We start from the raw sequence: 72,089 nt of genomic DNA, 5'->3' as shown, positions 1-72,089 counted from the left end.
CCTCCAAATCCACACCATATCTCATCCCCTTCCTCCTTCTCCCCACCCTTCCCAGTGCCCTAGAATACGAGAGTTTGGTGAACTTGCAATAGGCGCCATGTTGTTATCCAACTGCTCGCGTATGTGTTGTATCGTCAATTACATATTATTGGAACGTACCTTCAAGACTTTTAGTGCTTATTCCCTTTAGACCTTCGATTTTAGACCCCTTCGACCTTTTCAGACCTTTTAGATCCCTCAGAGCATTAACTTTCGACCCTTAAGACCCCATTAGACCCTCAAGACACGTTTGAGTTTGCTCCTCTGACTGAGGTGGGGGGAGGGGGGGAAGAGGAAAATGCAACCCATCCACCAAGTTTTCTCATAACATGTCCATCATGGTTATAGGTATCATGCTATATATCGTCTTAGGCCCCATATCCCAATGGTGAAGAATCACTGAACAAATAAATAAATAGAAATCTCTAATCTGGGTTCTGATCTCCACCAAAATCGAAGCAATTCGTCCTTGATGGAAAACCAACCTGTCCACCAAGTTTCGTCCGAATCCGTTAATAGATTTTTGAGATATCATGCTCACAGACAGATGGACAGGGGTGAAAACATAACCTCCATCCACCTTCCATGGTGGAGACAAATCAAACGGAAGACCAAGAAGGAACCAGTAGAAGTAAAGGGTGAAGATGGAGTCATCAAGGAGGAACCGGGATCGGATTCGGGTTTCAGGCGTTACTCCACAAGCCTCAAACCCACCCAGCCGCAGCTTCATGAGCCGAACAGAAAATTTTCTGCACGAATTCACTTCTCCTTAGAGAGATAGATTATAATGAAAGAGCAGAATAGGGAGTAAAAGAAAAAAAAGAGAAGAAAAAGCAAGAATTCGAATGAATAAAGAGAAATGTGAAAAAAATTGGAAAGAAATGTGAGAGGAGCAAAGAACAAAGATGTCGGGAAGAACCCGGAGAGATAGATTTCAGCAGTTACTCCCCAGGCTCAAACACAGCAACAAGTACAAGCTTCCAGGAGGTCTGTGAAAATTTGTTTATCCCTGAAAAAAAAAAAAATCCGTGAAAAACAACAACTCTGAGCTGTTTTCTGTTGCTTGTTGACAGATACGTGAAGGCACTTCACTGAAGAAGTTTGGCAGCATTTTGGTCTCGCATCATGACACGTACGAAGAACGATATATTTTGTGAGAGCAACTGCCTGCTTCATAAGTCTTGCGTTCAGGATCGGTTTGGGCCTTTGCTGACGAAGTGCTCAACACTGCTTAACAACATGGCGGTCGGTCTCCATGTAAATAATGCTATCATGGTACTCGAGAAAATGCTGTCCGGGCCGTGGTTTTCAGTTTTGCATGCAAATAACTTGAGCGCAGGAGGAGGCTGTTCGTCCCACCATACCTGTACTAACCATCCCCAGTGTCGTTACCCATCCGCACATAACCAATCTGCCATTAACACAAACCAAATATCCCCATGTACCCCTCTATCTCCAATGCATCTAGGTACCTATCCAAATCTCATTTAAACATATCCACCCCCTCTGCTCCGACTACCTTTCCTGGGAGACCACTCCACCCACACATTAGTGACTCTCCGACTGAAAGATCCTTTAAAACAGTCCAAACTCTCATCTTCTTTACCCTCAAGCTATGTATGGCCCCTGGTCATAACACCGTCCACTCTGCTGAAAATCTCCACTGCACTTACCTTGTCCACACCTTTCATTATCTTGTCCTACCTTGTCCACACCTTTCAATCAGATCCCCTTGCAATCGCCTCCTTTCCAATGTACAGTTATCTCCTTCAACCGCTCGACATACTTTAGTCTAGCGAGGTCTGAAATCAATCAAGTTGCTCGACACTCAACCCGCTCCATGGCAACAACAGTGGCCTGCAAAAGTATTCACCCCCGTCCAAAGTTTTCACATTTTGTTGCCACCTGAGATTATTTAATGATTCTTACAAATCAAACTTAATAAATAGTCTTCAAAACTACTCCAAAGTGATAAAGCTAAAAAAAAATGTAGATTTAAATGTGAATAAGTTTGATTAACAGAGAAAATTAGATGATTCTCATTTGTATAAGTATTGAAACCGTTTGACAAATTAGCCCTAAATCACTTCAGGAGCAAATTATTTGTTTTAAAAGTTACAAAATAAGTGAAATCGGTTTCACCTGTATGTATGTAATCAGTGGTTTAAATTAAAAATTAAGTTCCCTTACTTATCTAAAGACTAAACAGTTTTAAGGTGCAACTCAAATGGTCAACCAACAAGGCAACCATGAAGAACGAGGAGCTTTCCAAAGAAGTCAGACATAAAGTGGTGGAGTAGCACCGTTCAGGAGAGGGTTATAAGAAGAATTCAAAGTCACTCATTATCCCTTTGAGTACGATGAAATCCATCGTTAAGAAGTGGAAGACGTATCATACCACCCAGACTCTACCCACATCAGGCCACTGAAAATCCAACAATGACTTTGAAAGATCTGCAAGGCTCTATGTCCACGATGGGGATCAGTGTTCATCAATCACCAATATCCCATTCCCTTCACAAAGCTGACCTCTATGGACAGGTGATAAGAAAGAAAGCATTACTGAAAAAGACACAGCTAAAAGCTCGTATGGAGTTTGCGATAAAGCATCTTCATGATACTGCAGGCAAGTGGAGAAAAGTTTCTGGTCAGACGAGACAAAAATTGAACTTTTTAGTTTATATTCAAAGCGTTACGTCTGGCGCAGGCCGAACACTGCACATCACCCAGTCAACACCATCGCTACTGTCAAGCATTGTGGTAGCAGCATCACATTACGGGGCTGCTTTTCATCAGCAGGAACTGGCAAGCTTGTCAGGATAGAAGGGCGTAAAGTAGAGGAGAATCCTTGATGAAAACCTGCTTGAGTCAGCCATGAATCTTAAACTGGGCAGGAGATTCACATTTCAGCGGGGCAATGATCCGAATCACAAAACTGAAACCACACTGGAGTGGCTGAATAAGAAGATAATAAATGTTTTTGAGTGGCCCAGTCAAAATCCTGACTTGAACCCAATCGAACCTTGATGGTGCGACTTGAAGATTGCAGTCCATCGACGATCTCCATCGACGATCTCCATCGAACTTGGCAGAACTGGAGCAATTTTCACGTGAAGAATGGGCAAAGATTTCACCATCTCACTGTGTATAGCTGGTAGAGAACTACACCGACCCAAAAAGACTCATAGCACTCATCGTTGCAAACGGTGCTTCCACCAAGTACTGAACGAAGGGGTTGAATACCTGCTGATGGACCTCTGATAGCTGATGGACCTTGTACCTGTTGCTGTGTTTGAGCCTCGGGAGCAACTGCTGAAATCTTTCTCTCCGGATCGACATCTTTGTTCCTTTCACATTTCTTTCTACTTTTTCACATTTCTGTTTAATCATTCTAATTCTTGCTTTTTCTTTATTTCTCTCTTTCTTTATCTATCTGTCTAAGGAGAGATGAATTCTTGCAGAATTATTTTTGAATAAGGCACACTTGGCTGCGCCTGCATGGGGTTGGGGGTGGAGGAGTAGCAGCTGAAACACGAATCCTATCCAGTATCCATGTTCCTCCTGATGACTCCAATGCAGTATTTGGTCTTCGATTTGATTTGTAACCAGTGAATTTTGATTTGTACATGTTTTTTGCAGGTACTCCTGACATGTAACCTCTTTCAACTTTTACTCGCTCTTTCAATTGCATGCATTAACCTCTCTGTGACTCCAACGATGCCACTACAACAGTGTTTAGTTTGATCTCTTCAGTTATGAATAAAAAAAAAGTTCATCTGGAAAAACTGTTTCTCCATAATTCGTAATTCATCCAAGTGTGGCATTATTGGTAGGTGGTGAATACTTTTGCAGGCCCTTGCATATCCCTCTTCAGATATGATCATGAAAACTGTGCACGATATTTAGATGAGGCCTCAAGACATTCTGATACATTAAAAAAACACTACCTCCATTTATTTATAATTGATACCCCAACCAATACATCCCAAAACCCTGCTTGCTTTACAGACAGCTTCCTGGTATAGATGTGCTATAGTATAATCAATTGATCACATCAAATTTCCCTAATATTTCTAGTATGTTGATGAAAAGGGAAATCATCACTTGAGGACCTTTGTATCGTTCATACAAGTATTTTGGGGGTCCAAGTGTGTGTACTCCTGTGCTAGTACTATTAGAATGATTTTTTTCCTGTTTGGAATGATTTTAAATTTTGCACACTCTGTGTGTATGCACACTCGGGACGAGATTCCATACATTTTGCCAATTTCAGAGACAAAGTACTGCAGAACCGCAGGTTCATGATCTGGTTTGTGTTGTGCTTTGTTCCAAACATATAATTCAATTGAAATTAAGTTGTTCCTCGATCGGAGACTGAGCAGTCAGGCTTTACACCAAAGAGGTCAATGATTGACCATATCCTTGCTCTTCAAGTCCTCACCGAACGCAGACGAGAGTTTCAGCAGGGGCTGCTTGCAGACTATGTTCATCTTTGCAAAGTGTTCGATTCAGTGAATGAGGATGCCCTCCGGAGGATTCTGGGTCTTCGTGGGGTGTCACCGAAACTGATCAATCTGATGTCTGAACTGTACTCTGATACTGAGAGTGCTGTGAGATGTGGTGGTATGATATCTGTCTTATTTCCAGTTGTCTGATGCGGCGAAGGTAATCCAATTAGCCCGAAGATTGATGACCACAGACCTCTGCAGCGATCACTCCCAAAAATAATTTTTAAAAACAAGAAAAATAGCAATCGGAGATTGCAGACCATCGCCAGGAATTATTTTGAGTGGTGTATTTTTGTAGGTTTTAGAGTAAATCCAATCTGACTGCCAAACCATGTGACCTATGATACATGTGTGAACTTTTTGTTCCTCATGGATAAGCGGTCATACTGTACGTGTAAAGTTTCGCCTCGATCTGTTCAGCCACTTCAAAGAAGAAGATTTTTGAATGTTTAAAAAAACAATGAAAAAACAATATGGCTGCCGAATCATGTGACTGATGACGTCATCATTTTTTTTTCTTCTGTGGACCATTTTATCCCGAGATGACCCAACATTATGACGTCATAACATAATTACGACAAAATATACGTGGGCAATTATGATGTCATGACGAAGGCACCTATGACATCATCAAAACATCACACTTATTCCCCATGAGTACTTCCCGTGTGCCAAGTTTCAATTTTTTCCTTGGTGCGGTTGCAGAAATACAGAGGTCCAAAGTTTTTCCATTTTACAACATGGCTGCCACATCACGTGACTTATGACGTCATACTGATGAATAAAACATTCTCCAAGAGTAGTCGCACCTGTGATGAAAATTTAGTCTCAATCTGACAACAGGCCATGAGCTAGACCCGGTAATTTTTGGCAGTGTATACATCTCTCCAGTCAGAAACGATGTGATAGCATTGCATTGGTTGTAGCCTTTTGTGTGTTATTAGCCGTTTAGTAACTCCATCAGTGGACAAGTCCAAATGGGACTTGTACGGGAGTTGGACGACCCCGCCCCCACGATGTCTCCACTGTCTTGTGTGCATGCCACATGTACAGTTGACAAGTCGTTGGTTCCAGCGGCTTCAAGGCCTGTCTACCTAGCATGTGAAGTCTGGGTTCGGCGAATTGGGCGGAGGAAACCACCAAAAGGTTCAACGGGCAGAAAGGCGATCCCAGCAAAGCGTCGTTGAGCGCAAATAGGGCAGAGTGAGATACGAAAGACACTTCTGACCATCCACTGCATCCTGACCAGTCCCCAGCCGTCTCAACTATGTCTTGCTGCTGGATCCTGATAGGCCAGGACTACAGAGTGAGGCAGATGATCTGCGCAACTCCCCCTGACTTAAATCCAAGTCACGTGCAAGTCATGACTTCAACCCCATACTGTGCAACCTCAAGTCCTGTGGCGATGGGAGAGAGGTGAAGCAGCAGGTGTGGATACACTGGAAGCTGTAGTCACAAACCTGCACACAGGCGGCCCAGGGCATAGGGTCGCTCTCTACTGGAACGAAGCAGCAGTGGAGTTCGGCAGCTCCCCGGGTGTCTGAGCAGCCCTCTCTGGGATTCGCTCTGCTCATCTCCATGGAGGAACGGGCTCGAAAAGGTGCCTTAAACATAGTCTGCTTCACTTCACCCTGGCCAGCACACGGCGGCTGGCGGGGATCCCAATCAGCGGTTGAAATAACAAGAAAAACAAGTTGAAGATGCTCAACCTCGGCAGGTGGAACGTGCGAACCCTGCTGGATAACACCAAAACAGATAGACCAGAAAGAAGAATTGCACTAGTCGCCAAAGAACTAGCTCGCTACAACATGGACATAGCAGCACTTAGTGAAACATGCCTTGCAGATAAGGGACAGCTCTTCGAACTTGGTGGTGGGTACACCTTTTGGAGTGGTCGCAGCAGCGCTGAACGGCGAGAGGCAGGCGTTGGATTCGCCATCAGATCTCACCTCGCCCGAAAACTTGCCAAGCTTCCAGAGGACATCAATGATCGCCTGATGACACTTCAACTCCCACTTGGAAACAAGAAGAGTGCAACGTTGATCAGTGCATATGCCCAACAATGACCAACCCGGATGATATCAATGATAAGTTATATGAAGAACTTGACGCCCCCATTGCAGCAGTCCCACAGTCAGAGAAGCTTATTGTCCTCGGGGACTTCAACGCCAGAGTGGGGACAGATCACCAGACTTGGTAAAGGATCATTGGAAGACATGGCACCAGCAAGTGTAACACCAACGGCGTTCTACTCCTGAAGATGTGTGCCTCACATGACTTCGTCATCACCAACACACTCTTCCACCTCCCCACCCGTAAAAAGACATCTTGGATGCACCCACGCTCTAGGCAATGGCATCTGATTGATTATGTCATCACCAGGAAGAGGGACAGGCAGGACGTGAGAGTGACTAAGGCCATGTGTGGTGCAGACTGCTGGACTGATCATCGCCTCATCGTGTCCAAACTTAAGCTTTGCATTCCGCCCATGAGAAGACCCCCAGGTCAGAAGACTGCAAAGAGGCTCAACATCTCCAAGCTGAAGAGCAGCAAAGTTGCACATGAAATCATCAGAGACCTTGATGGCAAGTTGGTGGACATACCCCATGATGACCAGGACAGCCTTGAAGAATATTGGGTGGCTTTCAGATTTGCAGTCTACTCCATCGCCCTCGAACACCTCGGGCCAGCAGCCCGCAGAAACCAGGACTGGTTTGACGAGAACAATGAAGATATACAGGCACTGCAATCAGAGACACACCAACTGTTCAGAGCACACCAGAACGACCCCACGTCACAAGCAAAGAAAGATGCCTTTGCCAGCGCAAGACAAAAAGTACAGAAGAAACTCCGTGAGATGCAGGATGCATGGTATTGTAAGAAGGCTGATGAAATCCAGGGCTACGCAGACAGTCATGACACCAAGCGTTTCTATGACGCATTGAAGGCTGTGTATGGACCCCAGTCCTCTGGCTCTTCTCCCCTCCTCAGTGCAGACGGGACCCAGTTTCTGACAGAGAAAAAGCACATTCTGGAGAGATGGGCTGAACACTTCAACCAGGTCCTCAATCGCCCTGCTGATATCAACGACGAGGCCATCACTCGCCTTCCTCAGATGGAGATCAACCAGGACCTTGACAACCTCCTGACAGAAGAAGAAGTCACAAAGGCCATCAAGCAACTTTCCTGTGGCAAAGCACCAGGATCAGATGCAATTCCTGCTGAAATGTACAAATCAGGAGGCCCTGTCATGATGCAGAGGCTGATTGAACTCTTCCAGTCCATGTGGAATAAAAGGAAGGTCCCACAACAGTTGAAAGATGCCAGTATAGTCCACATCTACAAGAGGAAAGGCAACCGCCAGTCTTGCGACAATCATCGAGGCGTCTCCCTCCTGCCCAGAGCTGGGAAGATCTTAGCTCGCATCCTGCTCAACCATCTCAATCAACACGTTGAGCAGGGTCTCCTTCCAGAAAGCCAGTGCGGTTTCCGTGCTGGACGTGGAACTGTAGATATAATATTTGCTGCACGCCAACTCCAGGAAAAATGCCAAGAGCAGCACAGCGACCTATTCGTGACTTTTGTCGATCTCACAAAGGCCTTCGGCACTGTCAGCAGAGATGGCTTGTGGAAGATAATGTAGAAGTTTGGCTGTCCAAGCAAGTTCATGGCGATTGTCCGTCAGTTCCATGAAAGCATGATGGTGAAAGTGCTAGATCATGGAGACGAGTCGGAAGCCTTTCCAATGACAAACGGCGTGAAGCAAGGTTGTGTTCTTGCCCCTACACTCTTCAGCAAGGTCTTCTCTGCCATGCTGACTGATGCCTTCAGTGACTGCCAGGATGGAATACACATCAAGTACAGGACTGACAGCAGGCTGTTCAACCTCAGGCACTTGCAAGCTGTTACAAAGGTGAAGGAGACCATCATCAGAGATCTCTTGTTTGCTGATGACTGCACCCTCAACGGCTGCACAGAGCAGAAGATGCAGGATGAAATGGACTGCTTTTCTCACAGGCCTGTGACAACTTTGGTCTCTCCATTAGCACCAAAAAGACTGAAGTTATGTACCAGCCCGTGCCTGGAAAGCCCGACCAGGAACCACACATCATGGTGAAGGGACAGAATCTACAGGCTGTCGACAGCTTTACCTATCTGGGCAGTGCACTCTCGTGAGCGGTGAACATTGATGCTGAGGTCAATAACAGGATTGCCAAGGCCAGTGTTGCCTTTGGGCGACTCCGTGAGAATGTTTGGGAGCAGAGAGGACTCAGCCTTTCCACCAAGCTGAAGGTCTATCATGCAGTGGCACTCACCACTCTTCTCTATGCCAGTGAGACATGGACTGTCAACAGCAGACAGGCCAAACAGCTCAACCACTTTCACCTGAGCTGCTTATGCAGACTCCTTTTCATCAGATGGCAGGACAAAATTCCCAACACAGAGGTCTTGGAACGGGCCGGAATCCCCAGCGTCCACACCCTTCTACGGAAAGCCCAAAGCCAGATGGGCAGGTCATGTCGTTAGAATGCCCGACAGTCGACTGCCAAAACAGCTTCTGTATGGAAAACTGTGTCAGGGTAAGCGCTCAGTAGGGGCACAGAAGAAACGGTTTAAGGACTGCCTCAGTGTCCCTCAAAAACTTGGACATCAACCTCAGCACTTGGGAATCTCTTGCTCTGGACCGTCCAACCTGGTGAAGCAAGCTCACCACAGGAGCCCATCCAGCAGAGAACAGACGCACTGCAGAGGCCCAGACGAAACGCACCGCGCGCAAGGCCCAGGCTACCTCTGCTTCCACTGCAGCACCCATCCATTTATTTATGTCCTACGTGTGGGCGTGCCTTCCGGGCCTGGATTGGCCTCACCAATCACTTCCGGACCCACAGTCACCAATCTCCCAACTGAAAGTGAAGTCATGGTCATCTTCGAACCCGAAGGACGAACAACAACAGCAGCAACCCCATCCCAAAATAAACTTTTCTGAAACCGGCGTAATACAGAAGGCATTCTGTTTAAAACGAAATGTTCTCTCTTATTATGGGCTATATCTTCTTGAAAATTGTTAGACACGTAGCTCATGTTATTTGCTTTTCAAAACAGTTGTTAAAACGAGCCGAGCATTTAGTGTTTGCAATTACAGGCACTGATAGTCCAGTGCTGATACATTGAGGAACACATGATTTTGTTTTCATCAAAAGTGGTACGGAAGTTTTTTGCCCATACCCTAATTAATGGATACCATGTTTAAATTCGTGAATTTTAAGAAAATTTAATCATAAACTAAAATAACAAAATATATTTAAAGTTAGATGTTTTACTCCAAAGAGTAAAAGTTGATCAAGTTACTTTTGGAGATGTTGCCACTATAGTTTTGTCTACAGCACTGAGGGAAGGAGCTGATAGTGACAGAATAGATGTTGTGTTTGACACATACAGGGAGAACTCTATCAAGAACAGTGAGAGATCACTACGAGGTGGAGAGGCCGGCCATCAGCTGCAAAGCATCACAGGCACACATATTGTGAGGCAGTGGAGGAGGTTCCTGAGCACAGTTAATGACAAGACCAGTCTCATTACCTTCTCAGTCGGTGAATGGAGGAAACCAGAATACAGAGAAAAGCTACAGGGGAAGGTTTTACGTGCAACTGTGAATGACAAATGTTGCAGAATCACATCTCAGGACAGTGAAGAGGTGCCAGCTCTTCAGTGCCAACTGGAAGAAGCAGATGGGCGCTTACTTCTCCATGCTGCTCATGCAGCAAGAGAGGGCTATCAGACTATAATGATCTGCTCAGAGAACACAGATGTCTTCATAATGTCCTTGGCATTTCATGACAAGATTGGAGTCCCACTGTTCCAGAAATGTGGAACGAGAACCCGGACGAGGCTCGTTGACATCGTGAAGGTTGCTGCCACTGTTGGCATAGATGTCTGTAGGGCTCTCATTTGTATGCATGCATATGCAGGATGTGACACTGTCAGTGCATTTGAAGGCAAAGGGAAAGACAAGCACCTTGAAACTCTTGACCAGCAACAGGGAAAACCAAGACACATTTCTAGAGTTGGGTCATATATGGGGCCTCTCCCGAGAATTGATGGACAAACTAGAGGCATTTACTTGCCTCCTCTATGCACCAAGGCATCATCCACTCAGGTCAATTATCTCAGGTACGACCTTTTTGGTGCTAAGAAAGGTGAGATAGAGAGCCACCAGCTTCCACCATGCAGGGACTGCTTCGTGAAACATGCACAAAGAGCCAACTACCAGGCTACAATATCGAGACGATGTCTTGAACAGGACCCGAAAGTACCAACTCCTGTTGGCCGAGGATGGAAGATGGAGAAGGAAGGAGGAGTTGAACAGTTGGTGGTGCACTGGATGGATGGTCAGCCAGCACCAGAGGTGGTCCTTGATTTATTGGCCTGTAATTGTAAAAGGAAGTGTTCACCACCAAAATGTGTGTTTGTCAAACGGACTGAAATGCACTGATATGTGCAGACTGCCAGACTGTGAGAACCAGGCATCCATCTTTGAGTCAGAGGATGGGGAAAGTTTAGATGAGGATATTGAAGAACTTGATTATGATTATGATTTTTCAGTTCATCTTGAACATTTTATATCACTTACAATCGGTGCATATGATCAGAGATGTCTTAGAAACTATAAAGGACCAGTCTTTGGTTCATACGACAATATGTTTATCAGCAACTCATTGGGCCTAGGTAATGGCCTTGTTAGTGTGGAACACCACATTTGTGTTTCTGTTCTGCAATTTTATGCCCAACAACAGAAGATTGTGTTTCATTTTCACCTTTGACTCATTCATCAGATTGCACATGATTAACCATCTTGCAACTGTCTTATTGGTTTATATTGTGTAACACGGGTGTTTGATACCTTCATATGTGCATTATTGAGTATCTAAATCCCTGAAATTCTGCATTTTTTGAGAAATTACAGGAAAAAACATTAATCTTGTTCATGAACATGCTATCATTTACCTTTGTTTGATTCTTGGAAAGTATCCTTCGATAACAACAGGGAAAATATCATGACATTGACCAAACAACATAAATCCACCCAAATTAGGTAATTTTTCATTTGGGGGATGGGGTAACATTGTCTGCTGTACTGATCTTAATATACAAAATACAAAAAATAAATTAAGATTTTTGGATTTCTTAATAAATTTGCTATACACCCATGGAATAATATTGTTTCAGAACTTTTATTTACTTTACACAGTAAATGATAGACAAATACTTTTCTCAAGGTGGTATAATTTATCACACAGGAAATAGACACTGATATATACAAGTGTCACCAATGACAAACCTTTCAACCGAGGCATGTTTAGCACTTTTTGTTGAGAAGCAAATGATCCTAGCAAAAGGTGAGACAAATTTCAATGTTAATGTTTGACTGATAACAAAAATGTTGTTAAGTTGAAGTAGGATGTCTTACCTTGTACTGGCCATTTTGCACAAAAGTTGATTTAAGGTCAGGTCAGGTATGGGAGCATGTGCCAGAACAAGATTTATTCATACAATATTTATATTTTTTTTATACAAGATTCCACATGGGCTTCTGCTGTGTTCCTGTCTATTTTAGGATCAAATGTGCAGTTAAAATCACCCCCAATGCAGACACAGTGATTTGGATCAACTGTCTGTAAGTGGTAGATCACAGAAGCAAAGAAAGCTCTTCGTTCTGCACTCTCACAGCGTGCATACAAGTTAAATAATGTAAAATGAAAATTGTTAATCACGAGTTCAAGAGAAAGGAATCGACCTTTTACAATCTTCAGGAAAACACATGACTCGGGTGTTAGCCCTGGTCTAAGTATAAAAGCAAGACCTGCCGAAAGAGAAGACAGGTTACTAAAATAACACTGCCCCCCAAAAAGGCGACACCAATCATACTCCACATTCTGAGTGATATGTGTTTCTTGCATTAAAGTATGTCTTTTTTTTGCGCTTAAATAAACTTTGCACTTGAACTTGGCGATTGTGATTTGCACCTCCACCATTTATGTTTAAAGCGCCAAAAGTGATTTTCTTCATTCTTTATCAAAAGGCTTTATCGACTGTTGCGAAATTTCAAGACCTGCTTTCGTGTGATGAATTTCTGAAGACGGTGCAACTGTGACTTTGTTGGTGGGAAATCAATGGGCTTTGTTGTTATTATTATTATTATTGTTATTATTATTTTTTTTTTTTTTTTTTTTCCGCAGTTTGGAGAAATGAAACGAAATCAGTAAATGTATCTTTGATAACCACTTTTCGCTGTCTATAGGCTTCATTTAGAAAAGAAAATACAAGTTGAGGAGCTATCATTGACTGACTCATCGGAGACTGAGACAACTCAGGCACCTCAACATCTACATCCGACTCTGACGTTTCTGACAACGCTGACAGGGTACCTCCAGGATCGAGAATATCAGCCTCTTTAGTCACTATTGGAATCTTCAGTGTCTCCAGAGATGTGCTGGAGAGCTCAATGGTACAAACTACATTACCCTGATGTTCGTTCGGCATAAACTGAGCCGAAACCCCAGTTTCTCCCTCATGTGTCGTGTTATCTATGGAATCAGTCGGAGACTCGGGAATACATGTTTCCATCTGTATGGGTAGAGGGGCACTGTCGAGGTATGAGTCAATCACCGTCTGCTCATTGGTAACCAGTGATGGTAATGGTTCAATTGAGGGTTTACTAACGTCCTCAGCATTGCCTCCTATTTCCGTTGAACAACGATTTCTATCTACAGAGATGAACCGCATCCTTTGAGATTAATTTTCCGCAATTTTTGAATCTAATTTACCATCCTCCTCTTCAAAAAGGGTCGAAACATGAAAACCAAATTGGGGTACGTTTTCAGCGACACTGTCCATCTCCAATACTACTTCCTTTGCAGTACTGAGAGAAAAACTAGCATCTGTTGCTCTTCGTTTTTTCGGGGTAATTGCAGGATCCTCGTCCATTTCTTCACGACATGAAAGAGCATCAGGACAGGTTGTACAATTTAAGGTTACTTCATTTTCAGTAATCGGGAATGATGTACCATTATTTTCGACACTGGGATTGGAAACAAGGGTTTTGTTAACATCCGTCTCACTACAGGAGGGAACAGCAGGAACAGCAGGAATCTGTAAACTATTAAGATTAACATCAGCCCGTTTTATAGGATCTGCAGTGTTGATATCCTTTTTGCAATCCATCTCTCCATGGCCATTTTTACCACACTTTGAACAGGAAATAGTCAGGTTCACCATGTACCTGAAACGTGGTCCCGTGGGAATTGCGTGCCAAAAGCGATTTTATTGTTTAAATGGCATCTAAAGGGTCTGAGTCGACAGAAAAACTTGGGTGGCAATTTTACTTTTGGGAATTTGGGTTTTTGTAGGTGCTTAAACGGGGGTACCGTCATTTCGCAGTTTATCGCCCGAAATGAAAGCGCTAATATTGATATAACTATTTTTATCTCTTAAAATTTTAATAGGAAAATTATGAAAAAAATCAGGTGTCTTCTTCATATCATCATTCATTAATGTACCAAATATTTAGTTGATTTCTGAAATAATTATTGATGTTTATGTATTTCCAGATATGCACTTATGAAGATGTTCACCTGGTTCGAAGCAAGGCCTGTTGATATTCAACGATAACGGACGTGACAATGAACTCACTCACCTACATCATTTGCGATAAAGGCAAGCGGAAGGGCTACACCTTTGTACAGAATGTTACATCAGATTCTATTGGTAACATAAAAAAAACTTTGCCGAGAAGCGAGCACAGTATGGAGAAAGGCAGTATGCAGCTCTGGCTGAAAATCTGTTATCACTCCAGACCTTGATCTCTATGAGAGAGCAGTGAAGATCCAAGAATCAGAGGGGAACACCAATTGGGTTCTACGTGCAGGGGAGCTCCACATATGTTTTGCAGCCCTGCATGCACTAGGAAAGTACATCGAAGGCAGCGGTCTTGACACGGTCGCCATCGGAAAGGGCATCTATTCTCCAACAACACTGCGTCACATCTATGGTGGGAAAGCATTCACGTGGGGTATCGAGTACCACACAGTAAATGCCTTGGCATGCTATGTCATGAAGTACGAGTAGCTTGATGCTGATGACACCTCAGTCATTGCAGAACAGTGCCATCAGTTCTGAGAAGGTCTGCACAGTCGAAAGAAAGAAAGCACCACAGTCTTTGACAACATATGTGCAAGCTACACTTAGACTATCGACGAGAAGATGACAACATCAAATGATGGAGAAGTTGGCAAATTCCTCATGAATTATGTGCATCAAGTCGAGTGCTTACTACACTTAATCCGAGCGTGCAGACAAGGTGACTGGGAAGAATATTTGGGCGCCCTTGACAATCAGGTCAAGTATTTCTTTGTGCACGACCTGTACAAGTATGCTAGACTGATGCCATTTCATTTGGCTCAAATGAATGCACTGAAGACAGAGGACCCTGACACCTGGAATGCACTTAAAGATGGTGACTTCTGTATCAAAAAGACAGGAACACCGTTCTGCAACATGTTTGTGGATCAAACCCTCGAACAAGAAATCCGAAGACTCAAGGTAGTGGGAGGGATCACAGGAATCACGCAAAATGTGTCTGCACTGACTCGCTTCCTGCTGACAGCACCAGAGTTGACCCGTATTGTCAGTGATTTCCGACACCACTACACTTTGACTACTGATGCAACTCAACAAGAACATTATCAACTATCAGGAACAATAGCCCAGCGGTTCGCTACAAATGTGGATAAAATGAAACGTGACTTGAAGAACATTGCGAAACGAACCCATTCGCCACTGACATGCAGTTGGTGAACATTGGGTCAATGATGGCTGTACCCGAAAGTGCGAAAAGCGATCTCCTGGACAGAGACTTGAAAGGGATGAATCCATATGAACAGTTTGTGGCTGACAGACTCGTAGATGCTTCTCCCGTTTCAATATGGGAGAGAATTGAGAAGATGAAGCTGAAGACACACAGCACGTGTGTGAAGAAGACAAGCTATGAAGTTCGAAACAAAGTTGTGAAGCTTCGTGAAGATCGCCAGTTACTAGTTCACTTCCTAGTAATTCAACAGTCTCGACCACAACTAGTAGACAAATTGGGAGACACAATCGGAAACTTTGAAATGGCGGTCACCCCTCATTTCCTCTTTGCAACAGATGGGACACTGCTGATCCCGAGTGACAAGAGCTCGTTCATAAAGGAAATAGAGTCATAAACACCACCAATAACTGCATCAGACAACACTACACCACGCATCCAAGAGGTACCAACTGAAATCGTTGCTCTCACCAACGATGAGGGAATGGAGGGTACCACAGAGGGTGTAGAAGAACATCCAGAATCCATCAAGGATTATGTCGGTCTGCACCCAACAAGTTACTCTGTTGACGATGACGAGTTCGGGTTGATGGAATCCAGGTTCGCCAGAGAAAGGGTCATCATCATTGATGGACAAGCGGTCGTACAGGGTATGAAGAAACTTCCAGTGATGCACACAATTAGTGACCTGGCTGATGCAATTGTCAAGAGAATTGACAACATGATGAATTTGTACAGTGAAGGACGAATCATCTTTGACCGCTATACAACAGGATCGATGAAAGAAAAAACACATTCCAAGCGAGCAGGCTCAGCACAACCAGTGAAGTTCATAATACAAGAAGGGATGAACATACACAATGTTCCTATGAAGCTTCTGCTATCTCATGTAGACACCAAGTCCCAGCTCACAGAATTTCTTGGGAAACGATTGCTGAAACATTTCTCTGGGAGTAACAAAGGGCTTTTGTTGTGTATGGGTCATCAGCATACACCAATGCAAACAACATCATCAGTCAGAATATTTCCACTCACAATCACGAGGAAGCTGACACACAGATCCCGCTTCATGTCATCGATGCAGCAAGACAAGGAACGTCAACGCGAGACATGTATGTGTGGTCCCCAGACACAGATGTGTTCTTGTTGTTGATAGATCTTGTTGCCAACCCCAGGACAATTGAAGATGTTAACTGGCAGAGGGAAATTCTTCCGGACAATTGACATCAGAGAGGTGCACTGCGATTGGAACGGAGAAGTCAAAGGCTTTGATAGGACTGCACAACTTCACTGGCACAGATTGGGGTGGAAAATTCTTGAGTATATCGAAGAAAGCGTGGATAACCAAGTTCATGCAACTACCTTCAAGCAGCAAGATTATCAAGACTTTCCAGATCTTTGGATGTCCAGACAGTCTTCCTGAAGCTGATGTTGTCAATGTCGAGACGTTCGTCTGCAGTGTATACTCCTGCAAAAGTTTGTGCGTCACATTGCCAGATCTTCGATGGGAGCTGTTCAAGGTCAAGAACTTGGAGGGTGAAAAGCTTCCACCGACACGAAGCACTCTGAAACCTCACATACAGCGTGCCAACCTGATGTCCAAAAGAGACAAAACCTACCAAGAACCAAGGCCAAAGAACCTGCTCTCAAAAAACAATGGATGGAAACTAAATGACGACAAAAACCTTATACCAGTACAATGTCTTGAAAAGCCAGCACCACATGTCATACTTGAACTAGTTAGATGTGGATGCAAAGGTGCGTGCAAAGAGAAAGTGAACTGTTCATGCCATTAAAAAAAAAAATAATAAAATAAAAAAAATCGGTTGCCATGCACAGCATTATGCAAATGCACCGACTGTAGAAACGTGAATGACTACAGTATTTGTGACGAAGATGACATGTAGCCAATCAGTTAGCCAATGTATTAAGATCAGCAAATGACCCAATAAGATTCTTTTAAGATTCCACATTCATTTAGTCTATTGTTAGTCTTCATCGAGATGTTGAGTGGAGTAATTACTGGTGGTAAAAGGTGTAGTGGTATGAATGTGTGATGATTCCAGAAAAGTATATTTTTATTTCCATTATTTGTATCAGTGCTATGAAGTCATGTCATGAATATTACATGAATGTCGTTTTTTTCTCATATATATATATATATATATATATATATATATATATATATATATATATATATATATATATATATATATATATATATATATATATATATATATATATATATATATATATATATATATATATATATATATATATATGTATATATGAGCCTGGTGTTGGCGCAGTGGTTAGGGCAGCGGCTTGGGATCCAAAAGGTCCTGAGTTCAAGCCCCGTTGGGCCAATGAATTAATACACCAGGGGGTTGACTCAGCCTGTCATCCTTCCGAGGTCGGCGAAATGAGTACCAGTATACTGGGCCGGTGTATACCCCGGTTAAAATAGGTGTACCATATCCCTGTGTCATAAGAGGCGACCAGGGTTGCGTCAGGAAGGGCATCTGGCGTAAAACATGTGCCAAATCACGATGCGGATCATATGGATGATCCGCTGTGGCGACCCCTTACGGGAGCAGCCAAAAGAAGAAGAAATATATATATATATATATATATATATATATATATATATATATATATATATATATATATATATATATATATATATATATATATAAAGATACACAATCATATCGTGTAAATATCACAGTATATGCCTAAATAATGTAGCAAAGGAAAGGCAATTCCTGACACTAACTGGTGCTGAGGTTATGAAAATCTTCAAGTCACGAATGACATTTCTGCATTGAATACTTATCTGGGAAGAACATACTTCATAAAATATTGCTACGTTACTATCATCGATTGGGCCAAGCATTCATTTATTGCACATATATTAAGTTAGAATTGTTTTATAGTAGGAGACAATCAAAGATGCTGAAATGGACAAAATCTTAAACTGGTTCAGAGAAGGCAGATATCGTTGTTTACAAACTCTGCATGTACAAATAATATATTTGTTAATACATCAATAATTATTCAGGATATCAACTAAATATTTGGGATATAAATGAATGATGATATGAAGAAGACACCTGATTTTTTTCAAAATTTTCCGATTAATATTTTAAAAGACAAAAATAGTTATAACAATACCAGCGCTTTCATTTCGGTCGATAAACTGCGAAATGACGGTACCCCCGTTTAAGCCTCCACAAAAACCCAAACTCCCAAAAGTAAAATTGCCACCCAGGTTTTTCTGTTTATTAACACCCTATCGATGACATTTAAACAATCAAATCGCTTTTGGCACGCACTTCCCACGGCATGACACGGTGAACCATACGAAAACCTTGGGGCAAAATCGTTTGACATGACCAAGGACTCCACAGAGAAAACACTTTAACAAAGCTGATGAAGCATACATTTGATATTCACGATCATTGAACTTTACCTTGAACGAAATATTCAGTCCCGTGTCATCACCGCTATCAGGAAGAACCATGGAAATCTGTCGACGAAAACTCATTACATGTTTTATCTGCTCGAATCGGCTTCTCAGTGGAATCATAGACATTCTTGACACAACTGTCCCATATCGCGACAAAACTGATCGTTTGTTTATCTAGTTTGTTTTAAACTAGTTTATCGTTTGGGATGAAAGGTGGAACATTTGATATTGCAATTTTCATCGCAGGGGTATCCATAGGGGACACTAACATAAAAACGACACTCTCTGTGGTTAAACCTGTACTCACGATATTTTGCACCAAGTTTTCGTCCGACACGAAAACAATGACTTTCTGACTCATTCGGGACGCAGCTCGGATATGTTCACAACCGATTACATCCCCGACTGCAAATACAACATCCTCAGTGAGGACACCGTCTGGTGGAACACAAACAATCGCGTGTTTCTGAGTTAAATTTTCAAATGCCTCATGCTGAGTGCGTACATTCACCATGATGGTAGTTTATCACCTCTTTGCCCGAACCAGACAAGAAGGTCACACGAAATGAATCGAAATAAATTAAAAATCAGATGCATTATGAGCAACAAAGTATTTATAAGGCCTCAAAAAAAAAAAAATCAGCGAGGCCACACCCAAATAGGCCAGCTCTCACTCTTTCTTTCTGTCAACGATAACAAAGGAGAAAAAACACGAATAAAACACCACAGAACACAACAGGAAGGAAAAAGGGAAGAGGGGAGGGGAGGGACGAAAACGACACTGAAAACTCACCACAACACAAAGCAGCAGCCCACGGCGGCCATGACACCACGCCCAGAAAACAAATGACCAGCAGGGGGCGCGAGAGAGAGACAGAGAGAGAGAGAAACAGAGAGAAAGAGACAGAGAGAAAGAGACAGAGAGACAGAGAGACAGAGAGACAGAGAGACAGAGAGACAGAGAGACAGAGAGACAGAGAGACAGAGAGACAGAGACAGAGAAAGAGACAGAGACAGAGAAAGACACAGAGAAGGAGAGGGACAGAGAAAGAGAAAGCCACAGAGAAAGAGACAGAAACAGAAACAAAGGAAGAGACAGAGAAAGCAACAAAGAAAGAGACAGACAGAGACAGAGAGAGAGAGAGAGAGAGAGAGAGAGAGAGAGAGAGAGAGAGAGAGAGAGAGAGAGAGAAAGAGAGAGAGAGAAAGAGAGAAAGAGACAGAGAGAGAGAGAGAGAGAGAAAGAAAAAGAGAGAGACAGAGAAAGAGACAGAGAGAGAAAGAGACAGAGAGAGAAAGAGACAGAGAGACAGAGAGACAGAGAGACAGAGAGACAGAGAGACAGAGAGACAGAGAGACAGAGAGACAGAGAGACAGAGAGACAGAGAGACAGAGAGAGAGAGAGAGAGAGAGAGAGAGAGAGAGAGAGAGAGAGAGAGAGAGAGAGAGAGAGAGAGAGAGAGAGAGAGAGAGAGAGAGACACTTGACTTTTGTATCTTTTGAGAATAAAAATAGAAAAGAAAGCCCCCAAATGAGAGTTACATTTTCATTTCAGAGAAAGAAAGAAAACTAAGAAACAATTTCTGAAGAAAGGTAAGGATGAATCGGGTGGATGATATACAAAACATTTCACAAAAGGATAAACATTCCTCTTTGACTTTGCAAATAACTTGTTTTATACACCATTTTGATTCGACCTGTGGTAATATTGCAGTTACTGAAAAGAAAGCAAAATCCAATTGAACACGACTTATTACAAGGTTTTGCAACAAAAACAAAGCATCTTCATCATTTACTCCAACACCGTCAAGTTTTCTTTTCCTTGACTAAAATACTGCCATCTTTGCCTGAGCAAGCAGGAAATTGCGAATACAGCATTGGGATTTTTGGTGGGATATCCAATCCATAGATGAACACACAAGTGTTAAAAATCAAACCAAACCACACCAAACAATTTCGAAGTAAAATAAATGAAGGTGCCAACCATTGGCATTCAACATCGATGTGAAAAAGGTTTTCAGATTTCTTACAAAAAGGACATTCATCTGCAAGCAGAATTGAAAAACGGTGTTACAAGTGATTAGAAGGAAGGATCCAGTGTACGAGTCTCCATTGGAGGTCACCATGTCGTGGTGGTACAGGAGGGTGATAAAAACCTTTCCAATTAGGAAAATAAGGGGGAGAACAAGGTAAGAGGTCTCTCCATCGAACCTTCTGCTGTGTTATTTGCCGTTGCGAAAGAAATTTTACACAACCCAAATAAAGGTCTTTTTGTTTGGGAAGGCCATTGAAGCCTCCGTTAAAAGGGGGACAAGGAAGAGGGCTGGCACGAGAAAAAGCACATACGAGTTCAGGAAAGGAGGAGAGAGAAGGTATTCGATGTGCATTTTGTTCATTGCTTTGGTGGTCTTGCTCCCAAGCAGGTGCAAGCTCTGTGTATGTCCAAAGCACACCACCTTATATGCATGCCACGATTCGAGAGGATCGCACACCCACCAGGCTTGCCAATGCATCAGCTCTGATCCAGCTGCCGTTTGGGCTGAGAAGACCTGTGACAGATTTAACGCCCTTGTCGGAAAAGCGTTGAATAAAACACCGATCAGAAGGCATATCATGGAAAAAGGGGTTATAGAACAAAGGTTCTTCCAGAAACATGTTTCGTGTAAGAATGTTTAGCTCTTGTTTTTGACAGAGCTTGCCAGGTGTTTAGCATGCTCTGATAGAAACCAGAGAGAGGGGATGTGTCGATTTTGGAAAGGTCCATCAGGAAAAGAGAGTGGTCAAAGCCTAACGTCCCAGCCTGTTGCAAAAGGTGATGAGTGACGTTGACCCATGGTGGAGAGGGTCGTGTGTATAGCATGAGAAGAGCAACCGAGAGTCGAAAGGCCATGAGCCGGCTCTTTATGTCGACGAGGCCTTGGCCTCCATCGGTCATTGGAAAAACTGAGGACCCCAGGTCGCAGCCAGTGTTTTCCGTCCCAGAAAAAGGACACAAAGCACTTCTGGAGCTGTTGAAGCAACACTGCTGGAGGACGCAGCTCGAAGAACCTGTGCCATAAGGTCGAGGCCACCAGTGTGTTGATGACCAACACCTTTCCACGATATGACAGTTGTGTGATCAGACCTTTCCATTTTTGCAGTTTACCCTCAACAAACTCGAGCAGACCAGCCCAATTCTTTGCTACTGTGGTATTATTACCGAAGAACACTCCAAGGTATTTCACACCATCATTGGCCCATGACAGTGGAGCAGGAAGTCTTGGCACCAAGTCGCACAACGGACCGAGCCAAAGGGCGCTCGTTTTGTTCCAATTTACTTTGGCTGAAGAAGCCTTTTCGAATAAGGATAAACAATAACGAACGATGTTAACGTCATTGATATCTTGTTCGAATACACACACGTCATCGGCGTCTGCCAGTACCTTGATGGGCCATTCAAGCTGGGACAAACTAACCCCTGTTAGTCTACAGCGCAAATAAACCAGGAGGGGTTCGATGGAGAGAGCATAAAGCAACCCAGAAAGAGGGAAACCTTGTATAATTCCCCTGTTAACAGACAAAGCTGCAACAAGTTCATTATTTATCTTTAGCACACTATAAATATTATTGTATCGTAACTTCATATAAGAGATGAAGGTTGAACCAAGTCCAAACCGCTCAAGTCCTTCGAAAAGGTATCGATGGTCAAGACGGTCAAAGGCTTTCTCCTGATCAAGGAGAAGAAGTGCTAAATCTTTTGGGTTTTCCTTGCACAGTTCAATGATGTCTCTCACAAGGGAGATGCTGTCATAGATGGAACGTTTTGGGACACAGTAACATTGGTCTTCCTTCAACAACGACGATAAATGAGGAGTAAGTCGCGATGCCAGGTCTTTTGAAAATATCTTATAGTCCGTACATAACAGAGAGATAGGACACCTATTTTCAATACACACCATGTCTCCCTTTTTTGGGATGAGGGCAAGAAGAGCTCGTCAGCAACTCTTGAGGTCGCTCTCCAAGCTGGCAGCTTGCGTTCAAGGTGTTAATGAGTTCTGGACCCAATAAGTGCCAAAACTTCTTGTAAAATTTGGTTGTGAGTCCATCCAATCCAGGTGCTTTCCCAATGGCAAGGCCGTGCAGGGCAGCGCCAAGTTCATCCAAAGTAATGGGTCTTTCCAGTTGGGAACGCCCATCTTCACACAACACTGGCAGGCCTACGGAGATCGAGGTGACACTGACAGGATTTATTTGTTCCATTGAATATATTTTCTAAAAGTATTCCTTCACAAAAAGTTTGATTTCTGATTGTGTAAAAGTAATTGATGAATCAGCTAATCACAGCTGAGAAAGCTGCTTACTGGGAAGACGTTTCTCTAAGGAGAAGTACTTGGTTGGTACGTCTGCCTTATTCAGGTGTCGCACCCTCATCCGATCTAAGGCACCACGTGCATTCCTCTCGGTTATTTCCTTGAATAAGGACTGTTTCTCAGTTAAGGTTTTTTGTATGTTACTATTATTTTGTCCGACGACCCGTTGGAGTTGTAAAATCTCTAACTGTAATTTTTTTTTAACTTCATGGTCAGCCCTTGTTGAGAAAAAGTGATACTGTTGACAGAACCCTTTAATTTGGGTTTTTACTAAATCCCACCATATCAGCGGGTTAACGGAACAGCTTAGCTTCTGTTCTAGGAGAGCGGTCCAGCAGGATTCAAAGGCCTGAATGAAGTTGAGGTTTTCTAGTAAACTGTTATTGAATTTCCTGTGAGAGCTCCCTGGACATGGTTTAGAGAGTTGGATAAAGCATCGAGCTCGGGAATGGTCAGAGAAACCAGAAGGCACGATATCGGATTTTTAAACTTCATGTAATAAATGAGAATTTACATTGATGCGATCAAGCCTCGCAAGTGAGATGTGGTTGTTTAAACAACGACACCATGTATAAGACCGATAAGAAGGGTGCTGCACGCACCAAATATCATGGAGATTATATTTCGCAATGATGTTTGCAAAAAGTTTTCCGGTACATGGTTGGGTTTCTGGCCCGTTTCGGTCACACGAATTTTCTCAGTTCGGCAAAAAGGAGATCCGCTCGTCATTTTTGCTTGGAGCGTACACATTGAGAATTGTGAACTTGACCTAGTTGATGGAGAAGGTCACAGAGGCAAGGTGTCCATCAATAATACTCATAAATTTATGGCAGGACGGATGGAAATGTTTCCCGAAGACAAACATGATACCTGCCTTCTACGAGGAGTTGTTACTAAAGAAACATTCCTTGTCCTTAAATAGTTGTCACTGAGACTGAACAGATCGGACAGCATGGGTCTCTTGCAACAAAGCCATGTCAAGACCGTTGACCTCAACCAGCTGTTTAATTTGGATCTTGCGGAGCGGACTCCCACCACCATCAACATTTATCGTTCCAATATTGAAACTGGCCATAAGGAAAATAATAGCTTCGAAGAATAAGATCAGAAGTGGGATAATTGATTAGAATCCCTTTTCGCCTTGGAGATCAATTTTTTTAAGCGGTGACAGTGTGTCTGGTGGAAACCGAATAAGTCAGGCTTACGTACGATAGCCTGAGCACACTCAAGGAAGGACGGTTGATCTGGAAAGTATTCCGTCAGGTTTATATTGCGTTTCCTACATGTATTTTGTAAGAAGAGTCGTATTTGTTCAGGGTGGGGGGGGGGGGTAGGACCTTGACTGGTCAGCTTCTCCACCGTTTCCATCTGACTGTTTCTGTTTGCTTCCTCCAGGTCAGATTCGTCAGAGTCGGTTTTGGTTCCGAGTCACACAAGCTTGTACCGTCCTGCATATCGATACTGTTGTCAGTATTGATACACGGATCGGGGGAGTTGAAACAGAAACACCATCAGCGGATGTAGCCATATTGCTTCCCTCGACCGTAACAGTGTTATCGACCTCCAACGGCGTGGGGGTATTCAGTACTTTGGGGGTCTCTCGTAAAACATCCATTTTAACATTTCCTGCGTTTCCAGCTTCACCACGTGATGAAATGGGACCAGTAACAGGGTTAACATTTGTTTCACTATTCCCCGCTGACAAGGATTCAGGGTTAACATTTACCGAAGTGACAGCAGGTTCATCACTTGTGGTCTGTGTATCACCATCAATGGACTTTCCAATAGGAGAGTTTTTGACGAGTGAAACAGTTTTATTTACTTCGATAACAGGAAAAGTGATCTCTCTCAGGGAAACGTCGATGTCCTCACCGGCAAGTGTGGTAAACTTGTTGGTCGTAGGTATCGGGTCCATTCGGGGTCCATTCGGGGTCCATACCGGGTCCATTCCGGGTAAACATTGTCGAGTGACGTCAGTCACAACTTCGGGAACATTACCGACAGATTCCTTGTTTGTAAATGCTCCTTTCTTCTGGGTTAAACGACCATCAGGTAAAGTCTTTCTCTTCCTTGATGGAACGCTGATGAAACCATCCCAAACATTCGTTTTGTTGTTTGGATGATCGGACTGGGAGGCCTGGGCCTTCTTACCAGACATGGAATTCGCTTCCTTCACAGTCCAGGAAGAAGAAGAAGAAGACATATACTTGTTGACGAGGTTTGTTTTATCTTTTGACGAAGTCGCCTTTGGGCAAGAACGTTTCAAGTGTCCGAAATTACCACATTCGAAACATTTCAAGGTGTCAGTGGTTACGTGGACTTAGTAATCATGATTAATAATTTTGAGTTTTCAGATGATGTTCAAGATTCTTTCAGCGTTAGAGGGAGGAAGCACCACATAAGCTTGTCTCTGAAAACACATCACATGCTTCGTCCAATCGTCCTGATGACGTTCAGGTTAAAGAGTGATCTGAGAAACCACAGAACCATAACGAGATAGTTCAGAGATCAGCGTCTGATTCTTCAGGAAAGGAGGAGCGTTCGAGATCATGACCTTCATGGTCGGTGTGTCCAGAGGGGAGACGAGCACAAAATGTCCGTCATCTGTTGATAGTCCGGTCGATCCGATTTCGTGAACCAGTTCTGTCTCAGACACGAAGATTACCACACGTTTGTTCATTCACGAGGCTGCACGAACCTTGTCAGTACCGACTATGTTTCCCGTAGCGATAACGAGATCCTTGACGTTGACGTCGTCGGGTGCGACACAGAAGACGCCATGTTTTCTTGTTTATGCTTCAAATGCCGCAAAACGGGAATACAAAGTCATATTTGGGAGGGGGAGGGGGTGATTGCTCTCGTGCAGTAATTAAATACGAGCCGAGACAGGTTTCTAAAGGAAATAAACACAGCCTTGGTGAGGAAAGAAACCATCAGTTGAGGGCCCGGGATGGGCCGCCAACTAAAAACTATCCACAAAAGCTGTGGGCTCTTTCTCTCTCTATCTCAGGGAAAAGGTATGCGAGGAGAAAACAGGAGGATGGGGGAGAGGGAGGGGGAGGGGATGGGAGAGAGAGAGGGGGAGGGGATGGGAGAGAGGGAGGGGAGGGGAGGGGGAGGGGAAGGGGAGGGGATGGGGGAGGGATGGGGGAGGGATGGGGAAGGGATGGGGAAGGGATGGGGGAGGTAGGGGTGGGGGAGGGAGGGGGAGGGGATGGGGGAGGTAGGGGGTGGGGGAGGGAGGGGAGGGAATGGGGGAGGGAAGGGGAGGGGGAGGAAAGGGGAGAGGGAAGGGGAGGGCGGGGAAGGGGAGGAAGGGGAGGGCGGGGAAGGGGAGGAAGGGGAGGGCGGGGAATGGGAGGAAGGGGAGGGAAGGGAAGGGAAGGGGAGGGAAGGGAAGGGGAGGGGAAGGGGAGGAGATGAATCGAAGGGCAAACCATGAAATAACAAGGACAGAGGTGTGACGACGGCGCAAGGGAAGGCCGAAGCGTGAGGTCTAACGAAGAGGGGGGGGGGTGGGAGCACAAATAACAATGGGAAGAAGGAAACAAAGGAAAGGAGGTGAAAAACGATGCGAAAGGGGATAGAAAGGCAAAAAAACAGCACAGATCACAGCTTACCAAGACGACACAGCCGCCATGACACTCCACTCAACTCGCCAACAGCCAGCAGGGGGCGGGGGAGGGGGGAGAGAGAGAGAGACAGAGAGAGACACAGAGACAGAGAGGGTGTGGGATAGAGGGGGACGAATAGGGAGGGAGGGGTGGAGAGAGGGAGAAAGAGAGAAAGGACGAAAGGGGAAGAGGTCGCAGCAGGAGGAAAGAGAAAGACAGGTGGGAGAGAGCAAATAAGACAAACGCTGACCTTACCGTGATCTTTAACCCCCGGGGATCTTTGACTGGTCGAGGGTTAAATTTGACCATCACCGCCGCGCCTCAACACAGAGCACCATTTCCTGTGTGTTTTGTATTTTACGGCGATGGCCCCGCTTCACACAGGGGCGGCAAAGGTATCATTGGCTTGTAATGTGTCCTCCTGAACCAGATATTATGGACAACCGACTGAAGTACAACACATTGACTGTTCTTAGCTGTTTTTTTTTGTTGTCTGTCTACGTCCAGATTCCTGTCCTGCCTTTCTTATTGTTCTCCTTCTTCCTGTCCTCTGTTATATTTTTTAATTGTTTCCTCTATCTACTGTCTTCTTCCTTTTATTCCATTTATTTCTCTTTCCCTTTTCTGCTTTTCTTCTCCTTCCTCTTTCTGCCTTCTTCAGCACTGAAGATTTCACATCACAATTTGGATTGTTGATTGTCAACAATGACCAATGCATTTGACAAGGTTCAGGAGGAGCATTTATTTGGGGCAGTCAAACCATGCCACTTTTGCAGCAAATGCCTGGAGCTTCTCCAATCCCTTTCGTTCCATCACAATGCCTGTCAGGTCAGGTTCCTCGCACATAGGCCTCGCACATAGGCCTCCTTGTGGACAGGTGATTCTCGTCCCGCTTACAGGGGAATTCGCGCATTGCGTTCATCCAAGCCCATCCCTTGGAGCACTGCAGTTCGAGCAGAGAGTGGTCGGCTCTTGACAGAGGAGTCTGAAGTGAAGGCCCGCTGGGCCAGTTACTTTGAGCGGTTGTACCAGGCTGATCCCCCAGCTGTCAAGTTGGACGTCAAGGGTGTTACAATCCCTGTTGCTGACCCTCGAATCAACTATGGTCGACCTTCGCTTGTGGAAACACGGGCTGCGGTGAACCAGTTGAAACGGGGCAAAGCTCCAGGGATCTGTGGCATCCATGCTGAACTTCTCAAGGCTGGTGGAAATGCTGCACTCGTGTCGTTGCATGCAGTTTTGTGCTCTGCCTGGAACACAGGCATCATCCCAACTGACTGGAAGAGGGCCTTGTTGTCCCTCTCTGGAAAGGGAAGGGTGATCGCCAAGACTGCAACAACAACCGAGGGGTGACGCTGCTCTCAGTGCCGGGCAAGGTCTTTGCTCGGATAATTCTTGATAGGGTTCACCACCATCTGCTTGAGCACCAGCATCCAGAGCACTCAGGCTTAACACCAAAGAGGTCAACGATTGACCCTATCCTTGCCCTTCGTGTCCTCACCGAACGCAGACGAGAGTTTCGGCAGGGACTGCTTGCAGCCTATGTCGATCTCTGCAAAGCGTTCGATTCAGTGAATCGGGATGTCCTCTGGAGGATTCTTGGTCTTCGTGGGGTGCCAGCAAAACTGATCGATCTGATGTCTGAACTATACTCTGGTACTGAGAGTGCTGTGAAGTGTGGTGGTACCATCTCTGACTTATTTCCAGTTGTTACTGGAGTTCATCAGGGATGTGTACTTGCCCCCACACTTTTCAGCACTTGTATGAACTGGATTTTAGGGAGGATGTCGGAGAGATCAAGCTGCGGTGCATCATTTGAGAATGTCAAGATCTCGGACCTTGATATTGCAGATGATGCAGTCATCTTTGCGGAGACTCTAGACATCCGTTTGGGGGCCCTCGAGGTGCTGAAAGAGGAGTCGGAGCCGCTGGGATTACGAGTTTCTTGGGTCAAAACAAAGATCCAGGCTTTCGGTGACATCTTGAATGCTGCCGTCCTGTCTGTGTCTGTTAATGGTGAGGATGTTGAGGTCGTGGAGAGATTCACTTACCTTGACAGTGATATTCATGTCTCTGCTGGCTGTGAGTCAGAGGTCAATAGACGTCTGGGTCGGGCCTGGGGAGTCATGGATTCACTGGATCATGGGATGTGGCGCTGCCGGTACCTGTGCGGGAGGACGAAAGTCCGAGTCTTCAGGTCCTTGGTACTTCCAGTCTTGCTCTATGGATGCGGGACTTGGACTCTGACCAAGGATCTGAGACGGAGACTTAATTCCTTTGGTACCAGGTCTCTTCGGAGAATCCTTGGCTATCGCTGGTCAGATTTTGTGTCCAACGAGCGGTTGCTCAGAGAGACTCTGATGAGATTTGTTACCTGCAGAGTCCGTGAGCGTCAGTTGCGGCTGTATGGACATGTGGCTCGTTTTCCTGACGCTGATCCTGCTCACCAGATTCTCTCAGCGAGGGAGTCTCATGAGTGGAGGAGGCCAGTGGGCCGACCACGTGCCTCATGGTTGCAACAGGTTGACCATCATCTCAAGGAGATGGGGATGGGCCTGGCATCTGCCTGGGGGATGGCCAGACGGAGGCCCCTGGAGTACCGGCGGAAAGTGGACGCAGCGACGCGCTGTTCTGGCACAGCTCCCATACCTGACCTGACCTGACAATGCCTGGAAGTAATTGACATTGAGCCAATTGCAACTTTTGAATCAGCAGCATAATCCAACTCTGGATTGGAGGAGAATGCACTTTTCTTTTTCCCTTTAGGGTGAGTGAGGAGAGTGGGGGGAGAGCGAGAAGGGGTGGGGGAGAGCGAGAAGGGGGTGGAAAGCGGCGTCTTTACCACACACTATGGGAGGGAGGGGTAGGAGGGGGTAGGAGGAGGGTTATGGGGTGAGAGATAGAGAGAGGGGGAGAGAGCAACAAATGGAGAGAGAGAGAGAGAAAAAGAGAGAAAGAGAAAGAGAAAAAGAGAGAAAGAGAAAGAGAAGAAGAGAGAAAGAGAAAGAGAAAAAGAGAGAAAGAGAAAGAGAAAGAGAAAAAGAGAGAAAGAGCAAAAGAGAGAAAGAGAGAAAGAGAAAAAGAGAAAAAGAGAAAAAGAGAAAAGAGAAAAAGAGAAAAGAGAAAAAGAGAAAAAGAGAAAAAGAGAAAAAGAGAAAGAGAAAGAGAAAGAGAAAGAGAAAGAGAAAGAGAGAGAATATATACATATAGGGGGAGGGGAGTTCGCAAAGAGAAAATATAATACTTTGTGAATAACACACAAACGCACGCACGCACACTTTTCTGATATCGGCAACATTTCGGTAATAAGCATCTGTGCTGATTGGAGTCGGTGTGATGACCAACTGCAGTACATACTGTATACAACCTAAAAACCTCGAGTCACTCTTACTCTTGTTTTTGGTGAATTTCAATAAACAAATTTTCAAAAACAACGTTGCATTGTCGACATTTCAAGGAAATGTGCATGGACATTATTCTTTTTAAATATCTGACAACTGTTGTGATGGGTAACAAAATTTGGATCTGGAATTTCGAAAACAGGTTGAGGTGAAAACCAGTGAGAAACGGCACTGAAATCACGTGTTATCAAATATATTTACCTTTGAAACTCATGCAGAAATCACATAACCTTTCCAAAGCACATCCGATTCATATGAAATAACCAATTGCTTTGGAAACTGCTGCGAGGACAAAGGAAAACCCGATCAAGTGCTTGGAGCGCTGCTGAGGATAAAAGTTAAAACCTACTGTACCGTAAACCTGGACCTCCATCCTCGCCACACCAAGGTAATGTGTAACCCGAGCAGTAATTCTTGACGACATACGTTCCAGGTGCACTCGACTCTGTGAAAGCATCAGTTATATTTGCTTATTCAAATTTAAAGTTCATGGTTTGTTTCCCGTTAACATTAGTAAATCACCGGGTGAGTCGCCTCCACTCCTGCTTGGCAAATGCAGCCTGTCCCAAGTTCCGTACAAAGTTCCGCATGGATAACACAAACGAAAAGGAGACCCACAAAGGCTAACCTTTTTGTGTACATTGTCAAGGCTCCAATGAGAGTTAACACTCAACACACAACAAGGGGGGCAGGAGACAAGAGGGGTGGGAGAGGGAAGGACAAAACAGTGGGGAACAGAGACATGAGGAGATTTGTGGAAGGGAGAGGGATGGGGCAGGGAACACGGGTACACAAGATGGACACCACAGGGACTGTGTGTGTGTGTGTGTGTGTGTGTGTGTGTGTGTGTGTGTGTGTGCATGTGCGTGTGCATGTGCGTGTGCGTGTGTGTGTGTGTGTGGACACCACAGGACCTCACAAGACAGGGAACTTTCGGCAAGGAAGGCAGGGAATTTGAAGGAGGTGGGTTTTCGGTGGATTAACGGGGAAAGAAAAGATCGTGGTTTTGGATGGGGGAAGACAAGAGGTGGTGGTGGACAGCTGTTTTGAAGACTTGGTCGGAAGAATGGGATTGAAAAGAGAGTGGGAGTATATTCTAAAGGCAGGGAAAAAGAGGTATTAAAGAGTGAAGGTGAGCAGTGATTCGTGATTTTGGCAGTTTTACCAGAAGGGGTTTGCTTGTGGACCCTGTGCACCCGATGGAAATATGGTGGGGGACATATCACAGACAGAGAGGGGGTGAGCAAGACCGGAGAGGAGATGGTGGAAGAAAGAAAGACCACGGACTTGGCTCTGGTGAGACAGTAAGAGGCCCAAAGACAGCCTCATCATGGGAGATACCAATAAACCCAAATGCCTTGGTTTCCAAAGCGTGAAGCCGAGAAAGGTGAGAGGCAGGACCACCAGCCCATCGGGGATCAGTACTCCATCGAGCTGCAGATGAAAGCTTTCTATGTGCTCAGGAGCTCAGATGGGCCAAGGAAGGAATTTTATCGACGGAGGCTGCCCAGTCAGCGAATGGCTTTGTAGGCCAGGTTGGAAATGTGGCTTTCCCCAGAAAGATCTTGGCAGATCGTGAGATCCAGAAGCTTGAATGAAAGGACTTCTTCCAGGGATTGTTGAGAAAGCAGATGAGGGGGGTTTCCAAACGGAGCTTTAGGAGAGACATAGTGAGAGTGTGAGATTTGTCAGGATTGAAAGGCATATTCCACGTGTTGGACCAGTTTGTGATTTTATCCAGAGCTGCAGAGAGTGAAGAAGCTGCTGCTTGCCGATCTGAAGAATGACAGATGGTATGGAGGAGGGTGGAGTCATCAGCAAAGTGATAAGGAGGATTTTCCAGAGAGTCGGAGAGATCGTTGATGAAAACCAGAAAAAGAACAGGGCCCAGAACGCTGCCTTGAGGAACTCCAGCCTGGCTAGGAAAAGGTCATGAGAGAACTCCATTTAGGGCCACACGTTTGCTGTGACAGGAGAGGAAGTCTGCGCGCCATGAGTGGAGATGGCCTTGGACACTATAGGAAGAGAGTTTGGTGAGCAGGACAGGGTGCCAGACCATGTCAAAAGCACACGATATATCTTGGGATATAGCTCTGATTTCATGTCCGGCATTGAGGACCTCCATCCATTGTTGGGAGAGCAGAAGCAGCATATCCAGGGTGGAGAGACCTGGTCTGAAACCAAATTGATGTTCGGAAATCAAGCCATTGGAGAAGAGCAAGGAGTTCATATCTGAAGCGATGATGGATTCCATAACCTTGCTGATGATTGGGAGAAGGCTGATTGGTCTGTTGTGACAGGGATCTGTTTTGGACCTTTTTATGCAGAGTGGTTACGTTTCCTCATTTCCAGTCAGACGGCAGGTGACTTTGAGCAAATGAGAGGGTGAATAGAACAGACAGAGGGTGCGCAAGAGCAGAGGGGCGGGTTTTAGGACACGTGGGCTGATGCCGTTTGGACCGGTTGCAGAATCTGAATTGAGGTTTAACAGCAAACTCTCCACTTTGTCAGAAGAAAAGGACACAGAGTCCAGGGACAGCTGGTTGCAACTGAGTCAGATGGGTACAGAAAGTGATGAGTCTTGGAGACAATATTTAGATGCAAACACGGAGTTTAGGCATTCAGCTTTTTTACTTGCAGTGTCAACAGTGCGGCCATTTAAGGTAAGGGAGTGAATGGAGGGGTAACATACACCAGAAACAGATTTGATGAACGCCACCAGGATTTGAAGGAGGGACAGAGGTTGAGTTCAGACTTGAGAGAAGAAAGATGTTGTTTTCTGGCTCTCCTGAGGGTAGATACACAGGTTCCGAGCTTTACGGAAGGAACTGAGATTACCCTCCGTTGCATTTGCTTTCCACGAGGCAAAGGCAAGTTGTTTCCGGACATGGGAACCATGGGAGAGAACCTTCAGTGAACCATGGGAGGAAGGATAGGACCACTGTCGACGAGAGGGGATAAATCTGTGATAGAGAGAGAGAGAGAGCAAGTTTCTTTGAAAGAATTCCCAGGATGAGTTGATGTTGGAGAAAGTAGCAATGGGAGATCAGTGTCGAAGTTTGATGGCTCATTGAAGACCCTGCCAGTTGGACTGAGTGAAATGAAAGACTCGACGGCACTGAGGTCGTTCTCCAACAACAGCCAGAGAGATGTCGACATTGACAAGCATGTGGTCAGAAGAACCGATTGGAGCCGAGGAAGAACAGCAGATATTTTCAGGGAAATTTGTCAAAATCAGATCCAGAAGAGATGGAGCACTGTTGGTTGAGATCCGGGTGGGGAAGTTGACCAATTGAGTCAGTCCCAATGAATCACAGAAGTCTTTTGCTGAAGTGCCATGGCAGGTAGAGAGGTACCCACACCCAGCCAACTGGCATGACGCCAATTGAAGTCACCATATATGAGGGAGAGTTCGGATGAGAGTATAGAAGTTGGTCCATGTTTTCAGATTGTGAGGTGTAAATGGAGTCATCACTGTTCGGTGCACGGTACAGCACACATGGAAACATGAGGTGGGAGTGGAGGGAAAGCTGCAGCCAGAGGTATTCCTGGGGGCATGGGGGAGTGAGTGCAGTGCACGGACAGTGAGGAATGGAGTCTTTGATGAAGAGAGCAACTCCTCCACCAGGACGAGGTTCAGGTCTGTCATAACGGAGGAGGGAGTAACCAGGGAGAGATACGAGGGAGTCAGAGACATCTTGAAGGATGAAAGTTTCTGTTTGGCAAACCAGACCGAATATGCCTGTGACAACCTGAATGGAAAGATGTCAGGTTTGAGCGAAGGCCCCGGATCATACTGTTAGGGAAGATGGAGGGACGAGGCTTTGGATGCAAGGGAGGAGGGGGGAGGGAGGTAAGGAGAGTTGTTGAAAGAGTGTGGGAGATTGCAGAAGATCTTGGGGAGAGGGCCAGATGAGGAGGAGAAAAGGTGCTGTGGTGCTGCGTTGAGGTACAGTGGGGAGTAATGAGAGGGGGCAGAAGGCAGTTAAGAATTTGAGGTGGATTGATGGAATGGAGGAGAGAGGGCAGAGGAAGGCAGCAGCGCGATGGATGTGGGGGGGGGGACTTTGAGAAGGGGGAGTGAGGGGTTGATTATGGGGTGAAGGGTGAGAGTTGAGGGAGATCGATGAGAACCTTTAAATCATCATCACACCATTTGAAAGCTTTTATCCCTGAGCAGGGGTCAGCTTTTTGCGGGTTCCAATAATGGTACCTTTTCTTGTGGCAGTTTTTACGGCCGGTTGCCCTTCCTGACACCAACCCTTCAGTCACCTTCGATCCTGAAGGGATAATTACCACGATACTGGTGCTCATTTCGCCGACCTTCAGAAGGATGACATGCTGAGTCAACCCCCTAATGCGAACTCAGCAGCAAGTGGGGCTCAAACTCAGGACCCCAAGAATCCCAAGCCACCGACTTAACCACTAAGCCACACCAGGCTCATTGTGAGAACCTTTAAATATCCTTTAAATGTGGAATTAAAGTGAAATCTTCGATCACAAGGTCGAAGGATGTTACTTGTTTTTGTATTTTTTATAATCACAACAAAGTCCACCTTTTCTTTGGGGGAGTGGGGGGGGTGACGGGGAGTGTGGGTGTGCATCCATCTGTTGTACATCTCAGCAAAGTGATCAATGATGGCATTCTCCGACACGTCATTGCTGTCTGTAAGTAATGCTTGTTCCATGTTCATGTGTCTGATGATGAATCAAGTCGGATTTCAATCATAATGTGGCCTATCGTAGCCAAGGGGTTAAAACAGATTTGCAGCACATGCCCCATGGGACAGTGCCCAGCATTGCCTCTGATCTCAGGGAAAATAAATTTCAAATGGAAATGTTAAAAGGAAGAACAAAAGGACTGAGAAGGATCGACATTCAGGGAGGGGTATCTGACGACACTTCACCCGATATCAGTTGTAGAATTATGGACATAAGAAAGCACGAGTGAAATTAAGAGGATATCTGGAAATAATGGTTGGATAAATGTGTTTCACCGAATTGAACAGGAGGAATCACGAACAATGACTCAGGTGGGAACACCAGTGAGGACAATCCAAAATAGACATCTTCAGCACTGCATATTATTTGATCGTTCTGAGATTGTTTAAAATGTTTCTAAAATGTGGTTTCTTACCTGGATAGTTGTTGCACTTTCACGTTTCTTTTTCATATCGTTCCCGGCTCAGTATCCACTCACCGACTTCAATGACGACGACTGCTTCTTCCTTGGCAGGGAAAAGCAGGAAGTGACTCTTCACCCCACTTCTCTCAAGCCTGTGGGAAGACACCACATCATCATAACGTGGACATGTATTCTTGGTAGTTTTTGACCTCAAACCATGTGGGGCTCACTGCCCTCATCATAATCCACTCGGATTCCCAAAAATCTACCCACCCATATCGGTGGAACTTCAGAGCTGAGTCTCGATCGTATTTGGGACTGAAACATGGACTACAAGAGCTGCTGATATGTACAAGAACATCTGCTGATATGTTCCTGATCGCTCCGAGAACTTGATCACGAGGAATCCACATAGTTTGTTTCTCTGTTTGTTTGTTTGTCTGTCTGTCTGTTAGCAACTTTCCGGTAAAACGGCTTTAGCAAACACTATTAAATTTAATCCACAGGTGGGCAATGAAGTTTGGACGACCCCATTAACTTTTGGGTCCAATTGGATCAAAGGTCAAGGTCAAGGTCACGAAAAGATCAAAATCGTTTTTTGCTCATAACTTCGTCAAAAATGATCTGATTTACTTCAAACGCAGCTGATAGTGAACCTTATTGTATTTGTCACTTATAATTATACCCATTCCTATGGTGAAAAATGCATATTTGTGAAGATCGGAAGGGTCCGAAGTTTTGGGGGTCATGGTCATCGGTCAACATTACAAATTTTCCATTATAGATCAAAAAAGGTTCGGAATATGCATGTTTACCATGGAAGACATATATCAAGTCCTTTATTGGCTTTCATTTGACACCATGACCATTGACCTTACGTGGCCTTGAAAGGTCAAAATCTTTTTTGCTCATAACTTCATCAAAAATGTTTTAATTGACTTCAAACTGAGACGAAAATATTCCTTATTATCGACATTCAGGTTAAGGATGTATCAAATTTAAATTTGATCCCCAAAATAACTTTATGCCTTAAATGGGTGGGATTTGTTGTGCCTGGCACCACTTGTTATTATTTTGCTTTTGGCCCCATCTGTCAAAGATGAAGAATCACTTGAAAATTTTTGTCTCCAATTCTGGATTCATATCTTCACCAAAATCGAATCAATTTGCCATTGTCTCTCACCCAACCTGTACACCAAGTTTCGGCCGGATCCGTCCGCAACAGTTTGAGCTATCGTACTATATATCCTTTTTCGCCCCATTTCCCAATGGTGAAGAATCACTAAAAATTCCAGTCGTCAGATTTAGATCTTCACCAAAGTCGAATCAGTTCGGCCTTATCACACACCCAACCTGCCGACAAAATTTCATCAGAATCTGTCCACAACCTTTTGACACATCCTGCACACAAACAAACACACAAACAGGGGTGAAAACATAACCTCCTTCCACCTTCTGTGGTGGAGGTATTCAGAGTATTTTTGGAGAGAAATGAAAGATTTTTCTCTTTTCACCAACAGTGACATGTTGAGCATTCCCGCGTGAACCCAGGACTCATTATGTGGGAAACACAGATTCAAATCCACACATGATATTCGTTTGTTCCTGGTCTGGTTCTTGCATTCCTGGTCCTCTTGTTTTGGTCAGAGAAAGGAACTCCGGCGTGTTACATCATGGAAAGTTAGTTTGTTGATGGTCGAGCAGGAAATTTCAAATGTAAACATTTTAGAAAGGTGGAAAAAGGGCCAAAAAGGATGTACATGAGGGGGGGGCGTGGGGGAGGGGTATCTTACTCTTTCTCACTCGATATCATTTGTTGATTAGAGTTCACAGAACATGTTCACCCACATTGTCTTGAGAAACAAGGACATGGACATGGTCTCCGACCCAAAAATCTGATTGGTCCTGATGACATTAAATGCTGTTATATTTTGTCCAAGAACTGTTGAACGGAATAACTGAAAAAAAGACTGAATATGTGCACGTGTCCGATCGGGACAAATTCAGAGACAAAATTCTGTTAAACTGTAAACTTGTCTTCATATTCATGTTCTGATTCGTGTTCAAAATATAACATTCAATTTAAATAAGTTCTTCCTCCATCATAAACTGAGAAGATGGACAGACACACATGAACTGATTGTGAAACTCCACTGTTTTGCTTCGTGTGTGTGTGTGTGTGTGTGTGTGTGTGTGTGTGTGTGTGTGTGTGTGTGTGTGTGTGTGTGTGTGTGTGTGTGTGTGTGTGTGTGTGTGTGTGTGTGTGTGTGTGTGTGTGTGTGTGTGTGTGTGTGTGGTAAATATTAGAAGTGTAGAGTGTAGTTATATATCTGAATTACAAGGATATCTGTAAATAATGGAGAGGTGAATGTGTTTCATGGGATTGAACTGAAGGAATCATGAACAATGGACCCAGGTGGGAACACCAGCGAGATCAATCCAAAATTAACATCTTCATCACTGTAGATTATTTCATAGTTTAGAGATTGTTAAAATGTTTGTAAAATGTGGTTTCTGACCTGGATGGTTGTTGCACTTGTGGATGGTTGTTGCACTTGGGTGCATCTTTTTCAAATCGTTTCTCCCTCCGTGTCCTCTGTAACCTGGTTGGATGATGATGACTGCCCCTTCCTTGGAAGGATCCACCAGGAAATTACCCTTCACCCCCCTTCTCTCATGTCTGTGGGAAGGTACCCACAACATCACAAAGTGGAGTCGGTTTCTTCATGGATTTCAAACTCGCATCACATGATGCAGTGCCACAATCAAGACCCAAACGATGTCGAATAACTTTCCCCATCTGCACTCGGCGCTGGTGTTCAAGATCGAAGTCTCGATCATATTTGGGACATAAACCTGGACTTCGAGAGCTCGGCCTGCTGGAATGACCCTGATGGCTCAGAGAACCTGATTGAGAGGAAGTCATGTTGTTTGTAACTTTGTCAGCTGCTGGTTCCTCCTGAAATGGAACGATGTTCTCATGGTGGGTTTTCTTCAGATGGTTCCTTGTTCTGTTGCCACGGAAGTTTGTCTGCAGAGAAAAGGGCAGATTAAAATGATTCAACCAATCACAGTGGATAAGGATTTGGATTAACATCAGTTTGAGATGGTCATCAGGTAGTTGTTAAATTAATATATTTTGCAGCCTTCCACAGCAGATGGTTGAAGAATCAGGTGACAGGCATTGTGGGTATATTTCTGAACAATCTAAACTTCATGCATGTGATCTGATTACAGGAGCTATTTGTATTTTTAAACTTGAACAATAACAAAGAAAAGGACAAACAACAATATTGGAAATAAAGTACGATTGGAGAGAAGTGAAAGATTTCTCCATTATAACTAACGGTGAGCTGTTTGGTATTCCCATCTGAACCCAGGGCTCATGATGTGAGAAACCCAGGTTAAAATCCAGACACTATGTTGGTTTGTTCCTGGTCTGATTAACATCCGCATAATTCAGAGAAAGAGACTCCGTGTGTCATTATGTCATGAAAGGCTCCTTGCTCGATATTGGAGCAGAAAATTTGAAATGTAAATGATCAAGAAAGGTGGAAAAAGGACCAAAACGGATGTACATGGAGGGAGAGGGGAAAGAGGGTTGTGTTTCTCTTCCTCGATCGATATCATTTGTCGACTGGAGAGTTCATCGAACACGTTAACCCACGCTGTCCTGAGAAACAAGGACATGTACGTGGTCTCCGAACGGCAAATCTGATTGGTCCTGTTGACATAAAATGTCGAACCATTTTGTCCAAGTACTGCTAAACGGAAGGGTTGTGAAAGTACTAAAAAGGTGACTTGTGTTCCTCACTGTTGAAGTGAACAATTAAATGAAAATAAAATAAAGATTTCAAAGGCTGCACTTCCAGAAGTTTACTGTTGTTGACGCAGCATCATTTACACCATCTTATCGAACACATTATATTCGTTATTTGTGTTTGTTGTTTGTGTTCTTTATGAAGTCCCAAAAACACAGTGAGTTTCCTGTTGGGATTTGATTTTCAATCTTGTTTGACTGCCAGACAAACAAAGAATAAAAAATTATTTCACTCCTCTCTGCACACGTGGGATCAGGACAAATTCAGAGCCAAAGTTCTGTTACACTACAAGTTCGTTTTCCTGTTCACGTTCCGATTTTGTTCAAAATATAACATTCAATTTAAATCAGTTCTTCCTTTATCAGAAACTGATAAGATGGAAAGAGATTGAACCAGGTGTTTAACCCCGCTGTGCGCTGCATGTGTGTTGGGTAAATATTGGAAGTGTTGAGTGTAATATTATATAAATTACAAGGAAATCTGGAAATAATGGAGAGGTGAATGTGTTTTATGGGATTTAACTGGAGGAATCATGAACAATGGATCAGGAGGGAACACCAGCGAGGTCAATCCAAAATTTACATCTTCATCACTGTCAATTATTTCAGAGTTTCGAGATTGTTAAAATGTTTATAAAATGTGGTTTCTTACCGGGATGGTTGTTGCACTTTGGTGCTTCTTCTTCAAATCGTTTCGAACCAGGTATCCTCTGCAACCTGCTTGGATGATAACGACTGCTTCCTCCTTGGCAGGGTAAACCAGGACATTATTCTTCACCCCCCTTCTCTTTTGTCCATGGGAAGGCACCACAACATCACAAAGTGGAGTCGGGTTCTTCATGGATTTCAAACTCGCATCACATGATGCAGTGCCACAATCAAGACCCAAACGAAGTGGAATAACTTTCCCCATCTGCACTCGGCGCTGGTGTTCAAGATCGAAGTCTCGATCATATTTGGGACATAAACCTGGACTTCCAGAACTCGGCCTGCTGGAATGACCCTGATGGCTCAGAGAACCTGACTGAGAGGAAGTCATGTTGTTTGTAACTTTGTAAACAGCTGGTTCCTCCTGAAATGGAACGATGTTCTCATTGTGAGTTTTCTTCAGATGGTTCCTTGTTCTGTAGCCACGGTAGTTTGTCTGCAGAGAAAAGGGCAGATTAAAATGATGGGAGAAGCTTCATTCAACCAATCACATTGGATAAGGATTTGGATAAACATCAGTTGGAGATGTTATCTGTTTGTTGTTAAATTAAGATATGTTACAGCCATCCACAGCAGATGGTTGAACAATCACGTGACAGGCATTGCAGGTCTGTTCCTCAAAAATCTAAACGTTACACACATGATCTGATTCCAGGAGTTATTTTCATTTTTACAGTGAGTGATGATAAAGACCCTGTCACACACCCAACCTGTCCACCAAATTTCATCTGGATCTGTCCACAACTTTTTGAGGTTTCATGCACACAGACAGGAAGGGGTGAAAAAAATATCCTCCTTCAGCTTCGGTGGCGGAGGTTAATATGGGAAACGAGACCAGCACTCGTACCGTAGTTCATTGAACACACGACAATTGTGGCCCAGATACCCGAATCATCCTTGCACCCTATTATATCACACACAATGCCATTATCCGAAGCTTTATTGATGTTTGGAATGTTTAACAACCACTTTTGTTCACATCAAGGCTAAATTGTATCAATGGAGGTGAATATGAAAAACAATTCAAACTAGATTCTCCATGTCGAGTCGATCAAATGTATGAACTTTCACTTTCGATCTGTTTCACTGTTATGGAGAAGATTTTTTTTTAACATCATTCTTTTCAATCCAACATGGCTGCCAGACCACGTGACTGATGTCAAAAATTTACTTCTTCCCTCACATCGGGTCGTAGATCAGATTCATGAAGTTTCAGATTTTTCGAATAAGGATTTTGATTCAACAAATTATGGCTGGAATACCACTTCACCAATGATGTCATCGTTGTGACCCAAAATACCCTAGGGGAGATCACGACATTTTTTTTTGAAAACATTGTCGAGGATTGTGTAAGAGCAAACATACAGAACACACAACAAGGTGAGCAGGAGACAAGAGGGGTGAGCAACAGAATTACAAAACAGTGGGGAACAGAGACATTAGGAGATCTGTGGAAGGGAGAGGGATGGGGCACGGCACGTGAGTAAACAAGATGGTACTTCAGGGACTTTCAGGAAGGAAAGCAGGGAATTTGAAGGTGGTGGGTATGGGGTGGATGAAAGGGGGTAGAAAAGATCGTGGGTTTGTATGGGGAAAGATAAGAGATGGTGGTGAACAGCTGCTTTGAAGACCTGAAGCAAAGAATGGGATTGAAGAGAGTGTGGGAGATTGTTGCGGAGGTGGGAAAAAACAGAGGAATGAAAGAATGAAGGTGAGCAGTGATTCTTGATTTTGGCAGTTTCAACAGAAGGGGTTTTTTGGCAGACCTTTAGCACACTGTGGAAATATAGGGGAAATGGAGGGGGGGGTAGAGCACAGCCAGAGCAGTGGAGGGGGAAGCAAGACCGGAGAGGAGAGAGTCGAAGATAGACATGTTCCAAGTGTTTCACCAGCAAGTGATTGTATCCAGATCTGCAGAGGGTGAAGAGGCTGCTGTCTGCCGACCAGAGAGATGAGAGATGCCACGGCAGAGGGTGAAGTCATCAGCAAAGAGATAAAGAGGATTTTCAAGAGAATCGGAGAAATCATTGATGAAAACCAGAAAAAAGCACGGGGCCCAGAACACTTGGACAGGAAGAGGAGGTGAGAGAGAGAGAGAGAGAGAGAGAGAGAGAGAGAGAGAGAGAGAGAGAGAGAGAGAGAGAGAGAGAGAGAGAGAGAGAGAGAGAGAGAGAGAGAGAGAGACAGAGAGAGAGACAGAGAGAGAGACAGAGAGAGAGAGAGAGACAGAGAGAGAGAGAGAGAGAGAGAGAGAGACAGAGAGAGAGAGAGAGAGAGAGAGAGAGAGAGAGAGAGAGAGAGAGAGAGAGAGAGAGAGAGAGAGAGAGAGAGAGAGAGAGAGAGAGAGAGAGAGAGAGAGAGAGAGAGAGAGAGAGAGAGAGAGAGAGAGAGAGAGAGCGCGCGTGCCATGAAGAGCCATGCATCAACCGTAACAGAAGAAGAAGCCTGCGAGCCATGAGTGGGGATTGCCTTGGATACCATAAGAGGAGAGTTTGCTGATCAATGCAGGATGCCAGGCCGTATTGAAAGCTCATGATATGTCGATGGAGATGGCTCTGATCTCATGTCTGCTATTAAGGTCCTCCATATATTGTTCGGAAAGCAGAAGCAGCATGTCCAGGTGAGAGCGACGTGGTCTGAATCCAAATTGATGATCGAAAATCAAGCCGTTGGAGAAGAGGAATGATTTAATGTCGGAAACAATGATGCATTCCATGACCTTGCTGATGACTGGGAGCAGGCTGATTGATCTGCAGCTGCAGGGATCAGTTTTTACACCTTTTTAAGAAGAGCGGTGAGGTTTGCATATTTGAAAGCAGATGGGAGATGACGTTGAGCAAATCAGAAGGTGAAAAGAACAGAGAGAGGGTGAGCAGGAACAGCAGTGCAGGTTTTTAGGACACATCGGCTGATGCTATCCTGACTGGTTGCAGAATCAGTCATGGTTTGACGTAAGGGAGGGGATGGAGGGGAAACATACACCAGAATCAGACTTAACCAGATGCCACCAGTATTTGGAGGATGGAGACAGGTTTGAGAGTTCAGACTACAGATGAGAAAGATTCCTGGCTCTCCTGAGGGGAGATACACACTTATTCCGAACGTTGTGGAAGGAATTGAGATTGCCTTCACTTGGATTTGCTTTTCATGAAGCGAAGGCAAGTTATTTCAGGACAACAGCCTCGCCACAAGCTTCAATGTTCCATGGGCTGGATGAAGGGTAGGACAACTGAAGATGAGATGGGATAAATCTGTGCATGAGAGAGAGCAAGTTTCTTTGAAAGAATTCCCAGGATGAGTTAATGTCGGAGATAGGAGAAATTGGAGACCAGTCTCGAAGTTTGATGGCTGCTTGAAGTCTTTGCCAGTCGGCCTGAGTGAAATTGCAGACTCGTCGGTGCTAAGATGGTTCTCCAAGAACAGCCAGAGATGACCACTTCAACAATCACTTGGTCACATGAACCGATTGCAGCAAGAGAAGAACAGCAGAGATTAGAGGTGAAATTGGTCAAAATCAAATCCAGGAAAGAAGGAGTGCTTTTGGATGAGATCTTGGTCGGGAAGTTTACAGAATGATTCAGTCCCAATAGTTCTGCAGCACAGCAAACCAATTGTTCGATTTTTCATAAAAGTACCAAAATTGGTACATATGTTGAGTGATGTATTCTGAACAATTCTGGATATGGAGCCACAAGAGATTTTGCCTTGGTCAGCTTTGGCGGCCATTTTCCAAAATGGCCGCCATTCTACTTCAACAACATGGGATATCTGTCATTGTTATTCTCTTTGTAGGTTTCTCAGAGGTGATAAATACTCCATGTGATGTGCATTTACAAAGGAAAACAATACGAATGTCATTTGTGTTGATTTATTATATTTCCAACCATTGTATTGGGGAAAAAATGTTCATTTTTATAGGAAAATCCATTTTCGCTCACAGCATCAGTGACAGGTTCAGAATTCAAGTTCGAACCGTAGACACCGACGTCGTCGTCTTGGAAGTGATGGCAGCCCAGGCACTAACATGCGTGGATGAACTCTGGATTTCCTTTGGGATGGACAAGAACTAGCGCTACGTCCCTGCCCATGAAATAGCTGCCTCCCTTGGTCCACAGAAGGCACGTGCCCTCCCTGTCTTCCACGCCATGACCGGATGTGACACGGTATCAGCATTCGTGGGACATGGGAAGAAATCTGCCTGGGCCACATGGAACTCGTTTCCAGAACTGACAGGTTATCTTGTGACCCTGACCACCACGCCAGTCAACATCCAGGATGACACAATGCACTACAATGAAAGGTTTGTGGTGCTCCTCTTTAACCGCACCAGTCCATATACGGACGTCAATGAGGCCAGAAAGAAACTTAGCCAAGAGGAACTCCGTCCAGCGCATCCCACCTCCCTATGATGCTTTGCAACAGCAAGTGAAGAGATCAGTCTTCCAGGGTGGCTATGGCTGGTGGCAAACAGAGGATGGGACCTACGAACCACTCTGGACCAGACTCCCTGAGGCTTCAAAAAGCTGCTTCGAGCTGGTGTCGTGCGGCTGCAAAAAAGGCTGAAGAAACCGCTGCAAATGCAAGAAGGCTAATCTGCAATGCACTGGACTGCGTGCTTGTGAAGGATAATGCCAGTCGACAGACGCAGTAGACACCGACTGAGATATCGGCCTTGCTTAGAATGTACTAATGCAAAGTCGCATTGCTTGTAAAAGTGTTGACTTCTTGATCCAGAGCCAGTACACTTGAGCTCAGAAACTCATATTGGACTAGACTGATGTATGCGTGTACCATGTGTCCTGGTCGATGGTAGTAGACAGTAAACCGTAGCCGCTTCAAAGTGAAGTGTGCAATAATTTGACGACATTTTCTGAGTTTGTCATTGTCACGATTATCAGTTCCCTTTTCAAAATAGAGTAAAGTATGTAATCTATAATGCAATTTTTGTTGATTCCAAACCCACTGAATGTGATGAATATCATTTCTCTTGTTCTCAAGGCAATAATGGGTTCATTTCAGCAAAAAGTTTCAGGAGAGCAGCAGTTTACAAATCAAATAATGGCTTTTTTTACCGAAAATAATGGCTCAAAAGATTTGAATTCGCCTTTTCATGGTCAATTTACTGAATTTTACACTTTCCATATATCTACCACCAATACTATAAGAAAATAAGAGCTTATAGCCAATTTCACTGAAGTAGAATGGAGACCATTTTGGAAAATGCTCGCCGAAGCTGACCAAGGCACATTCTCGGGTGGCTCCATGTCTAGAATTTTTCGGAATACATTATTCAACATGTGTACCAATTTTGGTGCTTTATGCAAATTGGAACAATTGATCTGAAATATTAGACGACGCTGCAGGACCACAATGAGTCGCAGAAGTCCTTTGCTGAAGTGTAATGTCAGGTGCGAGACATACCCACACCCAGCCAACTGGCATGATGACAATTGACATCAAAACATATGAGGAAGAGAGAGTTTGGATGAATGGATAGAAGTTGGTCCATGTTTTCGGCGAGCGAGATGTAAATGGAGGAAGTGACATCACTGCTTGGTGGACAGTACAACACACTTTCAAGTAGAGGTGTGATCGGAGGGGAAGCCGTAGCCAGAAGTATTCCTGGGGGTATGGACGAGTGAGGGCAGTGCATGGAAAGTGAGGAATAGAGATTTTGATAAAGAGTGCAACTCTTCCGCCAGGGCGAGGCTCGGGTCTATGACACCGGAGAACGGATCAACCAGGGAGAGAAATTAAGGAGTCAGAGACGTCTTGAAGGAGGAACGTTTCTGTTCAGCAGATTATGTCTGGTTTGTAAGTGGGAACCTGCGTGGAGAGATCAGTCAGGTTAGAGCAAAGGCCCTGGATGTTTGAGGTCCACAATGTTAAGGAAGAGTAAAGGGAGGAGGCTATGGATGCAGGAGAGGGGAGGGGGAAGAAGGGAGAGATGTGGACAGTGTGTTAGAGATTGCAGGAGAGTGCCGGATGTGGAGGTGGACGAATGGCTTGGTGGTGATGGGCTGTGGCACAGTGGGGAGTAACAAGAGAGGGGGCAGATGGAAGTCGGCGATTGGAGGAGGTGGAGAAATGCGTTTGAAGAGAGAGAGGGTGGGAGAAGGAGGCAGCTTTGTGGATGTGAGGGGGGGCAGTTTTGAGAAGGGGGAGTGCACAAGGAGATTTGAAAGGGACAAGCAAGGGGGAAATTGGAGGGAGGAGGGGGAGAGAGAGAATTTAGGGAGAAGGGTGAGGGGGAAGGACAGGGAGGGAGGGAAGTGAAGTTTGCTTTGAAGAGGGAGGAAGCAGCTGATTTGAGAGGGAGGGTTGAGAGGGAAGCTTTTAGAGGGAAGGGAGACAATGAGAACAGGCATGGCAATGGGGGAGGAGGGAGAAGGGAGATTGCGAAGAGGGGAAGGATGAGACTGGGTATTGGTATGGAAAAGATGGGAGCAGCTAAGTTGGAGGAACAAGATTTGAGGAGTTGGGAAGAGTGGGAGGTATGATGAGAGGAAAGATAGAGCACATTTGAGATGTTGAGGAGTGTCCTGAATGAGAGAATGAGATATTTGTTCAGTTGGAAAGGAAACCACAGATGTTTGAACACGACAGTTTTGGATACCAGAGGGGGAGCTGTTCGGAAAGCAGAGGGCAGTGGAGAGGTGCAAAGAGAAGGTACGATGGGGGACAACATGGGAGGAGTAAGGAGGGTATGTAACAGGAGAAGAGTGAGGAGGAGGTAGGTTTAAGGAAATTGGGTGAATTTGCACTGAAGTTGGATAAAAGAACGATTGATGGAAAACAAACAAGCATTGCAACATGGTTTTTTTTATTAACTTGTAGGTCAGAGATACGTTGAAATAGGTTGGAAGATGGATCGAGTGCAGGAGAGTTGAAAGAATGGAGAGGTCCACCAGGAAGAGAGATAATCTCCAGTAGAGGTGCACCAGGGAGAGAGAGATTCATAGAACACATGATACCACGCTGTCTTGAGAAACAAGGACACGGGCGGCATCTACAAGCAGCAAATTTCATTGGTCGTGATGACACATAATGATGTGATATTTTGTCCAACTCCTGCTGAAATGGAAGGGTTTTGTAAGTACTCAGAAGGCGTTTTGTGTTCCTCACATAACAATAATTAAACTATTATTTTGTGTTAAAATAACAAGAATATAATTTCATTTCAATAAAATAAAGATTTAACAGGTTGAAGAAAAAAATTCCAGTTTACCGACGTTGAGAAGGTGTCCATCACACCACCGTATTTTACACGTTACATTAGTTATTTGTGTCTGTTGCTTGTGTCCTTTATGATGTCCTTAAACAGAGTTTCCTGTCTGGAATGATTTTCAATCTTGTTTGACTGCCAGACAGGCAGAAATAATAAAGAAATGTCACTCCTTTATGATGTCCACTGTCACTCCTAAACGCTGCCAATACGCCATTTTCCGGCAGCTGTAAATTTGAAACACATTCAGTAAGTAATGTGTTCGTCCGGAAGACATCAATCAAATACGTCTACATACGTCAAGATGCGTTGGAGGTACGTTACACATACATTCAAAGCACGTTACTCAGGTTAGAAATAAGTTTTGGGTACGCTAAGCATTACCTCGACGTGTTTAGACTTATGAGTAACTTACAAGTAACGTGTGTCGACGTGTGCCAACGATCGCATTACGTGCCTCGACGTGGTCAACGAACGTGTAACATGCCTATAACACGTTACTCAAAGGTTATAAATAAGTTTCAGGTACGCTAATCATGACCTCGACGCGTTTCGACTTATGAGTAACTTACAAGTAATGTGTGTCAACGATCGCAGAACGTGCATTCAACTTATTCCCAGCATATGCGGAACGTGTGAGCCATACGTCGTAAAATTTCAAGCATGCTAAAATTTGCGGACAACCGCAAAGTACAACGATTAAAGCCAGCGTACTATGACGTATGGCAGTGTTTTTCAGCGTGCTCTTAACGCATACACAACTTACCCATAACGTATTCGACATGTGCCAGCGTTTTAGACAAATTTTTCATAAATCGGCATAGCTGGCTAAATCGTCAAGGTGTGACAGCCCCTTAAGGGGTAACCATGTGATCTCCAATTAAACGGAATAATTGGACGATAGACACTGGAACTCATGGTTAACTGGGTGGCATTTGTGGTTTTAAAACAACCCACCGTACCACAACGTTAATTATGAGCGGTGGTCCCAGGTCGGCTCTTTCGAGGACGATCGGGGATTAATCCCCCTAAGTGACAAGCTGGTGTCTCGGAACCCGTGGCCGCAACAATTATATATATATATATATATATATATATATATATATATATATATATATATATATATATATGTATATATATATATATATATATATAGTTGCAGGCCAGGGGTCGTTGGTGAGAACGACCGCTAGGTAAGGGAGGTGACACCGTCTCCCACCAGACTCCCCGGAATTGTAGGCCGTCGCTCCGGATAATTCCGTGAGCCACGGGTCACAGAACCAACCATGGTCAGCAATATCTCGATCGCGGGGCGTAGGGTTATTAGTCTCGAGCCAAAGTCCCAAAGTATCCACGCAATCTTGTCTACCAGGGATCTACGCCCTTGGAACACCTGGTCGAACCGGATTTACTCTACCAGCAGCGGTAAATTCACACTACCGACTAACGCTTTTCCACCTACCTTTCCGGCTCGTTGCAGTCGAGCGGCGCCTGCCCAGGACGTTCCGGGTGTGATAGACCGATCACTGGGGATGAAACCCCACTTATACTCAGACCCGGACCATGCTGGACCAAATAAAGAAAGGACGGAAACAAACTGGGAACATTTCTAAAAATACCCCCGAGCGGGAGTGCCGGTCATCTCTGCCAGAGGTCGAAAGTAACTCTGTGTCAGACTGGAGTCGGGGCAGTTCAGAAATTACGTACGCTCTACTTCTTGGTTTCAAAACCACGCACCCCGCTCTGTATGCAGGCAAGTGACCACCCACCCACCCCCCTCTGTATGCAGGCTCGTGACAACCCACCCACCCCCCACTGTATACAGGCCGGTGACCACCCACCCACCCCCAAATGAGTCTCATATCACATCACAATACTGGAAGATTACAACGAACTGTAGATTTATCTCAAATGCATCAGTAATTATTAACTACGGTAATACAGTAATATGGAACAATTATTGACGTCCACGGATTCAACATCATGTCGAAAATGTTCCTGTGAACGGGGATATTTTTCCCCCTCGCGATGACGACAGGCACACCTTAATCTTCTGAAACGCTTTCATGTAGTCCGACACTGCTTTCATAAAGTATGTATGCAGCCGTCGTACCACCCACTCGCCGCTGTACGCAGCCCGTATGCGGGCTTTAAACCACCCACCCCCCTCATTTTTGTATGTACTTTCTGAATGGCCCATACGGGGCAAAAATATACAGAAATTTGCGCAGGACCCAGAGCATCTTCAGAGATTGGCGCCGGCCTCCGGATGACCATTTCAAATTAGCACCGGACATGTAAGAATCAGAGCGAAGTTTGAAGGGCTATAAAATCGGAACGAGAGCAAATTTCAAAAAAATGGCTCGTGTTGTTCTCGATAATAGTCCGTCGTATCTGAATCAACTGATAACATTTGATCTGTCTTGATAAATGCGGGAGGAGATACGATTTGAAATCGACGATTTTCACAACTTTGACAGCCGCGTGACCTTGACCTCGACCTTGGACGACCTTGAAAGTTATATCGTTGTGCATGTCTCATCGACCTCTATCCATTCCACCATTGGTTATTTGTCTCTCCTCGGTTTGATTGTGGACGGATGTATGGACGGAGGAACAGACGGACAGATGGACGGACGGACGGGCGGACAGACTTCGAGACTGGCTTTATTAGGTCATCTCTACTGATATAATAGAGATGACCTAATAATGTATTTAAAATAAAAGACAAAGGCAAGAAGATTACAACGGCATAACTATTCGCACGACAGACTACTGCTTTGCCACCGGCATAACTAACTTTGGGACCTGAATGTTGAGTGCGCATGGTTTCCAGATTTGTAACTATATATATATATATACATATATATATATATATATATATATATATATATATACATATATATGTACATACATATATATGTACATACATATATATGTACATACATATATATATATATATATATATATATATATATATATATATATATATATATATATATATATATATATATATATATATATATATATATATATATATATATATATATATATATATATATATATATATATATATATATATATATTTATATATATATATGCATCGATTCACAGCAGACGGTTCTACCATCAGTGAAAGGCATTGTCAGTGGCTTTCGTACAATATGAACTCCACTGGTTCGTACCCATGATCAGATGCCAGGAATTATTATTTTATTGAAACTGAACTTGCAAAGAAAAGCAAAAACAAACAAGAAAAGGAGCAATAACATATTGCAGACCCTTGCCAGGACTTGTTTTGTGTGGTGTTTGTGTAATTTTGTGTGGTGTTTGTGTTCTGGTGTGTTCAGTCTTCAACAAAAGACAAAAGTATAACTGTCACAAGATAACTGCTTGGCCCCGGGTCCCCCCCCCCCAAGCTTGGCTTGACCGTCGGCCCCGGGCACCACACACCCTCACTCCACCACGGGGCGAGATGAATATGTTTTCTGGGATTGAACTTGAGGAATCATGAACTATGGATTCACATTGGAACACCAGTGAGGTCAATCTAAATTTACATCTTCATCCCTGCAGATTATTTCATAGTTTACAGATTGTTTAAATGTTTTATAAAATGGGGTTTCTTACCTGGATCGTCGTTGCACTTTTTTGCTTCTGTTTTAAACCATTCCTGACCAGGTATCCTCTGTAACCCGCTTGGATGGTGATGACCGCCTCTTCCGTGGCAGGGTCAACCAGGAATTTACTCTTCACTCCATTTCTCTCAAGGCCAAAGTGAAACACGACATCGTAATAACGTGCAGATGTTATGGGGGAAGTTTTTACCATCCCGCACGATTCACCTTGATCATTGAGAGACCTCGCTCGACTCAAATCCGAATCCTCTTTGGCTTTGTCGGTGTAATGTGATTCCTCCTGCAAATGGAAGACCGGAATTCCGACCTCTGAACAAACGTCGCCATCGATGTACTGAGTGGTTATCGTATTATTTCCACTCTGTGTATTCTGCAGGTTCTTCCTCGTCTTATAGCCACGGTAGTTTGCCTGCAGAGAAAAAAAAGAATCAATTTATTGCAGAAATCTCATTCACACCGAAACGAGGAAACGGAGAATAAAAGTGGATCCTGCACGGTTACCAGGGAATTGAACTTGAACCAAGTAATAAAATCCAATCACAAATAAACGTTTGAATCTCAAGGTAATACATGTATTATACATCCTTGAACACCATGTGAGGGCTGGCAACTTGGCCGAGAGGTGTGCACACTCGCCTCGGAGCTATCTTGAGTGGGTTTGAATACTGACAAAGCTTTTAACTATCTTGCTGGTGTTTTGCAGTCATGGCGAGATATCAAGGTTGGTGCCGTCCCTCGGATAGATGTTCAGCTGGTCGTTCCTTCGACCAGCATTCGTTGGTAGATGTTAAAGATCCCATCATGTGTTCCATGAAGATGAAGCGAGATATTGCTGGCACTCTGAACAAATGACAAAATCCTGCCTTGACTGTGTGTCGTGAGAGAGTGAGGTCGTCTGTTTGGAGGTTCCTTGACACCGGATAACACTGCTTACTATCTGGGCTCCAAATTCCTGAGTGTAGACTCGACAGAGTAGTTGCTGTCTCGGCAGCAGCACTTGAACTATCAACAAATTGATCAGATAGTTTGCACGTTTCAGGTGAATCACCTTCTTCGCAAAGGAAAGGGCAACATCAAGTGATTGTCCACTCATCTGAAAATATGGTTTTTTTCACTCACGGAAAAGTATTGTCATTGTGTGTGACATTATAGTCCAGGCAATCTAGCCCATTTTTTCACTTGATCGGGAACAAATTGCAACATAATTTTTTTTTATCGCAATGCATTTCTATGAAATCCCCAGAACACCACACTAAAAGTCCTAAGAAATCCTTGTTGCGGAAATACGATTAATTTGCAAAATCCAATATGGCGGCCAATTATGTGTCAATATTGTGTCATATCTTTGCTCACAGATGACAAATTTGAGTGATTTCAACTTCAAGAATGGGTATTTTATCTATAAGGATGCATTTGGCATACTTTTAAACTTCCCTGGAACAAAATATCATTTGCATAAATCCAATATGGCTGCCAAATACCAATATCTTCCCAAATCTTTGTTCTCAGATGATGTATTTTAGAGATTTAAATTGCTGTAATGAAATCTTTGGATCCAATGATGCATTGGTAATACTTCAAAATTTCATTGGATGCATCTTGGACACAAGCTGTATGCAAAGTCTGCATATGTATACCTGCAAATGATGCTTAATCTGCCAGAAAGTCATCCAGATGTCCATCAGCAATTTGAGAAAGAATACCATGTGGTGAGGCGCAGTGATAAGTACTGGGCAGGACTGTCCACGGATCTCACAATTGAGCAAGTGCTGAGGAGAAGTGTACAGCCACATGGAGGCCTGACAAAAGGAAAAGGAATGACTGAAACTCAGCGTTAGGTGTGGGTCCTTTCCATGCCAGCATGTGCAAATATCAACGAGGCCATGCAGAAGCTCAGTGGCATCTCATTTGAAACCAGTGACCAGCACAAAGATCTGTCAAAAGCTCGACAAGCTGGAGATGTCAATGACACCCTTGATATTATCAGCTATCTCAGGGAGAGAGACCCATTTGCACAGGATCCGTCCCTGTTTAACATTGCAAATGGCATGACAGCCCAGGAAGGAGTCAACGTTGAAAGATCAAGAACAGTTGCAGAAAAGATTCTCGCATCCATGGTTGGGAAATCTGAAGAAGAGTTCACCTTCCGGAAATGTGATCGAGCAGTGACACTTAATTCAAGATCAACTGTCAAGATCAAAGGAGAATCTGTGAAGGTGGAGCCACAGTTGATCTTCCAGAGACTGGTAACCAGTGGGGAGCGCTGTGAAGATCTACAGTCACTCTTCAAATATGAACTGTGTAGTTACCCCACAGCATTGTTTGAATCTTCCTTCCTTCCACTGCAGGCCAATAACGCTGTCCTTGCCGATGTTCTCTGGAAGACCATGCAAGGGGATCAATGAGAACCAATTGGAAATGTCCAGTATATTATCGATGGTGGTGTGCTACTTCATCGTCTTCCATAGCCAAGAGGTTCCACATATGAGAGTGTCAGTCAGCTTCATGTCACATATGTTACACATAAATATGGGGCTGCTCCCATTATCTTTGATGGATACCAAGACGGTCCAACAACAAGAGATGCCACGCACATGAGAAGGACAGGGGCTTGTTCAGGCATGACAGTAAACTTCACTGGTGGAATGGTTATACAGTCCAAGAAGTAGGAATTCTTCAAAAATGTGACAAACAAACAGCGATATATTGTTTATCTTTGTGACAAACGAGAGTGGGCTGGGTGTAATATATATCATGCAAAGCATGATGCTGATGTGCTCATTGTCCAAACAGCTGTTGCATCTGCGAGAATCAAAGACACTGTCCTGATAGGGGCTGACACGGACTTGCTCATCCTCCTTCTGCATCATGCTGAACTGGATGCACATGACTTGTTCCTGGCCCCAGAGCCCAGGCAATCAGCAAAAAAGACCAGGATATGGTGCATAAAGCAGTCTTAGAAATTTCTTGGTCCTGATGTTTGTGACCATGTGTTATTTATCCATGCAATCCTTGGGTGCGATGCAACTTGTAGTCTGTTTTGATCTGGAAAGGGTTGAGCAGTAAGGAATATCAAGAGTGTCGCCCTGTTCTGTCAGCAAGCTCAGGTGTTCAGCCAAGAAGGACATTGCAGCAGGAGAAAAAGCACTTGTGTCATTGTATGGTGGTGCCAAAGAACAAGGACTGGACACTTTTTGATACAGGCGATTTTGTGAGGTTTCCAAGAGCACATCTCACGTAGAACCTCAAACTCCACCCCCAATCTCAGTAGCTGCAAAGTATCACAGCCTCCGTGTATATTATCAGATGATGGAGTGGAAAGGAAGAAGCATCAATATGAAGCCGGAAGAGTGGGGATGGCACATGGTGGATGGACAATGTTTGCCAATACAAACTGACCAGCTTGCAGCCCCATCAAAACTACTGGATGTCATCTGCTGTAACTGTAAAACAGACTGTAATACAAAGAGGTGCACATGCAGAGAGTATAGTCTGCGTTGCAGTGCTGTTTGTGGAGAATGCCGTGGGACAAGTTGTGCCAACTCACAGCTACCAGATTTCACTGATGACGATAATGATGACCTTGATGGGTATCTTCAGTGGGGTATTAATATGCCTGCAATGAAACACTCGCCAAAGAAGTGAGTGTCATAAATTTGATCACAAAATATCAATATTTGGTGGCCATATTGGATTTTATTAAATTCATCCATCATTTTATTTAAACCCATCCAATCAAAATATTAAACTATCCCAAATTTAGCCTTTGATCCCCTCAAATATTCCAGACATATAAACCGCTCAAACCTGTTGTCTGAGAGTAAATATATGGCAAAATATTTATATCTGGCAGCCATATTGGATTTATCCAAATGAGATGTGCATCAAAATACATCCAAGAAAATTGTTAAATACTCTAAATGCATTCTTGTATGCAAAAGATAGAAATACTAGAAATTTAAATCACTAAAACACATCATCTGAGAGCAAAGATTTGGCAAGATATTGAAATTTGGGGGCCATATTGGATTTATGCAAATGAGATTTTGTTCCAGGGAAGTTTAAAAGTATTCTAAATGCGTCCTTGCATACAAAATACCCATTCTAGAAGTTGAAATGACCCAAATATGTCATCTGTGAACAAAGATATGGCACAATATTGATAACAATTGGCCGCCATAATGGATTTATGCAAATTAGAGGAATTTCCGCAACAAGGATTTCTTAGGACTTTTAGTATGGTATTGTGGGGACGTCATAGAAATGAATTGTGCTGAAAAAAATTATGTTGCAATTTGTTCCCGATCAAAACTTATTTTGCCTGGACTAAATATGAACTCCACTGGTTCGTACACATTATCAGATTCCAGGAATTATTATTTTATTGAAAGTGAACTTGCAAAGAAAAGCAAAAACAAACACGAAAAAGAGCAATAATATATTGCAGACCCTTGCCAGGACTTGTTTTGTGTGGTATTTGTATAATTTTGTGTGGTGTTTGTGTTCTGGTGTGTTACGTCATTAACAAAAGTAGAACTGTCACGATAACTGCTGGCGGTGATGACAGCGTACCAAGACGTCCCGCTTTGATGCAACCTTGCTTTGATCGGACACCTGACCCTGACCCATGATATACTTTTTTGTTATTATTCAATTTAATTTCGAATGGGATTAAAATAAATTCAATTCAAATCAAATGGAAGACCAAATCGGTACAGTCCGACATTGGAGTCATCAGGAGGAACCCGAACAAGCAAAAAGCAAAGATTAAGTCATCAGGAGGAACCTGGATAGGATTTACAATTCAGCTGCTGCTCCTCCACCCTTAAACCCAAACAGGCACAGCCAAGTGAGCCTTAAAAGCAAACAAACACAAAAACAACAGCTCAACAACAACCACTCTGAAAATATTTCATCATTCTGGCTGCCAGACCATGCATCTGATCAAGTTGAAATTTAAAACATGTATTCCCCATCACGACTCAATAATAATTGTGAAATTTCATGTTGATTGATTAAGCGGTTCCAGAGAAAATATTGTTATGGAAATCGCCCTTACGGGAATGCAAAGTATAGGATTAGCTCTGTTCCCCCATTAAATTCATGTATAGAAAGGTTGTTTGGGTATAGATAGGTTGTTTGGTAAGTGTACGATAAATGTGTGTCGGGAGGTGTAAAAGACGGTGTTTTTATGTTCATACGGAGGTGAAACGAGAGAAACGAGAGATCGCTCTTGTTACTTCCTCATCCCGGATAGGCCCCGCCCAGTCAGTGACGCGAAGGGGTGTGGCCTAGGGAGAGAGGTGTGGCCTGGACAGGAAGTGACATGAGGGGCGGAGGCTTTGGTCACTCAGTCACCTAGAGAGGGGGTTGGTAAAAAGGAAACAAAAGGAAAAAGGAGTTCTCAGTTGGAAATGAGAGTTGCCGAGAGAGGGAAGAGGAGAAACAAAAGCTCGGTGTGTGGAGAGAGTCGCCGACAGAGGAGTGTGTGTGGATATTCACCGAACGAAAGGAAAGAAGAGAAGCATCAAGTCAGTTTCGGAGTTTGGACGAGCGTCGGTCACGAGGGTGCTCGGGTTTCGGAGTCGCTTCGAGGTGAGCGAACGAAGGAGGCACCATGTTGGATCAGCCGGGAGAGACGCTTAACCGACCTGCACATCGGTGATTCGACCGAGGGAGGAACTGAGAGGACGAAGCGGGAGTCGGGCTTCGAGGCAGGAAGGCCGGAGAGGAGACGCGGGACCTTCGGACGGTCCCTGCTGACACCAACGGCACGACACGTTTGTTGATCCGCCTGTGGAACTCAGATCTTGACTGGGGCCTTGTCTGGAGAACAGGCCAGGCCGGGATTTGGACGCTGGACCGTGAGAGAGATCAGCTGCGGCCCCTCTTCGACCTTACGCGAGGTCAGAGTGCGCTGAAAGTGCGCACGCGGTGACTAAAAAGAGGCAAAGGGAGTTGCTGCGCCATCTCCTGCCGCGCGGCACGTTCGAGCAGGAGTACGAATCCATGGATACCCGCTTGTTTGTTACGAGCGACATTCGTGCTTCTGAACACGGTCCTCTCGTCCATGAGCCATCAACAAGTACTCTGTGTGCATGAATGCTGTTTGTTTGAACGTGTTGTATAAGGCATATTTCGTGGTAATCCCCTCGAAACCTGCAGCCGTGGTTCCCTAGTTAAGAGCGGGAGGTTTGTTCATAAAACCATTGTCGTGTTTATTGCTTGTGCTGTGATCCCTGATGTCCCCAATAAATCTGGTTAATTCTTATGCATTTGCCGCTATGGATTAATACGTGTCGCGTCTAGGAAGGATCCGTTCGATTGTCATATAAAACCAAAAAGTGGTTACAGACTGGTAGACTCCTCTCGGTCACTGACAAAGCCAGTCTGTAAATAATGGTTCTATCTCCCCAACTGGTAAGGTACAGGATTACGTTGGTATCGCGATTGGAGACGCGTGACCCGAGGCCTGTGTCGAGCCGGCCGGCGTTATAGATTCCCGGAGACGGCGGTGGCGAGGCTGGCACCGAGGACCGGGTCAGATTCCCGCCACCCCAGATATGTAACAGTTTGGTGTCAGAAGTGGGATGACGAACTCTCCGCTTCCACCTCCGTAAATTTGCAGAACACCGATTGTGTTAACAATTGGTTGTGATTTTATGCTTGAACGGATCGGAGGAAAAATTTGAGAATTATAAAGAAAATGGAGTCACAAAATGGCAGCGCGGCTCTATCTCGGCGCGACACGAACCGGGAGTCACAACAATTGGCCGATGCGCAGGAACTAATTCTGGAGCTGGAGAAGCACTTGGCCAACATAGGCGAGGTAATAGTTGGAGGAGTGATGAGAGTAGGGCGGCTTACCCTTGTGTTGGAACAGAAGGAGAGCAAACTAAAGAAGAGAATGAACGAAGGAATGGAGGAAGCATGCAAATTGAGGGAAGAATGGGAAAAACACCAGCGAGGTCAATCTAAATTTACATCTTCATCCTTGCAGATTATTTCATAGTTTACAGATTGTTAAAATGTTTTATAAAATGTGGTTTCTTACCTGGATAGTCGTTGCACTTTGTTGCTTCTGTTTTAAATCATTCCTGACCAGGTATCCTCTGTAACCTGCTTGGATGGTGATGACCGCCTCTTCCGTGGCAGGGTCAACCAGGAAGTTACTCTTCACTCCATTTTTCTCAAGGCCAAAGTGAAAGACGACATCGTAATAACGTGCAGATGTTATGGGGGAAGTTTTTAACATCATCCCGCACGATTCACCTTGATCATTGAGAGAGCGAGCTCGACTCAAATCCGAATCCTCTTTGGCTTTGGAGATGCAACGTGATTCCTCCTGCAAATGGAAGACCGGAATTCCGACCTCTGAACAAAAGTCCCCATCGATGTACTGAGTGGTTATGGTATTATTTCTACTCTGTGTATTCTGCAGGTTCTAACTCATCTTATAGCCACGGTAGTTTGCGTGCAGAGAGAAAAAAAAAAATCAATTTATTGCAGAAATCTTATTCACACCGAAACCATGAATGAGGAAACGGAGAATAAAAGTGGATCCTGAACGGTTACCAGGGAATTGAACTTGAACCAAGTAATAAAATCCGATAACAAATAAACGTTTGAATCTCAAGGTAATACATGTATTATACATCCTTGAACACCATGTGAGGGTTGGCAACTTGGCCGAGAGATGTGCACACTCGCCTCGGAGCTATCCAGAGTGGGTTTGAATCCTGACAGCGATAAACTATCTTGCTGGTGTTTTGCAGTCATGGCGAGATATCGAGGTTTGTGCTGTACCTCAGATCGATGTTAAGCTGGTTGTTCCATCTCCCAGCATTCATTGGTAGATGTTCAAGATCCCATCATGTATTCCATGAAGACTGAGCGAGTTATTGCTGGCACTCTGAACAAATGACAAAATCCTGCCTTGACAGTGTGTCGTGAGTGAGTGAGCTCGTCTGTTTGGAGGTTCCTTGACACTGAGTAACACTGCTTACTATCTGGGCTCCAGACTCCTGAGTGTAGACTCGACAGAGTAGTTGCTGTATGGGTAACAGCACTTGAACTATCCACAAATTGATCAGATAGTTTGCACGTTTCAGGTGAATCACCTTCTTCGGATAGGAAAGGGCAACATCAAGTGATTGTCGACTCATCTGAAAATATGTTTTTTCCACTCATGGGAAAGTATTGTCATCGTGCATGACATGAGGAAGAAGTTTTAAATATTCTCAACATCATCAGATTGTTCCATAATTTTGTTCAAAGTTCCCTTTTGATGAAGTGAAAATCCAAGTCCAACCATTGAAGGAGTGGAAGTAAGAGCAGGCTATTCTCTATCACCGATGGTACCACATCACATATGACATTCATTCTCGAAAGAGGTGTTATGTGGGAAAATGAATCAAAGAAATATTGGATCAAAGGACTCAAACTGAACGATACCAAAACAGCAATGAGAGTCAGCTGTGACTCGACAGGGACACAGACATGGCAGGTCACCAATTAAATCATCTGCAGTGCTGAAGGTTTAAGTTTTGAATTCACCTGATTGGTGTTCCCACAATCTCAACTGAGTTTGAGCGACGTTCCACCACTTCCCAGGGTAATCTGGGTACAACGGCATTGCCTTTCTCGCCACACTTAGTGGGGTATTTCCCAAAGAGGAATTTCCTCCTCACTCTCGATGCCAATCTATGGGGCTTGTCCGTGCTCGACCCTCGTAAATACTGAACACCAAGCGAGGAGGCAGCAAGTACTATTTTTAATTTATTGAGGACAACTCGACTGTGGTTGAATCACCGAACTCCCAGACTCGGACCGTGACACCAATAAGAACCAATTGAGATTCAAATCCTAACTCAATCTGCCAATCATCCTGTGAAATTTTTCTGTACAATTCTGTGTTTCCATTTCCTTTGTACAAATCCACGACACCATCTGAGGTTCTTCAAGCTCAGAATGAGTCGGTCATTGCCAATTTGCACAAGTCGAGGATATCGGGGACCATCGATGATGTAAGAATCTTCAGAGAGCTTGTATTCAATCATGTGATCCAGGATGTGAGAAGACATCAAAGTACTTAAACCTGAATTCCATGGACGGTCGTACACAATGGGCAAATCACCGTTCCCTACGACTTCAACTTGTACCCCCAACTTACTGATCCGTGTTCTCAAACCAACCCATCCCAAAATTTAAACGCTATGTATATCTCCCCATGTCACAGCTTAATGGATGGTGAAAATGAAATGTAGGAAGTGGTGCTCTTACCTGGACAGTTGCGGCACTTTTGTGCTGTTTTTGTAAGTCTTTCCCCATGACGAGGCCTTTGTGCGATGTTTGAACAGCACCAACTTCACCGTTGGTTGCAGAACCTGGCAAGACGCTCTTGTTCATCCTTGTTCCACACAATTTGTTGGTCATGTGATAATCCTTGATCGGGATGACAGTATTTACCATCACCACTTGTCTGTTGAACTTGGAATATGCATTTTCAAGCAAGTCCTTCAAGAGGGATTGAAAATTTTCATTCCTTTTCCCTCCCTTCGTCATTGCTCGAGCATTTCCTTGATACGAGTGCTTCACCGATTTGTGTGGAGATATCAGTGACAATCGTTTGTTCAAAGCCTTGCCAGACTGGTGACAATAACTCTCGTCAAGGTTATTATACAATTGGGATTGTACAAGAGACGGAGTGTTTGTCCTGTGGTTCCGGGTTCCCTTGTCGTTATGCTGCTTGTGATGTTCTCCACGTGGGCAGAAACAACGGCACGGTTTAAAAATCTGCTGGTTTCTGTGACACGCTTGAACACACTGTCGCAGATTCATCAAGGCATGGTGGTCTGTTTGGGAGAGGTGAGGGTATGGGGTGGTGGTACATTGCTGTGTTACTGAGATAAACATTATTGTAATTACCATCTTTCATGGTAAATTAACGCAATTCCAAGTCAATTACAGGAGAGTTAACTTACTGTAGGTTTGATTCCAACAACTCCTCTCTTCACGAAACTCCGTGAAATCAAGTAATGTCTGCGAGACACAGAACAGCAACAACAATGCAAGAGTTATCATGTGCAGCCTGTGGCTACCAGTTACATCATTCTGGGGGAGCGGCTGTGCTGCTGATAGGAGGCCCTTTATCACCAGTACACTGGTACTCATTTCGCCGACATCAGAAGGATGACAGGCAGAGTCAACCCCACCTTGTGTTAATTCAACAGCCGACAGGGGCTCAAACTCAAGACCCTGAGATCTTAAGCCAGACACCTTAACCATTCAGGCAACACCAGGTTTACAACAATACAATACAAAAGAATGATCCTCACTTCTTGTGATTTCCATCAAATTCTTCACATTCCAAACAAAACTTCAGGAAAAAGTACATTTGACTTTTTGTTTTCTTTCTTTTGCATCCTTTCCACATTCCATTCTGAATTCAAGCAACGAATGTGATCCCGTTGGAATATCCTGACTGCAATTCAGGGACCGGTGTTTGTGTATTTGTTCGTCAAGCGACTCTTCCTCCAGTTCTGGGCTAATTACATCCAGAGCTGTCAGTTGCTGATACACTGCCCAAATAAAGGTATGCGTCAGAAGAACATGTTGCATGCTTGGAACAACATCACCTGGAGGGCGGGAACTCTGCGAGTCTGAATGAGTGAGTCTGTGTGTGTGTCTGTGAGTGAGTCGGTGGGTGAATGAGTGAGTCAGTGCGAGAGTCTGTGGAAGAGTCGGTTGACGAGTCCATCAGAAAGATCTTTTCATGTTTGTTTATACAGCGTGATCCACATTTAGTTTGTTTTTAAAGCAGAAACGCCAAAAGATATAAAATGAAACGATTGTTTACATTGTTATTGGTTGCTAAGCAATGGCAAGTCGCAGAGTTTTTGAGTCTGAGTCAAAGACAAATATTAATTGGTGGAACTTATTAACTAAAGTAGAAAAGAAACAGCGATTGTCATATTTTTGTCATAGTTCCCACGCTTTCAGTCAATTTGAGTTATCATCATGCTAAGGCCTAAGACACATTTGCTCTACGCCGAGGATACGGCGGCCGTATGCCCTCTGAATTGACAGAAACGTGCGGCGGCCGCAGTGTTTCTGCGGTGGCCTCAGGGTGGCCCTCCGCCGTTTGGCTATATTTTATAGTTCGTAAGGTCGCCGTGGAATTATAGCGCAGAGTTGTAACTTATTTCATTTCTACGTTCGCCGTAGCAATTCGACAAGCCGAAACAAAAGAACTGGTCCAAAAAAAACCCCCACTTGTTACCGTACGTCTGGCCGCACGTTCGCCTTTGGGCCCCCTGCGGTCCCCCTGTGGTCGCCTTGTGGGCACCTTGCTGCTGCCTTGAAAATTCTATGGCCGCCGCAGGAACGCCCGAAGGTCACCGTGCGACAACAAATCAAAGACCGTACGGCACCCCCACGTTTTCGGTCTCCACAATTTATAAATACGCCGTGCGGCTCCCCAAAAAATAAAAATATATGTGAAAGCTACATTGTGTGACAGTGGACACAATGCGGCCGCCGTATATTTGCTTGTGGCCGTAGATTTTGTAGACCCCACGGCCGCCATGGCAAATGTGACTTAGGCCTTAGTTTACATCTTTACCAATTGATACGTCGATTGAATTTAGATTTGTAAGGATTGTGTAATCGAGTGCTCGACAGGTCACAATTTCAAGTCTGGTCCATGTTCAATTCCTGACCCCATGATAAGCCATCAGATCGGTTATCCACTGCAGGCAGACCATTGCCTTTAGTCACGTGACACTGAGCTGCAGCGAGGTGATGTGGGCAGACTTTTGTTTATCCATTTATTTATTATATTTACAGATATTTAGAGACAGTTTTTTGGTTCAAGATTTATAAGTGAGTCAGTTGGTGGTGAAAAAGAGGCTTACAGAAAACGCACACACGCACACATGCACACGTGCATGCACGCGCACACCATACCTCAATGAAGATTTTCAAGATCCACGTGAAAACAGCCAAGAAGATGCAGCTGACGAGGAAAAGGTTTAAAACGTTGTTTTGACTCAAAATCTGGAATGACGAGGTAAGCTCTGCAAAAGAGAGAAAAAAAAAACACCAAGAGGAGGTTAACAGATAATCTTTGGGGTCCTTTCAATCATTGGGATAACACAGCAGGTGCAGCAAAGAGTTTCCTGAAAAATCTCTCTCCATTTGCTGGGTCCAAGTGAGGCACTTCGTCTGTTGTTGGTTTCGTGGTTTGGGAAATTCAATGCAGGAGGGACACCGATGGGTCCATCAAGCCTGGGCAATCATGCCAATGTCGAAGTACCCCCTCATCCTCAAGAGTTCCAGGTACCGATCAAACTCAACAATAAATAATCCACTGATTCGACTATCACTCCCCATGTTGGGAGAACATTCCATGCATTCACCATTCTCTGAATAAGTCGGCTGTTGGTTTGTGGTTAGGGTGACTGGCTTGGGATGTTAGGTTCCTGAATTTGAGCCACAATGGCTGCTGAATTAACACTAGGTGGGGTTGATTCAGCCTATCATCCTTCCGAGGTTGGCGAAACGAGAACCAGTGTACTGGAAGAGGGGCACAGCATCAGCGGCACAGCCACGCTTCCAAGAAATGACAGGGACCCTGCAGCCAAGCTGCCATATGCAGGAACAGAGAACCATTCTCTGAGTGAAAGACCCCAACTCTCCTCTCATTTTCTCTTAAACTGTGTTATCTGTTCCTGCCGGTATCCATTGTGATGAAAAGTTATTGTTTATCTCTGCCCTTCATAATCTCAAACATCTCCATCAAATCCCCTCATCATCACCTTCTTTATCATGAGTAAACTCCACCCCCCCCCCCAAGGCCACTCCTCAAAGTTTATTGGAGCTGGGCCTGGAATCAAACTCCTTGTTCTTTGCAGAAACTAAAACAAAAAACCCTGTTAGCTTGACCTGTTGCTGTCTGGCACTGTGCTGTGTGCTTCCCCTCAGGTATCTATCACCTCCCCCAGATCCTTCTCCTGGTGACACGATCACAGATTGTCCCTTGTATCATGTCATCTCCATTTTTCTTATTCAAACTCAACCCAAGCACCTTCCATTTCTGAATCTGCATCTGTCAATCTTCTTCCAAATCGATGAACGTATCGACACTTTCGCGAATCTGATCACCACCCTCTCTGTTATCCACCTTACCTCCAAACTTTCTGTCATCCACACAAAGCCCTAGTCTTCACCCAACTAGCAACTAGCCAAATCATTAACCTCAATGAAGAATAATAATGGTTAAAAAACAGACCCCGGAAGAACCCCACTGCTTACATGCTCCCAGCTGGACGTCCTCCCACTCACAGCTACTCTTTGCTTGCGATCACGAAACCAGTTTCCAATGCAGATAGCTCCCCCACCAGCCAATCAGCACACCGTCACCTCAGCCAACAACCTTCTCAGTTGTACCTCATCAAAAGTTTTTTGAAAGTCAAGATAAACTACATCCACTGGACTTCGCTCATCCACCCAGTCAGAAACTGCTTCATCTCCAATAAATTTATTAAATATGACCTCCCTTTCGTAAATCCATGATAACTGTCTTTAATTAGTTTATATTTTATAAAATGGTCCCTCATCTGATCCCTCATTCATGTCTCCAACATCTTCTCACAAGTGAAGTTTAACCAACAGGTCCATCATTCCGAAATTCCTCTCTGGATCCTTTATTAAATCATAAAATACATTTACTACACTCAAATCATCCGATTCCTGTCCCAACTCCAACGAGCTGTGAAACATATCCGTTAACACCACTATGTTAACATCATATCTGCTCTGTTAACATCACACTTATCTGCTCTGTTAACATCACGCTTCTCTGCTCTGTTAACATCATGCTTCTCTGCTCTGTAAACATCACACTTATCTGCTCTGTTAACTTTCTCAATCCTCTTTGTTCTTTCTTCAAATCTTGGATTTCCTCATAAATGATGGCAACTTCGAAATCATTACTTGTTGGGAGCTGCGTGTGATCTGTTTCACATGAGACTTGTACAACAAAGAATGTTTCTTCGACGTTGTCATTGCCATGAAATAGAGAAATTATCAAGTTACCGAGAACAGAACAACACAAATCGATCGTTCGATTAAATGTCACTTACGTTCTTTTGAAAACGAAGTTACATCTTTCAGGGACTGCAAGAAAACAAAAATGAAAAATGTTAAACAGTGTCAGGTTTTTATTCACAGATCATCAAGTTTATCACAAGTTGATCAAACCAATAATTAATTCAAATAACTTTAGTTCATTCACACACGAGTAGGTGAACGATGATCACACGTGACTCAAAGCAGAGGTTACTCGAGAGGCTCAGTGCAGGTGAATGTAACACTCAAAACACATGATCGATGTTCACTTTGATTGGTCCAATCAGAGATGAACAAAGCGATGAATCGGCAGCTTTTGTGGATCAAGTATCTCAAATCAAATATTTTTCCCAAACGCGTGATGAGACACCCTGGGTACTTGGATTGGGCTGTGCATCCGCAGGCCAGGATCCCAAAAATATTACAACGGGATCGTGAAGGGTCTGAAGGGACTCAGACGGGATCACGCTGGAGATAAACTCTCCGGAATAGCCTTGAGTGTGAAGGTGAGCTCGGTACACACAGGTGAATCGTGCGTGGGTTAACGTTCCTAAATCATTTACACACCAAGGGTTTGGTCCTCTTATTTTTACCAAAAACATATTCCCAGTCGGTGTGTCCGTAATCCAAGTAAGGCCTTAGTTATTATATAACTTGGTTTACGTAATTCTTCAGCTAAAATGTAGGGTCGGGAGGTCGAAATATAAATATAAATATAATTTCAATTTTTAGAAATTATATATTTTTATGATTTTTTTTCGGATGTTCCATGGAAAAGACAAGGGTGGGGGGGGGGAATAAATGTAAATCCGGGACCAAGAGGATCGAAGAAAACTGAAGATGGAAAACCATTCAAATGCAGGATGCCATTGTTCACTGTATCATCTGATGTGAAAAACAATAAAGAAGGATTAAAACTTGTTTTTACAAAACAGTCTGGCATGTTTTTCTTATGGAAACCTGTTGGATCATCAAACAAATGGAAACAATGCTGAGAAAATTACTGTCCAAGTCGTAGATGTATGCGTGGACACCAGTGCATAGTGCTGGATATGATAAAAAAAGGTGTCTACTCAGAGTCAACACGGTAAAAACGGTCCATCAGAGCCATAACCAGCTTAGTTTTCAGTGGGCATCTGATTGAACTGTCTCCCCATCCCCATGAGCATATCAAAAGCTGATTTCTGGTCCGTTGAAAGCTGAATATCAGCATCTCGCAGGGAAACTTTGACGTACTTGGCACCGAAATATTTCAATACGAACAGTGGTGTACAACTTTCGATGGAAACAAAATTGGCACGATCGTGAGTAGCGTGCGAATCATCCCTGCTGCTGCACTGAATTGATGCAATCGTTCGGCCAGAATATTCGTCATCAAGAAGTTGCGTGATTAAATCACCAATACGGTCACTCAAATTTATACCGCTGACATACTTCTTAACAATCACTTTCGCACCAGAAACCACATTCATTCTGAACCACGCTGGCCACTGCTGAGAGGAAAAACGACTCCTTGAGGAATATCTGTCTTCGAGAGATTCCGATGAGAATCGTTCTACAGAGTAACCATGAAAAATATGCTTTTGCCTCATAACGTCACCAAATGATGTCATAATGTCTCAAGCTTGACATATCGAGAAAGCACTCATCGAGTTGTTCAATTTGAGGTTCCACACGATATGGTTCCTAAAACTTGAAAATTTGACCTTGGGGTCAAATATGTTTGACCTGAGGTGCTAACCATGAAGGTCAAGGCCAATCGCCACCAAAAAATAATCAGCTGAGCGCCAGACCATATACTGCATTCCCATAAAGTTTGGAGATGACTTGACTAAAATTACTCAAAAAATAAGGGTTTCGTCGACCTCCATGATTGACCGCAAAGTGACCTTGACCTTTGACCTTGACCTTTACGTGTGCTGAACGGTATTGTAATAATACTATGATATGTGTACCCACAAGAGTTTCCGATGAGAATTGTGCTCCACAGAGTGATATAAAGGTGAAATATCCAATGATTACCAACAAACAAACAAACAAACAAAAAACTTTCCAAGTTACAGATCTTGCAAAAACTTCGTTTTGGCAAGATAATAAGTTAAAATACAAATTAAATTGTTAATTAAAAGGAGTTGGGACACAATCAAACAAAATGATACCGGGCAAAGAACTCCCTCTGTGATGCTTTACCCATGATAACAACGGTTAATGTCGACTTCATTTTCGTCTTAAAGATGAAACAAGAAGAGCACTTTTCGACATCGTGACGTCACCAGATGTGCCGCCGCCCTCATGATTCCATCATCATACACACTCGTCCCAAGTTTGATTTAAATCCCTGAACCCAGATTCGAAATATTGTTCCGGATTTCAGAATCCGGTCTGATGAATGCATCCACACATCCAGGTCCTCAGACAGTTATTTCCTTAAATGCATGTTTAGATTAGCCCCATCCCCATGTCTAATGGGATCTTAAATACGATGCGTTGAGAAGGGAAAAGGATCGATCCCCTCTCTTCTCGGAAGCTTTTTTTCTTGACGACAGACACGTTTACACACATTTCTTTCGCGAGCTCCGACGCCCGCCTTTTTTGAGAGCGCACGGGTCGTCATGGTAACCATGCACCAGCGGGGCGGGGTGAGCTTGGGGCGAACTGACCGGCGGAGACGGCCCAGAGATATAAAAACGAGCGAGAGGTACGTTCTGAGGAGAAAAGAGGAGAGAAAAAGTGTGAAGAGAAAAGCGTGAGGAGAGAATTGTGAGGAGAGAAAATCGTGAGGAGAAAAAGCAAAAGGAGAGAGGAAAAGCAAAGGGCGAGAGAAGCGAGCAAGAAGCGGGTGTCTGACCAGCGCCGACGAAACAATTCGTCCTTCCCAATGCTTGGGGAAGCGAGCGTGTGGTGCGTGGGTGTGTGTGAGCAGCACCGCCAACAAGTGAGGGACGGGTCGGTCAACAACAACACTTGGGTCTAAACCAACGAGGGACGATCTCGGTGCCCTCCAGACTTCGACCGGCGTTCAAGGTTGCCCTGCGAGAGGGTGCACGGCGAAGCTGGGTGCTGGCGACGGATGTGACACGCACGCATTTCAGGACGTTTTCACTTCACGGACGACTTTCTGGTGAGCGAGACGATTCTTCCCCCACCCCTCCCCCTGAATGATCTCCTGGGGACCCTTGTCTATGTTTAGCTGTAAGTAAATCGACCACACACCGCCCCCCACCCCCGATGAGCAGATACTCTTTGTCGCTTTCCTGGCATTTTGATTGATTTTGCTTTGAAATTCGTTCTTTATTACCTCAGCAAATAAAAGGGTTTTTTTATTATTTATTTTATTTTTGATAAATTATTTGTCGATTTCCAACCTGTCCGTGTTTGTCCTTTCCTTCCATTGGTCTGGCATTGTCCGAACCGAGACAGACTTGGAGGTAATTACCACAGATTTGACCAAAAATAGTCGGCTCGCACCAGCGGTTAAAACGCTCGGCTGCCCGAATTAAAATACAATCAGATAACATTGGTGCTTTGCCGAGGACGCACTCACCCCTCAGGTAACCACGTGACCACTAGTTAAACGGATTAATTAGACGGCGGACACTGGAACTCGTGGTTAACTGGGTGGGGTTCGAGGTTCTAAAACAACCCACCGTACCACAACGGTAATTGTGAGCGGTGGCCCGAGGTCCGGCTCCACCGAGGACAACCGGGGATTAATCCCCCTGAGTGACAAGCTGGTGTCTCGGTACCCGTGGCTGCAACAATATTAATTAATTCTGACTGCCAGACCACGCGTCCGATCAGGTTGAAATTTAGAACATCGATGGAGAACTTTTTGTTCCTCATGGATTGGCAATCACACCTGTGAAGTTTCACCTCGATCTGTTCAACTGTTTCAGAAGATTTTTGAAGGTTTGATGTAAAATAAAAATATGGTTGTAGCAGCACATGACCAATGACGTCATCAATTTTTTCCCCCATACAATTTCGCCAAAGATGACCCTCAAACATTTTCATACTGATCGGATAAAGCGTTCAACATCTGCATTGATGACGTCATAACGAAGTCACCCGTGACATTAAAAATAAATAAATAAATAAATCACTTGTTTCCCACAGAGAACACCACACGTGCCAAGTTAAAAAAAAAATTTACCATGAAGCGGTTTTAGATATACAGAGGTTCAAAGTTTTTCAATTTTTCCAACATAACTGCCACACCACGTGACCTATGATGTCATAATTTTCATGAAAACGTTTGCAAGAGTAATCACACCTCTGGTGAAAATTATCTGTGAATCGGACAAGCGGATGCAGAGAAAACAGAGAAAATTAGCAGGAACGGACGTACAGATGGATGGACAACCCGGAACAATAATGCCTCTGGTGACGTCGTCAGTGGAGGCATAAAAACACACACACACACACACACACACACACACACACACACACACACACACACACACACACACACACACACACACACACACACACACACACACACACACACACACACACACACACACACACACACACACACACACACACACACACATTCAAGGAGAACGAGATTATGAAAAGAGAAAAATGGAGATGGGAGGAGCAGCGATGTGGGCTTTCCCTCCGCACCGAGGCGCTGAGGTCTATATCTCGTCCACTGAGCATGCCGATTCCGTCCCCTCACGGGCGATGGTGAAGAGGGTCACTCTGGGCTTCACCATGTAAAACCACACAGCCTGATGGAGTACTGCTTTCCCTTCTGGGCTGGTGCTCCTGCCTCTCACATTTCTCGGTTCCACGCGGTGGAAACCAAGACATTCAAGATCATTGGTGTCTCCCACAATGAGGCTTTGGATCTCTCACTCTCTCTCTGCAGGCAGGTCGGTGGTCTGATCTGTCCCCATCTCTCCCCCCCCTCCCTCCCCGACAATTCCGCAGTTTGCTCAAGGACCACCAGCAACTCCCTTCCGGTGAAACGACCAAAATGAAGAATCAGTGCTCACCGTTATTCTTTCATTCTTCCTTTTTCCCACCTTTGGAACAATCTCCCACACTCTTCAATCCCACTCTTCCCTCCACATCTTCAAAACAGCTGTTCATCATCATCTCTTGTCTTCCCCCAGCCAAAACCTTGATCTTTTCCACCCCCATTAATGCATGCCATACCCAGCTCCATCAAATTCCCTCCTTTCCTTCCTGATAGTCCCTGTGGTATCCATCTTGTTTACCCCATGTTCCCCACCCCATCCCTCTTCCTTCCACAGATCTCATGTCTCTGTTCCCCACTGTTTTGTGCTTCCCTCTCCCACCCCTCTCGTCTCCTGCCACCCTTGTTATACATTTCGTGTGTCGCTCTTACACGAGCCTCGACATTGTACACAAAAACAAATATGTAAAACCCCTTAATAAACCAAAAAAAACTCTGTAAAACAAAACCTTGAGTAGTTTTACATCTTGTGGGATTAAGGTGTGTGTAGTTTTTGAGTGCGATGTGTGATCAAACCTTCAGAAAGATGGGAAGAGCTTCAGAAATTCGTCTCCACAAAGACATGAAAACCCCTTGAGGCTTCTGTGGGACAGGTTTCTGTCCGACGGACACGAGACAAACGAGAAATGAGAATTAATCAAAGTTGTTTCACCCAAATGGACACAAACGATCAGTTCATCCCTCAACAGTCAGGGAAGAGTTATAAAGGGGGAACGGTGGTGTCGTGGTTGTGTGTGTGGTTTTGTGAGTGTGTGTGGTTGTGTACGTTGTTGTCCTGTCCTGTTATGAAGTGTGTACCTGTATGGGTGGGTGTGAGTGCCTGTCCAGGTGTACATTTATACCCTCTGGGATTAAGGTGTGTGTAGTTTTTGAGTGCGATGTGCGATCAAACCTTCAGAAAGATGGGAAGAGCTTCAGAAATTCGTCTCCACAAAGAGATGAAAACCCCATGAGGCTTCTGTGGGACAGGTTTCTGTCCGACGGACACGAGACAAACGAGAAATGAGACCTGTCCAGGTGTACATTTATTCCCTCTGGGATTAAGGTGTGCATTTCTGGAGTGGTTTGTGTGTGTGGTTTTATGAGTGGTATGTGGTTTTGTACGTTGTTGTCCTGTTTTGAAGTGTGTACGTGTTTGTGTGGGTGTGAGTGCCTGTCCAAGTGTACATTTATTCCCTCTGGGATGAAGGTGTGCGTTTCTGGAGTGGTTTGTGTGTGTGGTTTTGTGAGTGGTGTGTGGTTGTGTACGTTGTTGTCCTGTTATGAAGTGTGTACGTGTTTTGGATGGGTGTGAGTGTCTGTCCAGGTGAACATTTGTACCCTCTGGGATTAAGGTTTGCATTTCTGGAGTGGTTTGTGTGTGTGGTTTTGTGAGTGGTATGTGGTTGTGTACGTTGTTGTCCTGTTATGAAGTGTGTACGTGTTTGTATGGTTGTGAGTGCCTGTCCAGGTGTACAGAAATATCCTCTGGGATTAAGGTGTGCGTTTCTGGAGTGGTTTGTGTGTGTGGTTTTGTACGTTGTTGTCCTGATATGAAGTGTGTACGTGTTTGTATGGGTGTGAGTGCCTGTCCAGGTGTAAAGAAATATCCTCTGGGATTGAGGTGTGCGTTTCTGGAGTGGTTTGTGTGTGTGGTTTTGTGAGTGGTATGTGGTTGTGAACGTTGTTGTCCTGTTATGAAGTGTGTATGTGTTTGTGTGGGTGAGTGTCTGTCCAGGTGAATATTTATACCCTCTGGGATTAACGTGTGCGTTTCTGGAGTGGTTTGTATGATCTTACCTTCAGAAAGGAGGTTTGAACAATTGTGGAAAATTCATTCCACAAAGAGCTGAAAACACCTCGAGGATTGTGAGGAACAAGTTCCTGTGTGATGGAAACAATAAAATAAGAAATGAGAATTAATGGAAGATCGGCCCCTGAAACGGTGATGAGGTTGAGGGTGAGGTGTACTCAGGGCGGTGACGAGTGGTGAGGGTGAGGGAGAGGGAGATGGTGAGGTGTACTCAGGGCGGTGACGAGTGGTGAGGGTGAGGGAGAGGGTGAGGGAGAGGGTGAGGTGTACTCAGGGCGGTGACGAGTGGTGAGGGTGAGGGAGAGGGAGATGGTGAGGTGTACTCAGGGCGGTGACGAGTGGTGAGGGTGAGGGAGAGGGTGAGGTGCACTCAGGGGAGCATTTTGTTGATGTTCATTTAATGTGAGACGCGTGGTAATTTAT

At 44.3% G+C, this 72,089-nt stretch overlaps 1 protein-coding gene and 2 pseudogenes across 1 annotated transcript; all 3 read right to left on the bottom strand.

Moving 5' to 3' along the window:
* Positions 1 to 12,610: 12,610 nt before the first annotated feature.
* On the bottom strand, positions 12,611 to 19,006 carry LOC147025435 (uncharacterized; annotated as a pseudogene).
* An 18,790-nt stretch (positions 19,007 to 37,796) lies between these two features.
* On the bottom strand, positions 37,797 to 49,190 carry LOC147025434 (uncharacterized; annotated as a pseudogene).
* A 1,368-nt stretch (positions 49,191 to 50,558) lies between these two features.
* Positions 50,559 to 68,091, bottom strand: LOC147025433 (uncharacterized). Its single transcript, XM_085883680.1, has 7 exons — positions 67,817 to 68,091; positions 64,905 to 64,938; positions 62,728 to 62,837; positions 60,744 to 60,801; positions 60,043 to 60,614; positions 57,815 to 58,105; positions 50,559 to 51,169 (listed from the first exon to the last, which is right to left on the bottom strand). The coding sequence occupies exons 5-7, from the start codon at positions 60,598 to 60,600 to the stop codon at positions 50,732 to 50,734; spliced, it is 1,287 nt and encodes a 428-aa protein (XP_085739806.1). The 5' UTR covers positions 60,601 to 60,614; positions 60,744 to 60,801; positions 62,728 to 62,837; positions 64,905 to 64,938; positions 67,817 to 68,091; the 3' UTR covers positions 50,559 to 50,731.
* Between the last annotated feature and the right edge of the window lie 3,998 nt (positions 68,092 to 72,089).

The sequence above is a fragment of the Eptatretus burgeri genome, chromosome 6 (assembly GCF_056783735.1).
Source record: "Eptatretus burgeri isolate ZD-2024b chromosome 6, Ebu_testis_v1, whole genome shotgun sequence".
NCBI lineage: Eukaryota > Metazoa > Chordata > Myxini > Myxiniformes > Myxinidae > Eptatretus > Eptatretus burgeri.
This window is presented reverse-complemented; position numbering and strand designations above follow the sequence as displayed.

Bases quoted from the DNA above. Each gene is read 5' to 3' on its own strand.
- LOC147025433 (XM_085883680.1), bottom strand. From the start codon at position 60,600: ATGAATCTGCGACAGTGTGTTCAAGCGTGTCACAGAAACCAGCAGATT. The intron at 58,106-60,042 runs GTAAGAGCACCA...TTCCATTTGCAG, and splicing joins AAAGTGCCGCAACTGTCCAG to GAGGAATCACGTTGCATCTC. The intron at 51,170-57,814 runs GTAAGAAACCAC...TTTTCTCTGCAG, and splicing joins AAAGTGCAACGACTATCCAG to GCAAACTACCGTGGCTATAA.